A 72089-nucleotide genomic window follows, 5' to 3' on the forward strand; every position below is an offset into this window, starting at 1 on the left:
GTGACAGAGCCTCATTGTATGATGCCTCTATGTCTTTTCACATCACGCGTTGAATAGGAGGCATGCCTGCCAGCCTTTGAAGTGGGACTTAACTCTTGCACGGGCGAGACAAGCCCATGCAGGGCACCTCCGCACACAATAGATTGCAAGCTCTGCGGCGAGGAAGAGGTTAAAGGAGAACATGCCAGTTGGGCTCCCCATTTCTCTTTGATCCAGCTCATTTATTCATGCCCATTGTCCTAGGTGCCAATCGTCTTTATGTTCCTCTAATTCACATATAATCCCCCAAATCTGCACCAGAACTTGCCCCTCAGGGTACATGGCTCTGCTAATTTTAATAGGGAAAAGCCCAATTAGATTGACAATGGCAGAGGATGATGTTGCACAGGTGCCCTCTAGTGGTGGTTCAATGGAAAACAGGCTGATTGGGGATTCACCTTGCAGTTTTCAGCAATGCCTTCCTGCCTTTATTTCCTCACACTTGTGACAAATTGAGGGGCATGGAAAGAGAAATAAAACGCAGTCAAGGTCAGAGTACTTCTATGCATCCCTTGAATCCCTTCATTTTATTTTAAGACGAAAAATATATAGTATTCTGGGTGCTGACTGGTAGCAGTTTATGCAAAGAGGGAGGTCATCTGTGACTACCCAGATGTTGTAGAACAGGGGTGTCAAACTAGATTTCATTGTGAGGATGCATCAGCATTATGGTTGCCCTCAAAGGGCTGGTTATATCTGTAAGATTAGATGTCCAGAGCACCCCACACTCCCCAACACCCTTACATCGGATGTGAAGAGCCCCCCCCCACCATCAGAAGTCAAGAGTCATCCACCCTTCCTTACATCACAATGCACCCCCTTACCTTGTGCTGCTGCCAGGAAGAAGCTGCGGGTGGAGCTGGGAAGAAGAAAGTTCAGGGTCTGGAGGAGGACCAGAGGATGGCTGGAATCAGCTTCCATTGTCCAATGAATGCTGAAACCAGGAGAGGCAGAGATAAGGTGGTGTTGCAGCTGCACAGATAGGTTCTGTCCTCCTCTCTGCTGCGAAATGCTATAAAAAGGGGAGTACAGAGACAAACCTTTCTGCAGCAGCACAGAGAATCGCAGGATCTGGCAAAGGAGTTCTGTCCTTTCACCCATAGTCAATACCATTATCCAGCAATGTAGATGTCTGACACCCACCATCTCTGTAGAGGAATCAGGACCTCCTTTCTCCTCTTGGTGATCCCTCTTGTGATACCTAAAGATCTATAGATCTGATAAAGGGGAGTACAGAGAGAAACCTTTCTGCAGCAGCACACAGAATCGCAGGATCTGGCAAAGGAGTTCTGTCCTTTCACCCATAGTCAATACCATCATCCTGCAATGTAGACGTCCGACACCCACCATCTCTGTAGAGGAATCAGGACCTCCTTTCTCCTCTTGGTGATCCCTCTTGTGATACCTAAAGATCTATAGATCTAAAAAAGGGGAGTACAGAGACAAACCTTTCTGCAGCAGCACAGAGAAGCGCAGGATCTGGCAAAGGAGTTCTGTCCTTTCACCCATAGTCAATACCATCATCCTGCAATGTAGACGTCCGACACCCACCATCTCTGTAGAGGTATCAGGACCTCCTTTCTCCTCTTGGTGATCCCTCTTGTGATACCTAAAGATCTATAGATCTGATAAAGGGGAGTACAGAGACAAACCTTTCTGCAGCAGCACAGAGAAGCGCGGGATCTGGCCCCCGGGCCTTGTGTTTGACTCATGTGTTGTAGAAGCACAAGGTTCGGTAGGACTGTGTATACCTGCATAAAGAGAGAGAGAGAATGTGAAATGAGAAATAGAGAAAGAAGGGAGAGACTGATAGAAGGACAGAGAGAGAAGGGTGGAGAGGAGTCGGAGGGGATGATTCACTAAAGGGGGTGAGTTAGTAAATAAGATAAAGGTGTGCTCACTGTAAGCAACCAATCATGTACAAGAGAAATTCATAAAAAAAAAAAAAAATTCAGCACATAAGAGGTTGATTGATGGAATTGCAGATTTACCCAGATTACCAGACTCTGTCTCCATACTTCTAGAGAGGGGATGGGGGAGGGGAGAGAGAAAGAAAGAAAGAAAGAAAGAAAGAAAGAAAGAAAGAAAGAAAGAAAGAAAGAAAGAAAGAAAGAAAGAAAGAAAGAAAGAAAGAAAGAAAGAAAGAAAGAGAGAGAGATGAGAGAGAGAGAGAGAGAGAGAGAGAGAGAGAAAAGAAAGGAAGAAAGCTTGGTGAGCAAAAGAGAGAGCGAAAGAAAAAGAAAGAGAGAAAGGGGGGAGAAAGAGAAGGAGGAGAGGGAGAATGAGAAGAAGAGGAAGAGAGAAGAGAGAGAGGGGGAGGTAGAAAAGATACAAGGAGGAGAAAGAGGGATGAATGAGAGGGAGAGATAAAGAGGAGGAAAGAAAGAAAGAAAGAAAGAAAGAAAGAAAGAAAGAAAGAAAGAAAGAAAGAAAGAAAGAAAGAAAGAAAGAAAGAAAGAAAGAAAGAAAGGCGAGAGAGAGAGAGAGAGAGAGAAAAGAAAGGAAGAAAGCTTGGTGAGCAAAACAGAGAGGGAAAGCAAAAGAGAGAGAGAAACGGGGGAGAAAGAGAAGGAAGAGAATAAAAGAGAAAGAGCGAAGGGGGAGAAAAGAGGAAGGAGGAGAGGGAGAATGAGAAGAAGAGGAAGAGAGAAGAGAGAGAGGGGGAGGTAGAAAAGATACAAGGAGGAGAAAGAGGGATGAATGAGAGGGAGAGATAAAGAGAAGGAGAGGAAAGAAAGAAAGAAAGAAAGAAAGAAAGAAAGAAAGAAAGAAAGAAAGAAAGAAAGAAAGAAAGAAAGAAAGAAAGAAAGAAAGAAAGAAAGAAAGAAAGAGAAATGGGAGTTGGGGGAGAGAAGGAAGAGAATAAAAGAGATAGAGTAAAGAGGAGAGAGAGAGAAAAAAAGAGACAAAAGGAAGAGAGGGAGGGAGGGATGAGTGAGAGGGACAGATAAAGAAGAAGAAAGAGAAGGGAGAGAATGAGAGAGAAATGATAGGGGATATAGATGACAGGTTGATATAGCAAGAATGAAAGAAAGAGCAGAATAAGCGGAGTGACAAAGTCAAAGAACAAGAGAGAGACAGAGAGAGTGATAGAGGAGTAGAGAAGTGATAGAGATGAAGGGAGGGGGACTGATGAGGAATAGGACCTAATTCACTAATATGTGAATAGCAGTGATTCTAGATCAGATTTACTAAAGTGATAAAGTGAACAAAAGTGCACCTGTCTTCATTTCAGTCACCCAGTAATGTGACAATACAGCTCTGTTGTTTTTTTCTTTAGTTGTTCATATTCCACTAGAGTTTATTTCTTTTTTTGAAGCCAACACATTTACTCCAGCTCACTTTACAATTTGGTAAATCCAGCCCAGGATAACTGTACTTTGCCTTAAGTTGTTTCACAATGGAGAAAGAGAAATAGACAGGATAAAAGAGGATAAGGAAGGGAGAAGGACTATAGAGAGAAAAAGAGAGAGAGAGATGGGGAGAGAAAGAAAGAGGAAAGGGATGAAAAAACGAGAGAAACATAGAAACAGAGGAGAGTGATGGCAAAAAAGACCTAGTGGTCCATCAAGTCTGTCCATATATTTGTTTATTTATTTATTTTTAACCTTTTTTTCTGTTTCAACTACTCTTTCTATAAAATAATACTTTCCAGGGTTCGTTTTGAACGTTCCTCCTGCTGGTGATCCCTCTAGTAATCTAAAGATCTATATAGAGGAACCAGGATCTCCTTCTTCCTGCTGGTGACCCCCCCTAGTGATATAAAGATCTATATAGAGGAATCAGGACCTCCTTCCTCCTGCTGGTGACCTCTCTAGTGATATAAAGATCTAGCTGATCCTGGCTTCGGGGCCGGGCTGCTGGTCTTTGTGGTGCCGAGCTCTGTGGTGCTGGGCTCTGTGCTGTGGTGCTGGCTGGTGCTGGCTCTGTGGTGCTGGCTGGTGTTGGCTCTGTGGTGCTGGCTCTGTGGTGCTGGCTGGTGTTGGCTCTGTGGTTCTGGCTCTGTGGTTCTGGCTGGTGCTGGCTCTGTGGTGCTGGCTCTGTGGTGCTGGCTGGTGCTGACTCTGTGGTGCTGGCTGGTGCTTGCTCTGTGGTGCTGCCTGGTGTTGGCTTTGTGGTGCTGGCTGGTGCTGGCTCTGTGGTGCTGGCTGGTGTTGGCTCTGTGGTGCTGGCTGGTGCTGGCTCTGTGGTGCTGGCTGGTGTTGGCTCTGTGGTGCTGGCTGGTGTTGGCTCTGTGGTGCTGGCTGGTGCTGGCTCTGTGGTGCTGGCTGGTGCTGGCTCTGTGGTTCTGGCTGGTGTTGGCTCTGTGGTTCTGGCTGGTGCTGGCTCTGTGGTGCTGGCTGGTGTTGGCTCTGTGGTGCTGGCTGGTGTTGGCTCTGTGGTTCTAGCTGGTGTTGGCTCTGTGGTTCTGGCTGGTGTTGGCTCTGTGGTTCTAGCTGGTGCTGGCTTTGTGGTTCTGGCTGGTGCTGGCTCTGTGGTGCTGGCTGGTGCTGGCTCTGTGGTTCTGGCTGGTGTTGGCTCTGTGGTTCTGACTGGTGCTGGCTCTGTGGTTCTGGCTGGTGTTGGCTCTGTGGTTCTGGCTGGTGCTGGCTCTGTGGTTCTGGCTGGTGCTGGCTCTGTGGTTCTGGCTGGTGCTGGCTCTGTGGTTCTGGCTGGTGTTGGCTCTGTGGTACTGGCTGGTTCTGGCTGTGGTTCTGGCTGGTGTTGGCTCTGTGGTTCTGGCTGGTGCTGGCTCTGTGGTTCTGGCTGGTGTTGGCTCTGTGGTGCTGGCTGGTGCTGGCTGGTGCTGGCTCTGTGGTGCTGGCTGGTGTTGGCTCTGTGGTGCTGGCTGATATTGGCTCTGTGGTTCTGGCTGGTGTTGGCTCTGTGGTTCTGGCTGGTGCTGGCTCTGTGGTTCTGGCTGGTGTTGGCTCTGTGGTTCTGGCTGGTGTTGGCTCTGTAGTTCTGGCTGGTGTTGGCTCTGTGGTTCTGGCTGGTGCTGGCTCTGTGGTTCTGGCTGGTGTTGGCTCTGTGGTTCTGGCTGGTGCTGGCTCTGTGGTGCTGGCTGGTGCTGGCTCTGTGGTGCTGGCTGGTGCTGGCTCTGTGGTGCTGGCTGGTGCTGGCTCTGTGGTGCTGGCTGGTGCTGGCTCTGTGGTGCTGGCTGGTGCTGGCTCTGTGGTGCTGGCTGGTGCTGGCTCTGTGGTGCTGGCTGGTGCTGGCTCTGTGGTGCTGGGCTCCTGTGCGATATCCTGTGGGCTGCAGCTGTTCCTGAAAACTCGAATTCCTTCATGGGGCCAGCTCACAGGCGGAGTGATATCAAATGCACTCCGCCCGTGAGAGGAGGAGCCGTACAGAGGAAGCAGGCGCTGCTTCCTCTGTACGGCTCCTCCTCTCACGGGCGGAGTGCATTTGATATCACTCCGCCTGTGAGCCGGCACTATAAAGAATGTAGCGGCTTTGTTTTCTCACTTGCGGGAGACCTGGGTGGGCATGTGACGTCACTGGTTGCTAGACGCCGGGCGGCCGGTGATCTAGCAACCAGTGATAGAAGGAACTGGCAGCGGTCCAGATCTAAGGGCTTCGGGGTCCGGATGTGGCCCGGAGTCCGCCTATTGAGGACCTGGGGTATAGAAGAATCAGGACCTCCTTTCTCCTGCTGGCGAGCTCTCTAGTGATATAAAGATCTATATAGAGGAATGAGGACCTCCTTCCTCCTGCTGGTGACCTCTCTAGTGATATAAAGATCTATATAGAGGAATCAGGACCTCCTTCCTCCTGCTGGTGACCCCTGTAGTGATATAAAGATCTATATAGAGGAATCAGGACCTCCTTCCTCCTGCTGGTGACCTCTCTAGTGATATAAAGATCTATATAGAGGAATTAGGACCTCCTTCCTCCTGCTGGTGACCTCTCTAGTGATATAAAGATCTATATAGAGGAATCAGGACCTCTTTCCTCATGCTGGTGATCCCTCTAATGATAAAAATATATATATAGGAATCAGGACCTCCTTCCTCCTGCTGGTGATCCCTCTAGTGATATAAGGATCTATATAGAGAAATCAGGACCTCCTTCCTCCTGCTGGTGACCCCTCTAGTGATATAAAGATCTATATAGATGAATCAGGACCCCCTTCCTCCTGCTGGTGAAAGGTTCTATAAAGGATCTATATAGAGAAATCCATTACCAACCAGTGACGTCACCAGCCCCATTCACTTACGTGGCCAGATGTCATTCAGGAAACACCACCCTTTTGTATACATGAGCTGTCATCTGCCAGACCTGTCATTTGCAGTTGTGAACCAATGGGCACAGATGTGTTTAGTAGGCATTTTGTTATGGATTTAAGCAGGGCTGCTGTTAGGAATGATGGGGCCCCGTACAGCCTACCTGATGGGGCCCCCTTCAACCCCATCCCTGGCCCCGCCTCAAAACAAAATGCAGGTTTGTCACCGTTTACGTATATATGTGCGGGACCAACATGCATGTTTGCAATTACTCATGAACAAGGGGGAATGGGGGCTTTAAAAAGGTTTTACATTTTATTTTAATTATGTTACTTTGTGCAAAGTTGCTGGGGCTATTATGATGCAGGGATGACCAAGATATCACCCTTCCAATCCAGGGACGTGCCAGTGTTCTGTCAGAATAGCGCTACCTATCAGATTCTGCTACCGGAAGTAATATACAGACTAGAACAACTTACTGCGCATGCGTCATGCATTCCAACATGGCCGCTATGCATACCAATAGCTTTCTTAATGACACGAAGCAGCGGTGGACATCTTCTTACACCCACGCAAGTCTTCAATTTTACATTTATTTTATCAGTAAACTGACCTTATAGAATAAATCACAGTATTACATTTGTATTATTATTGTATTCTAGTAAATATAGCGAGAAACCTGCGGCCAATGTGGTGACGGCCACCTTGGTACACCCCGCACTGCTCAGCGACAAACTGATTATATAGTGAAATAGACTGTTCCACTCGGCTGCGGTGAAATAGTCTATTTCAGTATATAAGGTGAGTTTACTGCTAAAATAAATGTAAAACTCCAGACTTTCGTGGGTGTAAGAAGATGTCCGCTGCTGCTTGGTGTTCTGTCACATTAGGAAACCTATTGGAACGCATAGTCGCCATGTTGGAACACATGGTGCATGCGCAGTAAGTTGTTCTTTCCGAATGCCACTTCTGCTAGCAGAATCTGATAGGTAGCGCTATTCTGACAGAACACTGATACATCAATGGGCGGGAAGAGGTTAAAGGGGAGTGGTTTGACTGCACATGTTTACTGTCCCCCAAACACAAGTTTAAAGTAGCATCTCACTGTGTCCTATGATCACCAGCATGAAAATCACACAGGCTACAGGTGCCCTGTCACAGTGTCACATGGATGCTGGGGATGCTGACTTTGTTATGCAGTAACACTCACTACAGTCATAGCTTAAAGTCAGCATCCCCAGAATTCATGTGACAATGTGACAGGGCACCAGCAGCCTGTGTGATTTTTATGCTGAGATCATAGGACACAGTGAGGACTCTATCTGTTCTTCACTCACTGTGTCCAATCCAGCCACGCTGTCCTCCTGCTGTTCCCTGTCAGCTGCTGAGCAATCTGCCTCCGTACATGATCACACTCTGCACTTGAGTAAGGGGAGGCGGGGCTGAGCAGAGAATTATTGTATCCCTCCGCCAGGCAAAGCAGTGGACAGCAGCAGCCAGGACTATATTGCAGCAAATCACCATGGAACTAAATCCTATGTATACATGCGACCCGAAAATGGAAAAAAAGTCCCGCCACTGCACTCACTTCCTGGGCCCTTCTGCTGTCATTATAGGGCCCAGGAAAATGTAATTACACCCCCAAGAAATTACAAATTAGGAAAAGGTTTAGAAAAAACGATTTTTTTTGAACATGCAGAAATTTACTGTGATGCTGCCCGGGCCCCTTGTAGAGCTGATGGAGCCCGGGCCCGGTACAACAGGGCTGGTTGTACTGCCCTATCAGCGGCCCTGGATTTAAGAAGGAACTCCATGCAAAATCAAGAGAAAAACATGTAGGGTCCCCCCCCTGAAATCCATACCGGACCCTTATCTGGGCATGCAGCCTGGCTAGCCAGGAAAGTGGGGGCCAAGAATATTCACCCATAGTCAATACCATCATCCAGCAATGTAGATGTCCAACACCCACCATCTCTGTAGAAGAATCAGGACCTCCTTTCTCCTGTTGGTGATCTCTCTTGTGACACCTAAAGATCTATAGAGGGGAATCAGGACCCCTTCCTCCTGATGGTGACGCCACTAGTGATAACAAAAGATCTACATATAGGAGTAATAACTAAAGATCTATATGGAATCAGGACCTCCTTCCTCTGCTGGTGATCCCTCTAGTGATGTAAGGAAGGGTGGGGGACCCTTGACTTCTGACAGTGGAGTGGGGGGGGGGGGCTCTTGGCATCTGATCAAGGGGGGTGGTGCTCTGAACATCTAGCCTTACAGATACAACTTGCCCTTTGAGGGTGACCATATTGCTAATGTGGTCCACGATGAAATCGAGTTTGACACCCCTGATGTAGAGGAATCAAGCCCTCATTCCTCCTGGTGTGATCTCTTTAGTAACAACTAAAGATCTATATAGGGGAATCACTACCTCCTTCCTTCTGCTGGTGACCCGTCTAGTGATAACTAAAGATCTATATAAGGGAATAACGCCACCTTCTTTCTGCTGGTGACCCCTCTATTTATAACTAAGGATCTATATAGAGGAATCAGGACCTCCTTCCTCCTGTTGGTGACCCCTCTAGTGATATAAAGATCTATATAGAGGAATCAGGACCTCCTTCCTCCTGTTGGTGACCCCTCTAGTTATATAAAGTTCTGTCTAAAGGAATCAGGACCTTCTTCCTCCTGCTGGCGACCCCTCTAGTGATATAAAGATTTATGAAGAGGAATCAGAACCTCCTTCCTCCTGCTGGTGACCTCTCTAGTGATATAAAGATCTATATAGCGGAATCAGAGTCTTCTTCCTCCTGCTGGTGATCCCTCTTGTTATAATTAAAGATCTATATAGAGGAATCAGGACCTCCTTCCTCCTGCTGGTGATCCCTCTAGTGATAACTAAAGATCTATATATAGAGGAATCAGGACCTCCTTCCTCCTGCTGGTGATCATTTTGGTGATGACCCCAGATTTTTTTCCACCTTCTCACTGCCAGGACACACCGTTTGCTCATTTTGCAATCATCAGAAATGGAGAATTAAAGCCTTGTAGTAATGTCATCTTACCCCATATCAAATTAGAATATTATAATTCAGAATATACTTTTAAATCTTAACTGTGCAGCAAAGATTATAACTTGTAGATAATAGAAGATGAGACATGATTGGCTTTAGATTTACACCTAACTTTAGCTGGAAGTATTTACATACCGTATATATGTATATTTGATTACATTTACCTAAATTATTTCTCTAGTTCTATTCCAAGGCTTTATTTTTTATATATAGAAAAGGTTTTTTTTGGAAAAAAAAAGAGTTTTATTTGCTATATTTAAAGACATATAACTAATTTAGAATTTGCATCTCTACCTTATTTACATCAATGAAAAAAAACTGGTGTGATTCACAATAAAAAATGTAAAACCTGCATGTATAAAACAGTGTAAAAATTATCCTTAATGTTATCAGCAGTTTCTCATTTGCGGAAGGTTTAATTAGATTAAAATGTGTTTGTAACCAGACTAATTTTGCAAAGAAAAAATTAAAATGTTCTTGGCTATAATGCAAAAAAGTATAATTTTTTAGAAAAAAAATCATCTTTTTGCAATTAAAATATCTTAAAAGTAATATTTCCCCGAAAAAAAAAAATGACAATACCAGGTTTTATAATAAGCATCATTATTTCTATGTGTTTGCAAATACTAATCTTAAACAGTTTATTTTCCCTTTGTGACAATTTATGGTATCGGCGCTTCATTAGATTACATTTTACTATTACATTTTTGCGTGTTCCACAGTTACAAATAAGCAAAAGTTCACTGTTTACTAAAGGTTAAAATACATTTTTGCTAGTTTTAATAGGGAAAAAAGCAATTAACCTATTTAAATTTTTAAATGATCTAAAATATTACTGTAAAAAAAAAAATATTACTGTAAAAAGAAGAAAAAAACATTTTCATACAGCAAATACAGTCATAATAGTGGAACATTTAAATTCTTTGCATCTGGGGCAATTTTTAAATTTTTTTCGCAAGCATGTAAAATCAGCATTTTGCTCGAAAATGGGCAATTTAAAAGCATTTACAAGTTATCAATTTAGAGTTAACTGTGAATTATGAGCGCCGGTTCACACTACCGCGACGCTACTTCCCGGGGCGACCTCCGAGATCGTGGTGCGAGCAGCGCGCCGCGACCTCGGAGCGGCCGCCACGGACTTCGTAACATTGAAGTCTATGGCGGTCGCCTCCTGGTCGCCCCAAAGAAGCTCCGAACCCTTTTTCTAGGTCAGAGCGACTTGTGTCGCTCCTATTAGAACGGGTCCGCAGCTTCCCTATGGGAGGCGACCTGCGGCGACCTGTGAGGCGACCAGGTTGCCTCACAGGTCGCCCTAGTGTGAACAGAGGCTAAAACTAGAATTATTGATCAGAGTCTCACATTCTCGGACATTCATCATGTGTGGCACTATTGCTGCGCACATACAGGTGCATGCCCTATGCTAACATTTGCATTTGCGTGTATGCGCAGGATGATGGGGACTTTTACATTTTTTGATTTTTTTTTTTTTTACTTTATTGCAATCAAAAGGAGGCTAACAAGCAATGTAATAGCATGGGCAGGGTTCTCTTTTGGAGACATTAGGGGTCTATTAGATTCCTGATGTCTCCTCTTCCCTCCACTACATCTAATCAAAGACAGGTTGTGCTTCCCCGGATACACAGGCCCTTTTACTACATAGTTGTTGGTAGATCTAAAATAAATTGTACATTCCGATTGTATAGTGTATGGCAGTGATGGCAAACCTTGGCACCCAAGATGTTTTGGAACTACATTTCTTATGATGCTAATGCACTCTGCAGTGTAGCTGAGCATCATGGGAAATGTAGTTCCAAAACATCTGGGGTGCCAAGGTTCACCATCACTGGTATATGGTCACCTTTAGCCTTAACCTTACACCTGAAACGCGTTGTGGGCCTTGGAAACACGTTGTGGCCCACTCCCTCCCCAGCTTGTGTGCCCTGTCTTGTTGCAGCCATTAGTGGTGCATGGGAGCCTGTGATTCCGCCGTTCTCCTGCTCTCTCATGCGTCGGGTCCAGACTTGTGTGAGCTGTGGTCTCTCTATCGGGCCGTTTTGCCTACAGTCACTCGGCGGTGGGCGCCTTGGAGTTTACTAATGCCGCCAGCCCCAGTTGTCATCTTCAGCTGGTCCGGACATCCTCAGCAGTCCTCCAGCCCACCCTGTCTACCATCTTGGATTACCACACAGGATACCACAGCACCTCAACATGTAATCTGCAAGTTATTTAGATGTAAGTGGAGATTGGAATAAAGTGTTGTTGTTTTTACTCGCACTGACCTGGCGCCCTGTTTTCTCCTATTATTTCTGTTCTCGAGGGAATCCCATACCTCAACAAGGAGCTGCCGTCTTGTGAGTGTTCTGTCCAGTCACCACCTGGCCTTGTTATCCTGTGGTTCTCCACTATTTATGGACTACATAGACCTAAAACACCATACTATTATTTAATTATTATTTTTTTCTGCTCCTATCAGTCTTCATATTTTTACGTTTATTTTTATTTCCATCTAATCACATATAGATCTCATCTATTGTCAGTGAGTGCTGACTTACTTACTTTCAATTGGTGAATTGTTTGCATTTGTGTGTCCACTGACACACAGAGTGCGGCTCACCCCGCCCCCTGCTCCCTCCTCACTGGCTGTGATTGATACCAGCAGAAGCCAATGGCTGCTGTATTAAATGAGCCAATGAGGAGGAAGAGAGCTGAGAGAGCCTCTGCTCTCATGCACTGTGCTGGATTGAGATCAGGCTCAGGTAAGTATAAGGGGGCAACTGGAGGTGGAGCTGCATGCAAAAGGATTTTTACCTTAATTTACCTCACCCTTTACCTTACACCTGGCTCTGTTCCCCAATCTAACCCTTAACCTTTATCTAACCCTCCACTTTACATCTAATCATATCCTTCAATCAAACCCTTAACCTTTACCCAACCCTCCACTGTACATCTAATCATATCCCTGTATATCTAATCACCTCACCTCACCTTACACCTGGCTCTGTTCCCCAATCGAACCCTTAACCTTTACCTAACCCTCCACTTTACATCTAATCATATCCCTCAATCTAACCCTTAACCTTCACCTAACCCTCCACCTTACATCTAATCATATCCCTCAATCTAACCCTTAAACTTTACCTAACCCTCTACCTTACATCTAACCATATACCTTAATCTAACCCTTAACCCTTACCTAACCCTCCACCTTACACTTAAGTCTATCACTCAGTCTTACCCTAAACCTTCATCTAACCTTATCTCTCAATCTAACCCTTAACCTTCACCTAACCCTCTTCCTTACACCTATCCCTCAATCTAAACTTATTTTTAATTTAGCCTTCCACCTTACTTCTAAAATGATTCCTTAATCTAACCCTTAATGTTAATCTAACCCTCCACCTTACACCTACCTATATCGCTCAATCTAACCCTTAATCATTACCTAATCCTCCTCCTTACACCTAACCCTATCCCTCAATCTAACCCATAATCATCACCTAACCCCTTAACCTTACACCAAGGCCTATCCCTCAATCTAACCCTTAACTTTCACCTAACTCTCCCGGTCCACTCCTTAACCTTTACTTAACTCTCCACCTTACACTTAAGACTATCCTTCAATCTAACCCTTAACTTTCACCTAGCCCTATCCCTCGATTTAACCCTTAACCTACACCTAACACTATGCCTCAATTTAACCCTTAATCGTCACCTAACCCTCCACCTTACACCAAGGACTATCCCTCAATCTAACCCTTAACTTTCACTTAACCCTCCACCTTATACCCAACTCTATCTCTCAGTCTACTCCTTAACCTTTACCTAACCCTCCACCGTCCACCTAACTATATCCATCTATCTAACACTTAACCTTTACCGAACCCTCCTCCTTACACCTAACCCTATCCCTCAATCTAATCCCTAATTTTCATCTAACCTTTCACCTTACTTCTAAAATTATCCCTCAATCTAACCCTTAATTTTAATCTATCCCTCCACCCTACACCTAACCCTATCCCTCAATCTAACCCTTAATAATCACCTAACCCTCCTCTATACACCTAACCCTATCCCTTAATCTAAACCGTAATCGTCACCTAACCCTCCACCTTACACCAAGGACTATCCCTCAATCTAACCTTTAACTTTCACCTAACCCTCCACCTTACACTTAACTCTATCTCTCAGTCTACTTAAGAGGAGTTCGCCTGGAGAAAAAAAAAAAATTAAAAGGCAGCAGATACAAATATAGACACTTACCTGTCCAGGGAGCCCGCGATGTCAGCACAACAGCCGGTTTTCGCATTCTTCTCATTCTTTCTAAGGGAAACCGGCAATGAAGCCTTTCGGCTTCACAGCCGGATCCCTACTGCGCATGCGGGAAGCACTCTGCGCATTCTCATAGGCTCGGCGGCAGAAGAAGGAGAAGGAGGATGGAATTTCCGGTGGACAGTGCCGTGGCACTTTTGAGTGGAACTCCGCTTTATTAACCTTCACCTAACCCTCCACATTACACCTAACCATATCCATCAATCTATTACTTAACCTTTACCTAACCTTTCATCTTGCACCTAACTCTGTCTCTCAGTTTATTTCTTACCTTACACCTTCACCTAACCCTCCCCCATACACCTAACTACACTGCTCAAAAAAATTAAAGGAACCTTTAATTTCCTTTGAAAACACATTAGATCTCAATGGGGAAAATTATCATGCTGGATATCTATACTGGTATGGACTGGGTAATGTGTCAGGAAGGAAAGGATGCCACATCATTTGATGGAAATGAAAATGATCACCCTACAGAGGGTTAAATTCAAAGACACCCCAAAAATCAATGTGAAAAAATGATGCAGCAGACTAGTTCATTTTGCTGAAATTTCAATCCAAAAACTTAAAATGGTACTCAGTAGTTGGTATGGCCCCCACATGCTTGTATGCTTGCCTGATGTCGGGGCATGCTCCTAATGCGACAACTGATGGTGTCCTGGGGCATTTCCTCCCAGAGCTGGACCAGGGCATCACTGAGCTCCTGAACAGACTGAGGTGCGACCTGGCCACATCGGAAGGACCAAAACATAATGTCCCAGAGGTGTTCTATTGGATTTAGGTCAGATGAGCATGGGGGCCATTCCATGGTATCAATTCCTTCATCCTCCAGGAACTGGCGGCCTACTCTCCTCACACGAGGACAGGCATTGTCGTGCACCAGGAGGAACCCAGGATCACAGCACCAGCGTAGGGTCTTACAATGGGTCCAAGGATTTCATCCCGATACCTAATGGCAGTCAGGGTGCCATTGTCTAGCCTGTAGGGGTCTGTGCGTCCCTCCATGGATATGCCTCCCCAGACCATCACCTACCCACCGCCAAACCGGTCATGCTGAACGATGTTACAGGCAGCATAATGTTCTTCATGGCTTCTCCAGACCCTTTTATGTCTGTCCCATGTGCTCAGGGTGAACCTGCCCTCATCTTTAAAAGCACAGGGCACCAGTGGTGGACCTGCCAAATCTGGTGTTCAATGGCAAATGCCAATCGAGCTCCATGGTGCCGAGTAGTGAGCACAGGGACCACTAGAGGACATCAGACCCTTAGGCCAACCCCCCCTCCCCCAGACCCAACACTATCTTGCAGCCTAACCCTTAACTTTAACCTAACCTTACACCTAACTTTATCCCTCAGTCTACTCCTTAACCTTCACCTAACCCTCCACCTTACACCTAACTATATCTATCCATCTATCGAACACTTAACCTCTACCTAACCCTCCACCTTACACTTAAGCCTATCCCACAATATAACCCCTAACCTTCACATAGCCCTCCACATTACAGCTAATCAAATACCTCAATGAAACCCTTAACTATCACTTAAACCTGTCCTTTAAACAAATTAACTATCCTTAAACCTATCCTTTAAACCATGGGTGTCCAACCTTTTGGCTTCTCTGGGCCACATTGAGTGTAGAGAAATTTTCTCGGGCTGCATATAAAATATACTGTATACTATAGTTAAGGTAGATAAGTAATAAAATGCTGCTGCACCCTTCCCGCACCGCTGCACCCCCGCACTAATTTAACACAACTAGAGGATGATCAAATGAAATGGAATCAGTATACAGAGGATTACTTCTTCTGAGAGATATTAAAGGAACACTCTAACCTATATGACCACTTCAGTGATTTGAAGTGTTCATGGTGGTAGGAGTCAAACACTGCACATGCTCGCCTCCCACTCCCCTCCCCTCCGAGGCAGCCTCTGCCTACCGTTACTTGGAAGCCGCTGTGGCCATTCCCCCGACCTGACTTCCTTCCTCCCCAGCAAAAAAAAAATTGTCAGGGGGAAGTGGGCCGCATTGCCTGGGGTTCCCGGCCGCATGTGGCCCCCGGGCCGCAGGTTGGACATGCCTGCTTTAAACTAATCCTTAGTGTTCATCTAACCTTTCACCTTACTCCTAAGCCTATCCCTCAACCCATCCCTTAACATTCACCTAACCCTAACTCTAAACCTTTACTTTTCCAACCATTTATCTTACACTATCCAACTCTAAAACCTTTTGACCAAATCCTTGGCCTTTGTCTACCTGTAAACGTGTAACCCTCCACCTTACAACTAACCCTACAAGGCAGGAGACTGTATTTATTTCTGCTGCACTAAAGTAGCACTTACAAGTCTTCCTCCACCCCCAGCCTGTGACTGGAAAGTAAAAGAGAAGTAGCAGATTGATGAGCCTATCTCTCTGCCACACCCCTCTCTCCTCCTATCAGCATGTCCCTTGTGAGCACATGAGCACAGCAGCACAACTGACAGGTTCTTTGTGCTGTTTTCCCCTCGTACAGTTCAAGCTCTGTTGTATAAGGAATTCCAAGTCAAATTCAGGTACTTACACTTGCAATAAATAAAAAATAAAAAGGTTAAAAGATGTATTAAGAAATACAGAGCTACATTAATTTGTCTTATATCTTCCTGGAGTTCCCTTGGAGTTCATACATCAACACAACGCATAGTTTAAATTGACCCTTAAACTTTGTTTTCACCACCTCCATCAGACTGTGTATATACTAAGTCCCCATGGAATGACCAGCTTGGCTGTATAAAGGTTATCGGGGTTCTTGAGTCATTGCAGGTGCCCTTCGCAGGTAAGAAGTCCTTGGACATTGCTATTTCTAGGGCACAATGAAATAAACAGCAGAGGTGGGGACATTACATGGCTCACTTCACCTTCTTTATTGCACCGACTGTAGTCAGATCTGACAGATAAGTCACAGACTAGGCACTGGTTAGTCAGTATGCAGAGAATGCACCGTGACAGCCCTCCGCTATCTCACTTAGATCAGACTTTATGGGTAATAGAGGCCATAACCACTTCTGATCTCAGGCTGATAACCAAGGCTCTCAAAACCTGATTAAGTGCTGGTGGTGACTTGAAATATTAAGGGGCCATAATTTAATGAGCGGAGTTTAGTTATTACAAATTGTTAACTCCTCGTTGTTCCATAATGAGGCATTCTTTCATGTCCTGCCAGAAAGGATCATGTGAAATGAGAAGGAGACATTGCTTGCCAACAGCTTGCTGGTTCCTTGTATTGGAGTGGTCATAGATGGGCAGATAATTCACCAAGAACATTAGAGGAACTGCCTGTTATTAGAGGGAATGTGATGTGCTTTTGTATATATTTGGTTTATTTAATGACTGTATTTAGGACTTAAAGTTGAAGTTTAATTTGCTTATATTTTGCTTTCCCTGGTTGCTCTTTTCCTGCCTCATTACTCCGGATTATATTTGGAGCCACTTACATGAATGCTGGGGTTTATTATTGCAGATGTTTAAACAAATGCTGGGTGTTTACTGTGGCTATATACACCAATGCTGGGGGTTATAACTATGGCCACTGACACCTATTCTGGGGGTTATTTTTGTGCCCACTTACACCAATGCTGGGGGTTATTACTATGGCCACTTACACCGATGCTGGGGGTTATTACTATGGCCACTGCCACCATTTCTGGGGGTTATTTTGTGCCCACTTACACCAATTCTGGGGTATGTTACTATGGCCACTTACACCAATGCTGGGGGTTATTACTATGGCCACTTACACCGATGCTGGGGGTTATTACTATGGCCACTGCCACTATTTCTGGGGGTTATCTCGTGCCCACTTACACCAATGCTGGGGTTTGTTACTATGGCCACTTACACCAATGCTGGGGGTTATTACTATGGCCACTTACACCAATGCTGGGGGTTATTACTATGGCCACTGCCACCATTTCTGGGGGTTATTTTGTGCCCACTTACACCAATTCTGGGGTTTGTTACTATGGCCACTTACACCAATGCTGGAGGTTATTACTATGGCCACTTACACCGATGCTGGGGGTTATTACTATGGCCACTGCCACTATTTCTGGGGGTTATCTCGTGCCCACTTACACCAATGCTGGGGTTTGTTACTATGGCCACTTACACCAATGCTGGGGGTTATTACTATGGCCACTTACACCAATGCTGGGGGTTATTACTATGGCCACTGACACCTATTCTGGGGGTTATTTTTGTGCCCACTTACACCAATGCTGGGGGTTATTACTATGGCCACTTACACCGATGCTGGGGGTTATTACTATGGCCACTGCCACCATTTCTGGGGGTTATTTTGTGCCCACTTACACCAATTCTGGGGTATGTTACTATGGCCACTTACACCAATGCTGGGGGTTATTACTATGGCCACTTACACCGATGCTGGGGGTTATTACTATGGCCACTGCCACTATTTCTGGGGGTTATCTCGTGCCCACTTACACCAATGCTGGGGTTTGTTACTATGGCCACTTACACCAATGCTGGGGGTTATTACTATGGCCACTTACACCAATGCTGGGGGTTATTACTATGGCCACTGCCACCATTTCTGGGGGTTATTTTGTGCCCACTTACACCAATTCTGGGGTTTGTTACTATGGCCACTTACACCAATGCTGGAGGTTATTACTATGGCCACTTACACCGATGCTGGGGGTTATTACTATGGCCACTGCCACTATTTCTGGGGGTTATCTCGTGCCCACTTACACCAATGCTGGGGTTTGTTACTATGGCCACTTACACCAATGCTGGGGGTTATTACTATGGCCACTTACACCAATGCTGGGGGTTATTACTATGGCCACTGACACCTATTCTGGGGGTTATTTTTGTGCCCACTTACACCAATGCTGGGGGTTATTACTATGGCCACTTACACCGATGCTGGGGGTTATTACTATGGCCACTGCCACCATTTCTGGGGGTTATTTTGTGCCCACTTACACCAATTCTGGGGTATGTTACTATGGCCACTTACACCAATGCTGGGGGTTATTACTATGGCCACTTACACCGATGCTGGGGGTTATTACTATGGCCACTGCCACTATTTCTGGGGGTTATCTCGTGCCCACTTACACCAATGCTGGGGTTTGTTACTATGGCCACTTACACCAATGCTGGGGGTTATTACTATGGCCACTTACACCAATGCTGGGGGTTATTACTATGGCCACTGCCACCATTTCTGGGGGTTATTTTGTGCCCACTTACACCAATGCTGGGGGTTATTACTATGGCCACTTACACCAATGCTGGGGGTTATTACTATTGCCACTGCCACCATTTCTGGGGGTTATTTTGTGCCCACTTACACCAATTCTGGGGTTTGTTACTATGGCCACTTACACCAATGCTGGGGGTTATTACTATGGCCACTGCCACCATTTCTGGGGGTTATTTTGTGCCCATTTACACCAATGCTGGAGATTATTACTATGGCTACTGACACCCATTCTGGAGGTTACTTTTGTACCAACTTACACCAATGCTTGGTGTTATTACAATTGCCACTTACACCAATGCTGGAAATGATTACTATGGCTACTGACATTGGTTTACACCAATGCTGGAGATTATTACTATGGCTATTGACATTGGTTCTAGGGGTTATTTTTGTGCCCACTTACATCAATGCTGGGGGCTATTACTTTGGCCACTGACACCAATTCTGGGTGTTATTTTTGTGCCCACTTACACCAATTCTGGAGGATATTTTTATGTCCACTTGTCCTGCCAGAAAGGATCATGTGAAATGAAAAGGAGACATTGCTGGTCAACGGCTTGCTGGTTCCTTGTATTGGAGTGGTCATAGATGGGCAGATAATTCACCAAGAACATTAGAGGAACTGCCTGTTATTAGAGGGAATGTGATGTGCTTTTGTATATATTTGGTTTATTTAATGACTGTATTTAGGAATTAAAGTTGAAGTTTAATTTGCTTATATTTTGCTTTCCCTGGTTGCTCTTTTCCTGCCTCATTACTCCGGATTATATTTGGAGCCACTTACATGAATGCTGGGGTTTATTATTGCAGATGTTTAAACAAATGCTGGGTGTTTACTGTGGCTATATACACACCAATGCTGGGGGTTATTACTATGGCCACTGACACCAATTCTGGGGGTTATTTTTGTGCCCACTTACACCAATGCTGGGGGTTATTACTATGGCCACTTACACCGATGCTGGGGGTTATTACTATGGCCACTGCCACTATTTCTGGGGGTTATCTCGTGCCCACTTACACCAATGCTGGGGTTTGTTACTATGGCCACTTACACCAATGCTGGGGGTTATTACTATGGCCACTGCCACCATTTCTGGGGGTTATTTTGTGCCCACTTACACCAATGCTGGGGGTTATTACTATGGCCACTTACACCAATGCTGGGGGTTATTACTATTGCCACTGCCACCATTTCTGGGGGTTATTTTGTGCCCACTTACACCAATTGTGGGGTTTGTTACTATGGCCAGTTACACCAATGCTGGGGGTTATTACTATGGCCACTGCCACCATTTCTGGGGGTTATTTTGTGCCCATTTACACCAATGCTGGAGGTTATTACTATGGCTACTGACACCCATTCTGGAGGTTACTTTTGTACCAACTTACACCAATGCTTGGTGTTATTACAATTGCCACTTACACCAATGCTGGAAATGATTACTATGGCTACTGACATTGGTTTACACCAATGCTGGAGATTATTACTATGGCTATTGACATTGGTTCTAGGGGTTATTTTTGTGCCCACTTACATCAATGCTGGGGGCTATTACTTTGGCCACTGACACCAATTCTGGGTGTTATTTTTGTGCCCACTTACACCAATTCTGGAGGATATTTTTATGTCCACTTGTCCTGCCAGAAAGGATCATGTGAAATGAAAAGGAGACATTGCTGGTCAACAGCTTGCTGGTTTCTTGTATTGGAGTGGTCATAGATGGGCAGATAATTCACCAAGAACATTAGAGGAACTGCCTGTTATTAGAGGGAATGTGATGTGCTTTTGTATATATTTGGTTTATTTAATGACTGTATTTAGGAATTAAAGTTGAAGTTTAATTTGCTTATATTTTGCTTTCCCTGGTTGCTCTTTTCCTGCCTCATTACTCCGGATTATATTTGGAGCCACTTACATGAATGCTGGGGTTTATTATTGCAGATGTTTAAACAAATGCTGGGTGTTTACTGTGGCTATATACACCAATGCTGGGGGTTATTACTATGGCCACTGACACCAATTCTGGGGGTTATTTTTGTGCCCACTTACACCAATTCTGGGGGTTATTACTATGGCCACTTACACCGATGCTGGGGGTTATTACTATGGCCACTGCCACTATTTCTGGGGGTTATCTCGTGCCCACTTACACCAATGCTGGGGTTTGTTACTATGGCCACTTACACCAATGCTGGGGGTTATTACTATGGGCACTTACACCAATGCTGGGGGTTATTACTATGGCCACTGCCACCATTTCTGGGGGTTATTTTGTGCCCACTTACACCAATGCTGGGGGTTATTACTATGGCCACTTACACCAATGCTGGGGGTTATTACTATGGCCACTGCCACCATTTCTGGGGGTTATTTTGTGCCCACTTACACCAATGCTGGAAGTTATTACTATAGCTACCGACACCCATTCTGGAGGTTACTTTTGTACCAACTTACACCAATGCTTGGTGTTATTACAATTATCACTTACACCAATGCTGGAGATTGTTACTATGGCTACTGACATTGGTTTACACCAATGCTGGAGATTATTACTATGGCTATTGACATTGGTTCTGAGGGTTATTTTTGTGCCCACTTACATCAATGCTTCGGGTTATTACTCTTGCCACTGACACCAATTCTGGGTGTTATTTTTGTGCCCACTTACAATAATTCTGGAGGCTATTTTTATGTCCACTTACACCAATACTGGGGGTTATTAATGGCCACTGACACCAATTCTGTTTTTTTGTACCCACTTAAACCAATGCTGGGGGTTATTTTTTGTGCCCACTTACACCAATCCTAAAGGGTTGTTACAATGGTCACTTACACCAATGCTGGGGGTTATTGCTATGGCCCCTGCCACCAATTCTGGGGGTTATTTTTGTGCCCACGTATACCAAACCTGGAGGGTGATACTATGGTCACTTACACCAATGCTGGGGGTTATTACTATGGCCAATGCCACCATTTCTTGGGGTTATTTTTGTGCTCATTTACACCAATTCCGGGGACTAATACTATGGCCACTGACGCCAATGCTGGAGGTCATTACTGTGACCATTTGCACCAGTACTCGGGGTTATTATTGTAGTCACTTGCTGTTTGTTGTTTTGTGGTCACTGTCACCATTGCTAGGGATAGTAATGTGGTTGCAATATAAACTCATGGCATTGGTGTCAGTGGCTGCAATAGTAACCCCCAGTATTGGTGATCAGTAGATGCAATAATAACCAACCATGGGGCTTATTTTAGTCCATTTTCTCTACTGTGTGCCTACAAGCCCCTACTATGCCTGAACATACTGAATCAAAGGGGAAAAGATGCCACATTACAATTCATATGAAAAGTCAGACATGTAAAAATAAGAGACTGATGAAATCGCAGCGGCTGACACACAAAACTGATGATATACATTTTCCGGTCTGTCAGAACATAGGTATTGTGATGCTCCAACAGTTCCCAGGTTTTTTCAGTTTAGAACTTTTAACTTTTTTAGGCCCCCTTGTCCTCTGAGATATTCACTGACAAACTCGCCCACACAAATTGCAGAAAAAGTCTGGGCCACTTTTTGATCTCCTTTATTGCTACATGATGTAAGGCCCTGATGACACCTGTTCAGGGACTGGCTGACCAGCCTTTCTCAACTAGAGTTCCAGGTAATCCTAGGGTTCTTCCAACTGCTGCTAAGGGTTCCTTGAGGTTGAATACATGTCTGCCTCTCGTATAAAGTACCACTAACACCAATAATCTTTTTAGCTATCTGTAAGGGATCATTCTTTCCAGTGACCACTAATGTAAGGAGCATTCTTCTTTTTGAACAATCCATGTAAGGAGCATTCTTCCCACTCACCACCAATGTAAGGAACATTCTTCCCACTGACCACCCATATAAGGAGCATTCTTTCTATTGACCACCAATGCAAGGGGCATTTTTCCCACTGACTAACCAATGTAAGGAGTATATTTCCTAATGACCACTAGTGTAGGAGGTATTTTTCCCACTGACCACCAATATAAGGAGTATATTTCCAACTGGAATCCTAATGGAATCCTGTGGGTTGGTGGCAGAATGATTCGATGGCTGAGAAATTTACAGAAACTTCATAATACTATGAAGTCAGTCTGGCCCAAAACACTCCATAATATAATATTCCATAAGTAACTATAATGTACAATAACTGTTTTACTTTGTGGCCCTATTGCTCTTTAAGTCATTCTTGACCAAAATGGAATTCTGAGCGGTGGTGGCGGAACAGAGAAGATTCATAGTATGAATAGACTGACAAATTTGCAGGAACTTCAGAATACTATGAAGTCGGCCTGGACCAAAACTGAAACACTCCAAAATTGAATAAATTATAAGCAAATTCCATGTACATTTTTAACTCTGAGTGTGTACCAAAACAGAAATACTCCAAAACTGAAAATTCCATAAACACCTTCCATGTACAAAAATAACTCCCAATATGTATTTTTTTTATTAATGGCTCCAACTTTCATTACTCATCCTGTCAGGACCCAAATCCGAACCTGCAACCTATGCTTTGTCTGGCAGTGTCTCTTTATGCTGAGCTACCTGAGATGCTGGAAAACTCTGTCTGATTACTTAGACAACCTTGCCTTGTGTCTTGTTTCTCTTGAACCCTTTGCTCCTCCCGTGAGCTTCCTACTCAAGCCATGATTTTGCTCTTCCTGCTTGCCAGATTATCCTGTTCTCTCCAGCCAATATATCACTTTTGTCTCTCCTGTTGCCATTGGCTCGTTACCGCCCATTGGCTTGTTCCTCAACAACGCTTCTGCTTGACCATAACCCGCAACCACTTGTTACCGACCTTTGGCTTGTTTACTGACTATGCTTCTGCTTGATCCCATCCTGCTATATCTGCTACTCTACCTCAGCCTGCTCACCTCCTAGTGGGGCCATCCTAAGGACTGCAGCCTGGTACTAACATGTAACAAAGCCCATCTCCATCATCAGGGGTGAATACTTGTTAGTGTTTAGACCCCAAACCTCGGGTGAGCCTGTGTCATTCGCCAGGGTGACCTGCTTGTATACCTATCCTGCTGTTTGGTGGGAGCCAAACAGCAGGATAGGAATATACTGTTATATCTACTAGTGTCCGAGCCTGATCCCTGGCCATGGCAGATCCTTGACCAAAATGGAATCCTGTGGGGTGGTGGTGGTGGAATGCAGGGATTCATTGTATGAATCTGTGGCTAACTAATTTGCTGGAACTTCAAAATACTTTGAAGTCAGCCTGGACCAAAATGGAAACACTCCAAAATGATTCTTGAGAAGTCATCCTTGGCCAAAATGGAATCCTCTGGGATGGTAGGAGAACAGGGAGATTCGTAGAATGGATCCATGGCTAACAAATTTGCAGGAACTTCATAACACTATAAAGTAAGCATGGACCAAAAAGAAACATTCTGAAAGGGAATATTCCATAATCAACTTCCATTTTCAATATTAACTCCCAATATATACTTCTATAATTATTGGTCTTAACTGTCATAAGCTCATCCTTGACCAAAAATTGAATCTTTTGGGGTGGTGGAACAAAGGGGACTTGTAGTATTAATAGGATGACCAATTTGCAGAACTTTGTAATACTATGAAGTCAGCCTGGACCAAAATGGAAACATTTCAACTTAGAATATTCCATAAACAACTTCCATGTACAATATTCTCTCGAAACGTATACTTTATCTGTTGCCCAAACTTTTATAAAGTCATCCTTGACTCAGATGAAATCCTCTGGGATGGTAGGAGAACAAGGGGATTTGTAGTATGGATCCATGGCTAACAAATTTGCAGGAACTTTGTAATACTATAAAGTAAGTATGGATCGAAACAAAAACTTTCCAAAATGTAATAGTCCATAATCAATTTCAATGTACAATGTTAACTCCCTAACAATATGTAATTAATTAGTGGTCACAATTCTCATCAACTCATGCTTGACCAAAATGGAATCTTGTGGAACGATGGTGGAACAAAGGGGACTTGTAGTATGAATAGGCTGACCAATTTGCAGGAACTTTGTAATACTATGAAGTCAGCCTGGACCAAATTGGAAACATTTCAACTTAGAATATTCCATAAACAACTTCCATGTACAATATTCTCTCGAAACGTATACTTCATCTGTTGCCCAAAATCTTATAAAGTCATCCTTGACTCAGATGGAATCCTCTGGGATGGTAGGAGAACAGGGGGATTTGTAGTATGGATCCATGGCTAACAAATTTGCAGGAACTTTGTAATACTATAAAGAAAGTATGGATCGAAACAAAAACTTTCCAAAATGTAATATTCCATATTCAATTTCAATGTACAATGTTAACTCCCTAAAAATATGTAATTAATTAGTGGTCACAACTCTCATCAACTCATGCTTGACCAAAATGGAATCTTGTGGGATGGTGGTGGAACAAAGGGGACTTGTAGTATGAATAGGCTGACCAATTTGCACTTGCATTTGAACTTTGTAATACTATGAAGTCAGCCTGGACCAAAATGGAAACATTTCAAATTGGAATATGCTGTAAGCAACTTCCATGTACAATATTATCTCAAAATTTGTACTTCTTTATCTGTGGCCCAAACTTTTATCAAGTCATCCTTGATTAAAATTGAATCCTCTGGGATGGTAGGAGAAGAGGGGGGTTCGAAGTATGGATCCATGGCTAACAAATTTATAGCAACTTTGTAATACTATAAGTAAGCATATACCAAAACAGAAACATTTCAACATGGAATATTCCATAATCAACTTCTATTTGCAATGGTAACTCCCATTATATACTTTTTTAATTAGTGGTCCTAGCGCTCAACTCACCGTTGACCAAAATGGAATCTTGTGGGGAGTTGTTGGAACAAAGGGGATTCATAGTATGAATAGACTGACCAATTTGCAGGAACCAGAGGATGGTGGTGGAAGGATTGGGGCTGCATAGTATGAATCTGTGGCTTACAAATTTGCAGAAACTTCATAATACTATGAGGTCAGCCTGAACCATTATGGAAACATTTCAAATTGGAATACTCCGTAACCAACTTCCATGTACAGTAATACATTGAAATTTGTATTTCTTTATCTGTGGCCCCAACTCCAAACAAGTCATCCTTGACCGAAATGGAATCCTCTGGTAGCAGAATGGGGGGATTCGTAGCATGGGTTATTTCTAAAAAGTTTGTAGGAACTTTGTATAAAGTAAGCATACACCAAAACAGAAAAAAATCAATATGCCATAATCAGCTTCCATGTACAATGTTAATTCCCAATATTTACCCCTTTAATTAGTTAGAACTCTCAACAACTCACCCTTGACCAAAATGGAATCTTGTGGGGTGTTGGTGGATAAGAGGGGATTCATTGTCTGAATAGACTGACCAATTTGCAGGAACCAGATTCTAGGGATTGTGGTGGAAGGATTGGGGCTTCATAGTATGTACTTCTTAATTCTATGAAGTCCACCTGGACCAAAACAGAAACACTCCAAAATTGAATATTCCGTAAGCAACTTCCATGTACAATACTAATATGCACTGATGGAAAACACGCTGCAGTTAAAGGATTCCATGAGGTGACTGCTAAATCTATAATTTCATAATAAAAGCCGCAAATAAGAAAGTAAAGATTTAGTGTGTCCATTAAGGTTAGGGATTTACAACATGGAAGATTTTAAATTAAAATGCCAATTTCCTTAAATGATGTTGTAGAAATTAATCTGATGCCCTAGAGCCAACGAAGCGGTAAGTCGCTGCCGTCCCTGACCGGGTCATTTTATAGGCCTTTTACTGTGCCCAGGGGGCTGGAGGGAAAGTCATGCCTGAAATGACATTTGTACACCGGCAGCCATGCAAGATCAAACAGGAGTGGATCGGAGATAAGGTAAGGAAGCAAATCTCCTATTAAGAAATGTAAAACACTGCCAATGAGACCAATCAGGAATATAATGAACTGGGCTATTGTTCCAACTCCCCGCTGATATTAAAGGCTTCTATTTCCTCCTCTGAAATGCCCCAGAGGGGGGCGCTAATCTATTTAGGGAGGGTGGAGGGGGACAAGGGACACGTAGCTAAATGACTGACTTGTCAATCCACAGTATAAATGTTTTTGCTTATTAGGAAATATTTATTCCTCTGTAAAATGAAAATCCTGTGCAAATGAGGAATGATCCATAGACAGTGCTGCTAACTATTTTTAGCAAAATTGTTTGTCGTGTTATTACTGTTCCTACCTTGTGAGCTTACACTCTAATGCTCCACTGCAGTCAGACACTGTTATCACTATGTGTTTATATACGTAGCTCTGACATATTCTGGAGCACTGTACAGCATGACACAGCCATCCACATTATTCACAGAAACAGAGGAGCTTACACTCTAATGCCCCCCCCCCCTCCTCTTCCCAAAATACATTAGTAATATACATTGTTATCACTCTGACATATTCCGCAGTGCAGTACAGAGAAAGCTGAACCCGTCACATATACTGCAGTGCTGCTCAGAAAATGTTCATCCATTCACATCGGTCTCTGTGAACCAAAAGAGCTTACACTCTCATGTCCCAAACTTTGATTATACATTTATATAGCTCTGGCATATACTGCAGTGCTGTACAGAGAACATTGTACCATTTACATCAGCATCTGCACCAGAGAAGCTTACACTCTAATATCCCACCACAGTCACAAAAGGAACTTACACTCTAATATCCCACACTTTTATTATACATTTATATAGCTCTGACATATACTGCGGTGCTGTACAGAGAACATTCAGCTATTCTGTGAACCAAAGGAGCTGTGAAGTTTCAGCTCTGTAGCATGTCCAGAACCAGAAAAAAAAGATAATTTTTCTTAGAATTTTTATTAGCGCAGGGATGGGGTTCCGCTACTTTCACACCTGGGCGTTTTTGTTTCAGGCGTTTATTGGGCACTTTTTGGGCGTCTTTGGAGGCAGGCATGACATCTGAACTTCTGTATAGGGGTATATATACACACACACATATATATATACACATACACACATATAGGTGTGATAGGAGTGCAACCCCATCCCTGCAAATAATTTCATTAGCGCAGGGATGGGGTCCCGCTACTTTCACACCTGGGCATTTTTGTTTCAGGCGTTTATTGGGCATTTTTTGGGCATCTTTGGAGGCAGGCATGACATCTGAACTTCTGTATAGGGGTATATATATACACACGCACACACATATATATATATATATATATATATATATATATATATACACATACACACTTATAGGTGTGAAAGTAGTGGAACCCCATCCCTGCGCTAATGAAATTATTTGCAGGGATGGGGTTGCGCTCCTATCACACCTATATGTGTGTATGTGTATATATACATATATGTGTGTGTGTATATATACCCCTATACAGAAGTTCAGATGTTATGCCTGCCTCCAAAGACGCCCAAAAAGTGCCCAATAAACGCCTGCAACAAAAAATCCCAGGTGTGTTGTTGCAGGCGTTTATTGGGCATTTTTTGGATTTGACATCTGATAGTATCTTCCGCCTTGATCCCCCAGCTCTGCTGATTCTCCACCACTCAGTCCTATCTTTTGGGCCCTGCTCACCTTCCGCTATACCGTTTCTATGTTGTGCACCACGTGTGCCGTCTGCTAGCTGCTCTGCTCTGGCTCGGATACTGCTTAAATTCCAGTTGCTCCACACTGCACACCCGATGTGACGTCTGCACCAGAAACTCCCAGAATACATACACATGAACCGAATATGTAAACAAGGCAGACCGCCGTTCTATGAGAGAGGAAGATGGAGATCTTGTGTTTCTGCTAAGCAGGAATACAGATCTCTGTCTTCTCCTAGTCAGAGCACCTCCCCCCCCATTAGCAAGCACTCCCAGGGAACATATTTAACCCTTTTATCGCTCCTGATTTTAACCCCTTCCCTGTCATTAGTACAGTAACAGTGCATGTTTTTTAGCACTGATCACTGTATTGGTGTCACTGGTTCCCTATAAAAAGTATCAATTAGTGCTCGATTTGTCCGCCGCATGGTCGCAGTCTCGCTATAAGTCGCTGATCACCGCCATTACTAGTAAAAAATAAATAAATAAAAAGTCCATTAAAATATCCCATAGTTTGTAGACGCGATAACTTTTGTGCAAACCAATCAACATACGCTTGTTGGGATTTTTTTTTTTTACCAAAACTATGTAGCATTATACATATCGGCATAAATTGATAAAGAAATTAGAATCTTTACATTTTGGTATTGGATGTGTTTTAGAGCAGAAAGTAAAAGATTTTTTTTTTTTTCAAAATTGTCGCTCTTTTTTTGTTTATATCACAAAAAATAATAACCGCAGAGGTGATCAAATACCACCAAAAGAAAGCTCTATTTGTGGGGAAAAAAAGGACATCCATTTTATTTGGGTACAGCGTCGCATGACCGCGCAATTGTCAGTTAAAGTAACGCATTGCCGTATCTCAAAAAATGGCCTGGTCATTAAGGGGGGAAAACTTTCCGGGGCTGAGGGGGTTAAAAAGGCGTGTCCAATACCACATTTCGAAGCAAGTATAAAAGAGCCCTGAAAGGGCTACCTTAAAAAAAAAAACGCATGAAAAAATACGCATTAATGTTTTACCGGTTTCCGACCGTCCGCCGCAGTTTTACGAAGCCCTATGTCGGTTGCGCACGTGGTGCTGGGGGGCAAGCACAAGTCCCTACCCCATACAGTTAGAAAACACCCCCTAGGCTCACATTTAACCCTTTGATCACCCCTGGTTTTAACCCCTTCCCTGCCAGTGTCATTATTACAGTGCATATTTTTAGTACTGATTACTGTAGTAATGTCACTGGTCCCCCCAAAAGTGTCAGATGTCAGTTAGGGGTCCGATCTGTCCGCCGCAATGTCACAGTTCTGCTAAAAATCGCAGATTGCCACCATTAAAAGTAAAAAAATAAAAAATAAAAATGACATAAATCTTTCCCCTGGTTTGTAGACACGATAACTTTTGCACAAACCAATCAAAATACGCTTATTGCGATTTTTTTCTTTTTTTCCCAAAAATATGTAGCAGAATACAAATTTTCCTAAAAGTATGAAACATTTTTATTTTTATTTTTTTTTTTGGGGGAATGTTATATAGCAGAATGTGAAAAATATTTTTTTTTTTTCAGAATTGTCGCACTTTTTTGTTTATAGCGCAAAAAATTAAAAATGCACAAATGATCAAATACCACCAAAATAAATCTCTATTTGTGGGAAAAAAAGGACATCAATTTTATTTGGGTACAGCGTCGCATGATCGCGCAATTTCCTGTTACAATAACGCAGTGACATATCACAAAAAATGTCCTGGTTATTAAGAGGGCAAATCCTTCCGGTCCAGAACTGGTTAAGCACAACGCACTAGTACGCCAAGGCCTGAATAGACCCTCCATGTGCCGCTAGCTACTCGCCACATGCGCCTTTCCTGCTCAGAGAGTCTCCAATCGCCAGGAACCGTGCGGGGGAGAAGAGGTCGCACTGAAACCCTAGTTATCGCCCAGATATTCATCCCCCTCTAATGTGTTCTGTGCTGCCATTCGATTGATAATCCCTCTGTACACAGTCTTTATGCCGGCACAGGAGGACAATCCGATCCATCCCCGGCCGAAAACGGACAAATCTTAAATACAAATAATGAATCTGAAATAGAGGGCACGTCAGGCAAATTGCTATTTATACACTGTGATACAAGCTGGAGAAGAGCACAGAGGCTTAATTCATCATATTCAGGAATAATAGAGGCAGGAACTGTCACAACTTGGCAAAGCTTTAGGTATTGATGTACCATTTCCATTTGTATTGCCTTGTGTATGAGCTTAGATCATCTTCCTCCGGTGCTGCTCAGTAATCTTACATAAAGGGAAGAAGCCAATGTTTTATCACTCCGTACTCATCATCAGTTATTCTTGTATAGATTTCCCAAAAGCAATTTTGATGTGACAATCATATTTTGCTTCCTTGTTCCATAATTCATGATCGTATTTCCTGTACATTGGGTGTTGGCTATATGGTTACTACTCCTATAGCAGCTATTCTCAACTAGCCATGGGACCATAGGGTTCCTCCAGAGGTTGCTAAGGGTTTTTAGAACTATGGCACATATTTTATGGGGCCTGCATAGCTCCGGGGGCAGACACCATTTAGCAGAGCTAACTGCATGACACCAATGATCTTCTTGGTCTGTAAGGGAGGCATTCTGACCATCACTGTAAAGGGGGCATTCTTCTCATTAACCACCAATGTAAGGGGCATGACTATCAATGTAGGGAGCATTCTTCCCATTGACCACCAATCAATGTAAGAGGCATGACCATCAATGTTGGGAGCATTCTTCCCATTGACCACCAATGTAAGAGGCATGGCCATCAATGTGAGCAGCATTCTTCCCATTGAAAGAGAAACCCCCTTAGGTTGTGGGACTTTAAGGGTAACAGTAAAGGCTCTCATAAGAGAAATTTTAACGTGAAGTTATTATAAAATTATTTATTTTGTAAAGTTGTGGTTGTAACAGACAATCATCATAAACTGTACATGTTTGAGTCATAGAATCAAAAAAGCATGAATGATACAATACAGTTGTAGGTACATAGCAGAGTCCAACGCGTTTCAAACTGTTTGTTTTAGTACATAAATCTTCCTCAGGGAGTCTGCATATGTTCCTGAAATACATGGTCAAATGTAAGTTCCAAGAAACAGAATATATCTAGACATTTTACAGTGAAAACTTTTTTATACATGTAAAAAATATATTATTAGCATCTGCGACCACATGTTGCCCTTAAAGAGGTCCTGGAAAGCCTCATGCTGGTCCAGGATACTCCTAGAGAGGAAACCTACTCCCAAAGATTGAAAAGGAAAAAAGGAAAAAAGGGGGGGGAAAAAAGGGGGAAGAAGAGGAAGGGGGAAAAAGACAAAAAGAAAAAGAGAAAAAAGAGGGAAAGGGGGGGAAAAAAAGAAAAAGAAAAAGAAAAAGAAAAGAAAAGGGGGAAGGATGAAAAGACCCCTTGTGTTAAAAGGACATACCTGCAAAACAGTAGAGCCCAAAAGAAGGTTCCCCTTCGGGGGGATTTGAACTCCCATGCGTTGAGAGCTAGAGTCAGGTATAAGGATTTATTTTGTATCTGAAACAGTGAGTATATTTACAACTGTCAGAGATCCAAGGTTAATGTAAGTATATATATAAACATTATTACAGAGAATATTCATGTAAAGTTCACCTGTTATGATGATTTTCATGTAGACATATAAAGAGGGGAAAAAAAGAGAAAACGAAACCAGGAAAAATAGGGAAAAAAGGGGAAAAAAAAAAAAAAAAAAAAAAAAAAAAAAAAAAAAAAACTAATTTTTCAGGAAAATATTATCTTCCGATGTATATATCTCTTGGATTTATTGAAGTGGGATCCTATCAGGGGAAAAGGAGATATATCTTTTCAGCTTTGGTAGATCAGGATAATGTATATATTATATTTAAGTAATATGATTAGAATAGCTCTTACCTCACTAATTTATTGGAGGGTGTGAGGTATCTCATCAGTTTCCAAGAGTTTTGGGGAGACCTATATCTTCCCAAAGGGAATATAAGTCCTTGCCTGAAAGGTATAGGACAAGGATAATATGCCTATATAGGTATACATTTTGCATATCTTATTATTAGTTAAAAGTAGGTATTCCACCTGAGACGATCATACCGTTCTGATTGAAGCCTGTCGTCACCGTATCCAATGAGGACAGCAACATATCATCCTATGAGATATAGGATGTGATCTAAGATTACTCGTCCTATGAATCCTGATAGTCACATAGAGAAAAAAATAAAAATAAGATAAAACCCTCTTGTAATAAGTTGCCTTCATAGTTAAGAAAAAAGTTTTTGGTTATATAGGTCTCCTCCAGAGTACTCACTGTTATGTATGGATATCGGCGCAATAGGCGTTCGGTGTTGCATCGGAGAGATAGCTCTCCGTTCTGGCTCTCGGCGTCCCCTTAAGTACCCAAGTGTCCAGAGTCTCGTGGTGATTCTCGCGGGAGTTTTGTAAGTAGTTACGTCATATCCGTCTTTTACCACCGGAAGTTCCCCGGACTGGCGGTGACATCACATCCGCCCAAATCAAAGGCTCCGACGTGTGTCATTTCCGCCTGAAATGCCCGGAGATTATTCCGCTGGACTGGCGGTGACGTCATATCCGCCCTTTTCTCTAATAGACTCCGCTAATATGTCCGCCTAAGTTGTAGCGGTATAGTCATGCGGTAGATACATAGAGGGGGGATAATTTTAATTAATTTTAATTTGTAATTGAAGGTGAAATAAACATTGTGGATGGAATAAATAATACCTATCTATATTGTATATGGAGACTACTAGTGGACACTTGTTTTAAAGAAAGGGGAAATCTGTAGAAGATAACGCCCCAGGCACGGGTGATGCGTATATCCCCTGGAAAAGATTGACCAGGGGTTTCAGGATGAGACATATGGAGCATAGCAACCAAATGTTAACGTCCCGGAAACGCTTGTTTCTCCAGATGTTTGATGGGCCTAATGGTGGTCCCCATAGGAGATGTCTCACCCGTGCCGGGCTCTCATTTGCAGGGGAGCCCCCCGAGGGGAAAAAGAAAAAAAGGGGATGATATAAATGCCATGTTGGTGTCAATTACATGGACAGGGATACAAGTTGGCTGGTAGGCCTACACAATGGGAAGAAAGAAAGAGATAACAGAATCTAGAAAAGGGGGGGTTTTTTCAAAAAGAGGGAAAGGAAAAGCCTCTAGTGCACAGGAGAGGGGGGGCAGGGGGGGCAAAAATTCCCCAATCAGGGGATATTTGCACAGAGAAGACCCAAGACCGGTCTGTAGTTGTAAACCCACCCCCAGCATTGACCTGTGACAAAAGGAAAAAATGTTAGTCGCAGAATGCATCACATATTTATTTTGGACAATTTAAATGTATATCCAATTTAGGATATAATAGTATATTAGTAATGTTGATGATTTTGTGACCCACTTAGAGATCTGATATCTCATAAAATTTTTTTGTATCTTAGTACTATCACATAATCACGATGGAGGGAGGGGGGGGGGGGGGGATGAGAGGGGGAGGGTTTTACAATGTCGTAATGGTCCTAGTTTGAATAAGGAGAAGGTATTTGAGATCTAAGTGAGAAATTTATCCACTTTTATATGAAGTGTGGAGTATATTTCCCAAAGGGAAAAAGGACATAGAGAGTAAGGACCCTCAGTCTGTCTTCCCCGAGGAAAATCCCTCTAGAAAAGGCCTATAGCTTTCCGCCTCATTTAGGCCAGGGGGGGTGGTTGCCGCAAGCCTAGCAATCCAGCGCATTTCCCGCTGGAGTAGCTGCTTGTTCCAATCACCCCCCCTGGCCGGTATATGTACCCTTTCAAGGGCATAAAAAGTTACCTTGGGGGTTCTGTATTTGTGCGTAATTGCCATATGCCTACCAAGTGGTAGATAAAGGTCTCCAATATTGAGACTCTGCATATGCTTATTGATGCGTTTTCCTAGTTCTTGCTTGGTCTTCCCGACATAGAAGGCCTTACATTCGCAACGCATCAAATACACGACCCCCTTAGTTTTACAATTTACAAAATGTCTGGGTTGAAAAATTTCACCATTGGGCAGTGTGGTTGTTTTGCATCTGACTATCACTTTGCATTGATCACATCTACCACAGGGGAATGTGCCTTTTTGTTGACATGGGTCCTCTCTATTGGGGCCTTTGTACTCGCTTTGTACTAGAGTATCTTTTATAGAGGTGGCTCTTCTGTATGTGATGGCTGGGGCTGGTGTCACTATATGTTGGAGGATAGGATCCTCCCTGAGTATAGCCCAATGTTTTTTTAGAATTCCATAGATATTCTCATGTTCAGTTGAATAATTTAAAATTATTCTTGGTGGATTCCTGGGGGGTATTTCTTCCTGTTTCTGAGGTTTGAACAGTAGATCCTGTCTTTTTAAGATTTGTACTTTATTGTAATTTTTCCTGAGACATGATCTGGAATATCCCCTTTCTAAGAGTCTCTGTGTCAATTTATTTGCCTTTTCTTTGAAGTTTTTCTCAGAGGAACAATTTCTTTTAATTCTTAAATATTGTGAGTATGGAATAGATCTCTTAAGGGGTTGAGGATGAAAACTTTCTGCATGAAGCAGTGTATTGCCAGCTGTGGCTTTTCTGAATAAAGTGGTTGATAGTTGACCATCATCTTCTTTGATGATGGTAATATCAAGGAAATCCACAGATTTAAAGTCATACTTCATAGTGAAAAATAAGTTCATATTATTCTCATTCAGTTTAGTAAGACACTCTTTAAGTAAATCCACCGGGCCATCCCATACCATGAAGATGTCGTCGATGTATCTCTGCCACAAAAGAAAGTGGCAAGAGTACATCGACAAGTCTTCATTGGTAATGATTTTATGCTCCCACTCCCCCAGGTACAGGTTCGCGTAGGATGGGGCACAGCAAGTCCCCATTGCTACTCCCTGTACCTGGAGGTAGTGGGAGCCTTGAAAAGAGAACACATTGTGTTCTAAGATAAATTTTAACAAATCCACAATAAATTTATTGTAGTTTGGTTCTTGTTGTCCCCTTTGTAGCAGAATATTTTTGATGGCCAAAAGGCCTTTGTCATGTGGTATAGAATTATAGAGGCATTCTGCATCTATGGTTACTAGAATAGCGTTCAACGGAATGGTAACATTTTCTATAATTTGAAGCATATGAATAGTGTCTTTAGTGTAGGATGTTAAACCAATTACATGGGGTTTGAGGTGGGCGTCCACAACACGGCTGGCAGTTTCTGTTATACTACCGTTACCCGATATTATGGGGCGGCCGGGTGGATCTCTCAAGTTTTTATGGACTTTAGGTAAACAGTAGAATGTGGGAGTACGTGGATGTGATATCCTCATGTACTCCCACATCTCTGTAGTAATGGTGCCAGTAGTTCTGGCATCATCAATGATAGCATAGTATTCTTTATTGAATTGTTGGACTATAGAGGCAGAAATTTTTTGATAACACGTTGTATTGTTTAAAAGTTTATAGCACATCTTCTCATAATCCCCATTGTTCATTAGAACAATGTTCCCCCCCTTATCACTTGGTTTTAAGGTGATGTTATTATCTTTTTGGAGGGTTTTAAGGGCTTTACGTTGGTTTGGGAGGAGGTTATCTATAGTAGGGTTGACGTTTAGTTTGTTGATATCTTTTGAGACTTGTCTCACAAACAAAGCTATTGTGGGATTTTGATTTAATTGAGGAAATTTTGGAGATTTTTTCTTGAATTTTTTAGTTGGAGCTGGATCCTTTTTTTGTGTTTGTATGGATTCCTCATCAGAAGAACTGCTGAGGTTTTCCCAAATTTCTTGGTCATCGTAACCACTCTCCTGTAACAAAATATTTAAATCCCTGAGGGCTCGATATTCTGCCGCTTTTAATTTGGAGTCAGGTCTCTGCATTTTATCCGCTTGTTTGAAAAATTTGCTTTTGAAAAAAATATCCCTTGCAAAAAGATTAATGTCTTTAATGACACTAAATTTATCTGTTTTCTGACTTGGGCAGAAAGATAATCCTAAATTAAGTAAATCCTCCTCCTCCTGGGTTAGAATATGAGAAGAGAGGTTTATAATGGTTAATCGATTTTGTCGGTTATCTTTACTGCAAAGGAGTCCATGCTGGCTTGTGTTTTGACTGCCAGTCGCGTGTGAGGCTTCCCTAAAAAAATCCCCTTATTTATCGTGCCTTGAGTTTTATTGCCTGTCGTCCCTTCAGGTTGTGATCCGCTAGGATCTTGGTTCTCGTTAGGGCCACTCATATTTTCACTAGTTGTAGCGTCGTTATTTCTAGATTGTGATGTTTGTCCTCGTGGTGTGTTGGTTTTAGTCTTAGTTTTATCTTTGTTTTTTCTCATTTGTGGATAGTCCGCTCGAGGACGACCACGTGAGTTAGATTGAGAGGAATTAGAGGCAGATGAGTCAGAGGAATGATAATCACTCCTCTTGTATTCATTTCTGCGTCTTGTATTCCGCTGTCCTGAATTCCATTTATATGCTTTACCTTCATTAAAGGCTATCCGATCTCTCCAGTATTTTTTCTCCTTTCTTTGTAATATTATTCTGTTATAGTCCTCCAGGTAAGTTTTTAGTTTTACCTCTTGTTCTATATAAAGAGGAGATGTTTTTAAAGGAGTAAGTTGTTTATTAATAGTAGAAACCTCTGATTCTATATGTTTCAATTGTTTTAAATATTCCGTTTGGAGAAGAACCATTAAATTTCTTGAGCATTCATTAAGAATCCTCTCCCAATCTTGTTTCAATTCCTGCGAAATATTTTCCAACGTTGGGAAGATCTGAATCCTCAATCCTAGAGGATTCAGACCTTCCTTCACATATTTATCGAATGTTTTAATATGCCAGTGTAGCGCTGACTTTTTTTCTAAAAATCTTTTTAGAGTAGAAAATAGAGTGTAGATATCTGATTCTATTTGTTCCTTTTGTTGGAATTTGCTCTCAATACCTGACATTAACTCCTCCCATCCATCCCCCTGAAACCCTCCCATCTTGAAGATGCGGTATAGGGCAGGCTATATAGATAGCCTGATAGAGGGTATATAGGGGAAATCTATTATGGAAACTATTTCCCACCTTAGCCCTTTTAAAATGTAAGAAAACTAGTAAATTAATTAATCTCAAAAAAGTGGGTTACCAGGTAGTTATCTAAAAAGATGGGGGTAGGGTGTGTTATCCACCCGAAACGTAAAGTGTAAAATGATATAGATAGCTACCAGGTAATTGGTTACCATAATCCCGTCATAAATTGAAAGAGAAACCCCCTTAGGTTGTGGGACTTTAAGGGTAACAGTAAAGGCTCTCATAAGAGAAATTTTAACGTGAAGTTATTATAAAATTATTTATTTTGTAAAGTTGTGGTTGTAACAGACAATCATCATAAACTGTACATGTTTGAGTCATAGAATCAAAAAAGCATGAATGATACAATACAGTTGTAGGTACATAGCAGAGTCCAACGCGTTTCAAACTGTTTGTTTTAGTACATAAATCTTCCTCAGGGAGTCTGCATATGTTCCTGAAATACATGGTCAAATGTAAGTTCCAAGAAACAGAATATATCTAGACATTTTACAGTGAAAACTTTTTTATACATGTAAAAAATATATTATTAGCATCTGCGACCACATGTTGCCCTTAAAGAGGTCCTGGAAAGCCTCATGCTGGTCCAGGATACTCCTAGAGAGGAAACCTACTCCCAAAGATTGAAAAGGAAAAAAGGAAAAAAGGGGGGGGAAAAAAAGGGGGAAGAAGAGGAAGGGGGAAAAAGACAAAAAGAAAAAGAGAAAAAAGAGGGAAAGGGGGGGAAAAAAAGAAAAAGAAAAAGAAAAAGAAAAGAAAAGGGGGAAGGATGAAAAGACCCCTTGTGTTAAAAGGACATACCTGCAAAACAGTAGAGCCCAAAAGAAGGTTCCCCTTCGGGGGGATTTGAACTCCCATGCGTTGAGAGCTAGAGTCAGGTATAAGGATTATTCCCATTGACCACCAATGTAATAGGCATGACCACCAATGTAAGGAGCATTCTTCCCATTGACCACCAATGCAAGGGGCATGTCCATCAATGTAAGGAGCATTCTTCCCATTGACCATCAATGTAAGGGGCATGACCATCAATAATAGGAGCATTCTTCCCATTGACCACCAATGTAATAGGTATGATCATCGATGTGAGGAGCATTCTTCCCATTGACCAACAATGTAAGGAGCATTCTTCCCATTGACCACTAATGTAAGGGGCATGACCATTAATGTAAGGAGTATTCTTCCCATGGCCACCAATATAAAGGGCATGGCCATCAATGTAAGGGGCATTCCATCCATTAACCATCAATGTAAGGGGCATGACCATCAATGTAAGGAGGATTCTTCCCATTGACCACCAATGTAATAGGCATGACCATCAATGTGAGGAGCATTCTTCCCATTGACCATCAATGTAAGGGGCATGACCATCAATAATAGGAGCATTCTTCCCATTGACCACCAATGTAATAGGTATGATCATCGATGTGAGGAGCATTCTTCCCACTGACCACCAATGTAAGGAACATTCTTCCCTTTGACCACCAATGTAAGGGGCATGACCATCAATGTAAGGAGTATTCTTTCCAATGGCCACCAATGTAAAGGGCATGACCATCAATGTAAGGACCATTCCTCCCATTAACCACCAATGGAAGGGGCATTTTCCCATTGACCACCAATGTAAGGGGCATGACCATCAATGTAAGGAGCATTTTTCTCATTGACCACCAATGTAAGAGGCATGACCAGCAATGTAAGGAGCATTCTTCCCATTGACCACCAATGTAAGGGGCATGACCATCAATGTAAGGAGTATTCTTCCCATTGGTCACCAATGTAAAGGGCATGACCTTCAATGTAAGGAGCATTCTTCCCATTAACCACCAATGTAAGGGGCATTTTCTCATTGACCACCAATGTAAAAGGGGCATGACCATCAATGTAATGAGCATTCTTCCCATTGACCACCAAAGTAAGGGGCATGACCATCAATGTAAGGAGCATTCTTCCTATTGACCACCAATGTAAGGGGCATTTTCCCATTGACCACAATGAAGGGGGCATGACCATCAAAGTAAGGAGCATTTTTCTCATTGACCACCAATGTAAGGGTCATTTTTCCACTTACCTCCCGTGAATTGGTTTTAGCAGGTGTTCCCCAAGACCTTAAAATTATTTTAACCGCTTGCCGACCACCGCACGACTATTTACTATGGCGGTCAGCCCCTCACAGGCAAAGTGACGTAGTACTACGTCGCTCGCCTGTGAGGCTCTAGGGGCGAGCGCGCGCCGCCGGAGGCACGCTCCGGCCCCCGATCGTTCCCTAAGCAGTCCGCGCGAGTGACCGGCGGACCCGATGTCTGCCGGTCACTCGCAATCTCCCCGTGGAGAGGGAGAAAGGCAGGCGGCTAATGTAAACACAGCCACCTGTCATTCTCCCCTGTGTAAGAACAGAGATCATACGGTCCTGCTATGTAGGATCGTATGTCTCTGTTGTTACACCACTAGCCACACCCCTTTACAGCTAGAAGCACGCCCCTAGGGACACACTTAACCCCTTGATCACCAATAAAGTTAACCCCTTCCCTACCAGTGTAATTTTTACAGTAACAGTGCATATGTATAGCACGGATTACTGCAGTAATGTCACTGGTACCCCCAAAAGTATAAAAAATGTCAGTCAAGGGTCCGATCTGTCCGCCGCAATGTCGCAGTCCCGCAAAAAAAATCGCAGATCGCCGCCATTACTCGTTAAAAAAAAAAACACCAAAAATGACAGAAATCTTTCCCTTAGTTAGTAAACGCAATAACTTTTGCGCAAACCAATCAAGAGTGGAGACTGATGTTAAAGTGGTACTGTAGCCAGCATATTCCCTTGTGCAGTTTGCGGTTAGGGTAGAGAAGTGTTGGGAGCGTGTAGTTCACACTATACAGATTTCCCTTTATTTCCTGTGATGTCACTGGAATAGGAAATAAAAATGACCTCTGCAACAGTGACATAAAAAGCAATAAACAGTAAGGCTTTTATTTAGTGGAGCAGGAAAGGGTTTGAACTTTACTGTCTGTATCTCTGTTGGGGAGATTTTGCCTCTTGGGGTCCTACATTTACAAATCTATTACATTTGAGGATCTCAGAACAGTGGCACATCGACACTTGGTAATCCAGAACAATGACTCACTGACATTGGTGACTTGGAACAGTGACACACTGACACATGGCATCCCAGATCTACAATATATGGGCTTTAGGAGGCCCAGATCTACAATATTTGAGGATCTCAGAACAACGACCCAATGACACTTGGGGAACCGCAACAATGACCCACTGACACTTGGGGAACCGCAACAATGACCCACTGACACTTGGGGAACCGCAACAACGACCCACTGACACTTGGGGAACCGCAACAATGACCCACTGACACTTGGGGAACCGCAACAATGACCCACTGACACTTGGGGAACCGCAACAATGACCCACTGACACTTGGGGAACCCCAACAATGACCCACTGACACTTGGGGAACCCCAACAATGACCCACTGACACTTGGGGAACCGCAACAATGACCCACTGACACTTGGGGAACCCCAACAATCACCCACTGACACTTGGGGAACCGCAACAATGACCCACTGACACTTGGGGAACCGCAACAATGACCCACTGACACTTGGGGAACCGCAACAATCACCCACTGACACTTAGGATCCCAGAACTATGATATAGTACTGACACTCAAGGCTCCAGAACAATTACTCACTAACACATGGGGACTCGCAACAATGGCCCACTGACACAGGAGCTCCTTGAAAACTGACCCTCTGACACTTATGGTTCCAGAAAAATGAAACACTAACACATGGGGGTCCCAGAACAATGACACACTGGTACTTGGGGATCCTAGAAAAATGACCCACTGAGACTTGGAGTGCCAGAATGATAAAACACTGAAATCTTGGATCCTAGAACAATGACACACTGAACTGGTGGTTCCAGAACAATGACACACTGACACTTAGGATCCTAGAACAATGATACACTGACACTTGGGATCCAAAAACAATGACACACTGACACTTATGGATCTAGAACAACGAAACCCTGACTCATGGGGGCCCCAGAATAATGAAACACTAACACATGGGGATCCCAGAACAATGACTTACTGGTACTTGGGGATCCTAGAACAATGACCCACTGACACTTGTGGTTCCAGATCAATGAAATACTGGCATTTGGCAACCCAAAACAATGGCACACTGGTACTTAGGGATCCTAAAAGAATGACACTCTGACACTTGTAGTTCAAGAACAATGACCCATTGGTAATTGGGGATCCTAGAAAAATGACCCAATGACACTTGGGGTGCCAGACTGATAAAATAATGACACTTAGGGTTCCAGAACAATGACTCACTGACACTTGGGATCCTAGAATAATCACACGCTGACACTTGGGATCCTAGAACAGTGACACGGACTGTTACTTGTTCCAGAACATTGAAACACTTACACTTGGGGGTACCAGAAAATGGACCCACTGGCACTTGTGATTCCATAACAATTAATCACTGGCACTTGGGAACCCAAAACAATGACACACTATCACATGAATACCCTGGACATTGACACACTGACAGTAAGGATCTAGAATAATGATACTCTGACACTTGGGAACCCAGAACAATGACCCACTGACACTTGGGAACACAGAACAATGACCCACTGACACTTGGGAACCCAGAACAATGACCCACTGACACATGGGATCCTAGAATAATCACACACTGACACTTGGGACCCTAGAACAGTTACACACTGTTACTTGTTCCAGAACATTGAAACACTTACACTTGAGGGTCCCAAAAAACTGACCCACTGGAACTTGTGATTTCATAACAATTAATCACTGGCACTTGGGAACCCAAAACAACATGAGTACCCTGGACATTGATACACTGACACTTGGGAACCCAGAACAATGACCCACTGACACTTGGAAACCCAGAACAATGACCCACTGACACTTGGGAACCCAGAACAATGACCCACTGACACTTGGGAACCCAGAACATTGACCCACTGACACATGGGGGTCCCCAGAACAATGACCCACTGACACAGTGTCCCAGAACAATGACACACTGATACATGGGGATCCTAGAACACTGACACACTGACACTTGTGGTTCCAGAACAATGAAACACTGGTGTTTGGCAACCCAAAACAATGACACACTGGTACTTGGGGATCCTAGAACAATAACACTCTGGCACTCGTAGCTCCAGAACAATGAAACACTGACACATGGCTGTCCCAGAACAATGAAACCCTGACACATGAGTGTCCCAGAACAATGGTTCTTGGGGATCCTAAAAAAATGACCGACTGACACTTGGGGTGCCAGACTGATGAAATACTGACACTTAGGGTTCCAGAACAATGACACACTGACACTTGGGATCTTAGAATAATCACACACGGACACTTGGGATCCTAGAACAGTGACACGGACTGTAACTTGTTCCAGAACATTGAAACACTTACACTTGGGGGTACCAGAAAATGGACCCACTGGCACTTGTGATTCCATAACAATTAATCACTGGCACTTGGGAACCCAAAACAATGACACACTATCACATGAATACCCTGGACATTGACACACTGACAGTAAGGATCTAGAATAATGATACTCTGACACTGGTGGTTCCAGAACAATAACCCACTGGCACTTGGGAACCCAGAACAATGACCCACCGACACTTGGGAACACAGAACAATGACCCACTGACACTTGGGAACCTAGAGCAATGACCCACTGACACATGGGATCCTAGAATAATCACACACTGACACTTGGGATCCTAGAACAGTTACACACTGTTACTTGTTCCAGAACATTGAAACACTTACACTTGGGGGTCCCAAAAAACTGACCCACTGGAACTTGTGATTTCATAACAATTAATCACTGGCACTTGGGAACCCAAAACAATGACACACTATCACATGAGTACCCTGGACATTGATACACTGACACTTGGGAACCCAGAACAATGACCCACTGACACTTAGGAACCCAGAACAATGACCCACTGACACTTGGGAACCCAGAACATTGACCCACTGACACATGGGGGTCCCCAGAACAATGACCCACTGACACAGTGTCCCAGAACAATGACACACTGGTACATGGGGATCCTAGAACAATGACACACTGACACTTGTGGTTCCAGAACAATGAAACACTGGTGTTTGGCAACCCAAAACAATGACACACTGGTACTTGGGGATCCTAGAACAATAACACTCTGGCACTTGTAGTTCCAGAACAATGAAACCCTGACACATGAGTGTCCCAGAACAATGGTTCTTGGGGATCCTAAAAAAAATGACCGACTGACACTTGGGGTGCCAGACTGATGAAATACTGACACTTAGGGTTCCAGAACAATGACACACAGACACTTGGGATCTTAGAATAATCACACACGGACACTTGTGGTTCCAGGACATTGAAACACTTACAATTGGGGATCCCAAAAAACTGACCCACTGGCACTTGTGATTCCAGAAAAAATAATCACTGGCACTTAGGAACTCAAAAAAAATGACACACTGTCACATGAGTACCCTAGACATTGACACACTGACACTTAGGATCTAGAATAAAGATACTCTGACACTGGTGGTTCCAAAACAATGACCCACTGACACTTGGGAATCCAGAACAATGACCCACTGACACTTGGGGAACCGCAACAATGACCCACTGACACTTGGGGAACCCCAACAATGACCCACTGACACTTGGGGAACCCCAACAATGACCCACTGACACTTGGGGAACCGCAACAATGACCCACTGACACTTGGGGAACCGCAACAATGACCCACTGACACTTGGGGAACCCCAACAATCACCCACTGACACTTGGGGAACCGCAACAATCACCCACTGACACTTAGGATCCCAGAACTATGATATAGTACTGACACTCAAGGCTCCAGAACAATTACTCACTAACACATGGGGACTCGCAACAATGGCCCACTGACACAGGAGCTCCTTGAAAACTGACCCTCTGACACTTATGGTTCCAGAAAAATGAAACACTAACACATGGGGGTCCCAGAACAATGACACACTGGTACTTGGGGATCCTAGAAAAATGACCCACTGAGACTTGGAGTGCCAGAATGATAAAACACTGAAATCTTGGATCCTAGAACAATGACACACTGAACTGGTGGTTCCAGAACAATGACACACTGACACTTAGGATCCTAGAACAATGATACACTGACACTTGGGATCCAAAAACAATGACACACTGACACTTATGGATCTAGAACAACGAAACCCTGACTCATGGGGGCCCCAGAATAATGAAACACTAACACATGGGGATCCCAGAACAATGACTTACTGGTACTTGGGGATCCTAGAACAATGACCCACTGACACTTGTGGTTCCAGATCAATGAAATACTGGCATTTGGCAACCCAAAACAATGGCACACTGGTACTTAGGGATCCTAAAAGAATGACACTCTGACACTTGTAGTTCAAGAACAATGACCCATTGGTAATTGGGGATCCTAGAAAAATGACCCAATGACACTTGGGGTGCCAGACTGATAAAATAATGACACTTAGGGTTCCAGAACAATGACTCACTGACACTTGGGATCCTAGAATAATCACACGCTGACACTTGGGATCCTAGAACAGTGACACGGACTGTTACTTGTTCCAGAACATTGAAACACTTACACTTGGGGGTACCAGAAAATGGACCCACTGGCACTTGTGATTCCATAACAATTAATCACTGGCACTTGGGAACCCAAAACAATGACACACTATCACATGAATACCCTGGACATTGACACACTGACAGTAAGGATCTAGAATAATGATACTCTGACACTTGGGAACCCAGAACAATGACCCACTGACACTTGGGAACACAGAACAATGACCCACTGACACTTGGGAACCCAGAACAATGACCCACTGACACATGGGATCCTAGAATAATCACACACTGACACTTGGGACCCTAGAACAGTTACACACTGTTACTTGTTCCAGAACATTGAAACACTTACACTTGAGGGTCCCAAAAAACTGACCCACTGGAACTTGTGATTTCATAACAATTAATCACTGGCACTTGGGAACCCAAAACAACATGAGTACCCTGGACATTGATACACTGACACTTGGGAACCCAGAACAATGACCCACTGACACTTGGAAACCCAGAACAATGACCCACTGACACTTGGGAACCCAGAACAATGACCCACTGACACTTGGGAACCCAGAACATTGACCCACTGACACATGGGGGTCCCCAGAACAATGACCCACTGACACAGTGTCCCAGAACAATGACACACTGATACATGGGGATCCTAGAACACTGACACACTGACACTTGTGGTTCCAGAACAATGAAACACTGGTGTTTGGCAACCCAAAACAATGACACACTGGTACTTGGGGATCCTAGAACAATAACACTCTGGCACTCGTAGCTCCAGAACAATGAAACACTGACACATGGCTGTCCCAGAACAATGAAACCCTGACACATGAGTGTCCCAGAACAATGGTTCTTGGGGATCCTAAAAAAATGACCGACTGACACTTGGGGTGCCAGACTGATGAAATACTGACACTTAGGGTTCCAGAACAATGACACACTGACACTTGGGATCTTAGAATAATCACACACGGACACTTGGGATCCTAGAACAGTGACACGGACTGTAACTTGTTCCAGAACATTGAAACACTTACACTTGGGGGTACCAGAAAATGGACCCACTGGCACTTGTGATTCCATAACAATTAATCACTGGCACTTGGGAACCCAAAACAATGACACACTATCACATGAATACCCTGGACATTGACACACTGACAGTAAGGATCTAGAATAATGATACTCTGACACTGGTGGTTCCAGAACAATAACCCACTGGCACTTGGGAACCCAGAACAATGACCCACCGACACTTGGGAACACAGAACAATGACCCACTGACACTTGGGAACCTAGAGCAATGACCCACTGACACATGGGATCCTAGAATAATCACACACTGACACTTGGGATCCTAGAACAGTTACACACTGTTACTTGTTCCAGAACATTGAAACACTTACACTTGGGGGTCCCAAAAAACTGACCCACTGGAACTTGTGATTTCATAACAATTAATCACTGGCACTTGGGAACCCAAAACAATGACACACTATCACATGAGTACCCTGGACATTGATACACTGACACTTGGGAACCCAGAACAATGACCCACTGACACTTAGGAACCCAGAACAATGACCCACTGACACTTGGGAACCCAGAACATTGACCCACTGACACATGGGGGTCCCCAGAACAATGACCCACTGACACAGTGTCCCAGAACAATGACACACTGGTACATGGGGATCCTAGAACAATGACACACTGACACTTGTGGTTCCAGAACAATGAAACACTGGTGTTTGGCAACCCAAAACAATGGCACACTGGTACTTGGGGATCCTAGAACAATAACACTCTGGCACTTGTAGTTCCAGAACAATGAAACCCTGACACATGAGTGTCCCAGAACAATGGTTCTTGGGGATCCTAAAAAAAATGACCGACTGACACTTGGGGTGCCAGACTGATGAAATACTGACACTTAGGGTTCCAGAACAATGACACACAGACACTTGGGATCTTAGAATAATCACACACGGACACTTGTGGTTCCAGGACATTGAAACACTTACAATTGGGGATCCCAAAAAACTGACCCACTGGCACTTGTGATTCCAGAAAAAATAATCACTGGCACTTAGGAACTCAAAAAAAATGACACACTGTCACATGAGTACCCTAGACATTGACACACTGACACTTAGGATCTAGAATAAAGATACTCTGACACTGGTGGTTCCAAAACAATGACCCACTGACACTTGGGAATCCAGAACAATGACCCACTGACACTTGGGAACACAGAACAATGACCAACTGACACTTGGGAATCCAGAACAATGACCCACTGACACTTGGGAACCCAGAACAATGACCAACTGACACTTGGCAATCCAGAACAATGACCCACTGGCACTTGAGAACCCAGAACAATGACCCACTGACACTTGGGAATCCAGAACAATGACCAACTGACACTTGGGAATCCAGAACAATGACCCACACACACTTGGGAATCCAGAACAATGACCCACTGACACTTGGGAACACAGAACAATGACCAACTGACACTTGGGAATCCAGAACAATGACCCACTGACACTTGGGAACCCAGAACAATGACCAACTGACACTTGGCAATCCAGAACAATGACCCACTGGCACTTGAGAACCGAGAACAATGACCCACTGACACTTGGGAATCCAGAACAATGACCAACTGACACTTGGGAATCCAGAACAATGACCCCCACACACTTGGGAATCCAGAACAATGACCCACTGGCACTTGAGAACCCAGAACAATGACCCACTGACACTTGGGAATCCAGAACAATGACCAACTGACACTTCGGAACCCAGAACAATGACCCACTGACACTTCGGAACCCAGAACAATGACTTACTGACATTTAGGAACCAAGAACAATAACAGTCTAACACATGGGGACTCTTAGAGAAGGTGAGAGTCCAACCTTCCCAATACACATGTCCATTCCAGTCTTCTGTGGAGGATGCCATACATCAGTCTCTTATCTGCCGCAACATCTGCAGCATGTGCAAGTGACAACAAATTGTTTGCTGTTTATCCTTTGTAATGTGTCCTCTTGACCTGAACAAAGCTTCTTCTGGAATACATTGAGTGTGTCTGCAGGGGACAGAGCTGTGTGTTTGTTCACCCCTACCGCTGGGTTATCCTTCTCCTGCAGAGATCCCATCCTGCCCCAGGTCATACTTTCCATCTCTGTACAGGAAAGCTGTCTACACAATCACTTCTAATCCCTGTGAAGTTAAAGGATCAGTCCACCCAAAAAGAGAGACTTCATGTTTTTGCTGGAAAGTCCAACTCTTGGCAAAGCTATTTTTTACTTTTTTAAACGCTTAACGACCGCCCAGCCGCAGAAAGACTGGCCCTTCTGCGCGAACCACCGTAGGTATATGTCGGTCACGCTCCTGCAGCTAGGCGGCATGCTCCTGCCCTCACTCACAGTGGGGACTCCGATGCAGTGGGCAGGCGGCTCCGATTGCAGCCTGACACCCGCGATCGTTCCCCGCTGAGAGAGAAGGACGGTCGGATGTTGTAAACACAGCTGACCGTTCTTCTCCCTGGAATGAACACAGAGTGCCTGTGATCCTTCTATATAGGAACACAGGTCTCTATGGTCATTTCACAAGCCCCACCCCCATACAGTTAGAAAACACTTCCTTAGGTACACATTTAACCCTTTGATCGCCCCTGGGTTAACCCCTTCCCTGCCAGTGTCATTATTACAGTAACAGTGCATATTTTTAGCACTGATTACTGTAGTAATGTCACTGGTACCCCCAAAAGAGTCAAAAATGTCAGTCAGGGGTCCGATCTGTCTGTCGCAATGTCGCAGATCGCCGCCATTACTAGTAAAAAAAAAAAAAACCAATAAAAATGATATAAATCTTTCCTGTAGTTAGTAAACGCGATAACTTTTGCGCAAACCAATCAAAATACGCTTATTGCAATTTTTTTACCAAAAATATGTAGCAGAAAACAAATTGGCCCAAAATGTTAAAAAATTTAGATTTTTACTTTTTTTTGGGGAATGTTATATAGCAGAATGCGAAAAATTGAGTTTTTTTTTTTTTTTTAGAATTGTCGCTCTTTTTTTGTTTATAGCGCAAATAATTAAAATCGCACAGGTGATCAAATACCACCAAAAGAAAGCTCTGTTTATGGGGAAAAAAAGGACATCAATTTTATTTAAGTACAGCGTCCCACGACCGTGCAATTGGCAGTTAAAATAACGCAGTGCCGAATCACAAAATATGGCCTGGTCGCTAAGGGGGAAAATCTTCCGGTCCAGAAGTGGTTAAATCTTTTAATTCTGACATTAAACCGGTCATTTTGGCTTTCTTCTGCATTGGGACAGCGTCTGTGATGAAGTGTCGGCATCTGTGATGAAGTTCCGGCGTCTGTGATGAAGTTCCGGCGTCTGTGATGAAGTTCCGGCATCTGTGATGAAGTGTCGGCATCTGTGATGAAGTTCCGGCATCTGTGATGAAGTTCCGGCGTCTGTGATGAAGTTGCGGCGTCTGTGATGAAGTTCCGGCATCTGTGATGAAGTTGCAGCGTCTGTGATGAAGTTGCGGTGTCTGTGATGAAGTTCCGGCGTCTGTGATGAAGTTGTGGTGTCTGTGATAAAGTTCCGGCATCTGTGATGAAGTTGCAGCGTCTGTGATGAAGTTGCGGTGTCTGTGATGAAGTTCCGGCGTCTGTGATGAAGTTGCGGTGTCTGTGATGAAGTTCCGGCGTCTGTGATGAAGTTGCGGTGTCTGTGATGAAGTTCCAGCATCTGTGATGAAGTTGCGGCTTCTGTGATGAAGTTCTGGCTACTGTGATGAAGTTCCGGCATCTGTGATGAAGTTCCGGCGTCTGTGATGAAGTTCCGGCGTCTGTGATGAAGTTCCGGCATCTGTGATGAAGTGTCGGCATCTGTGATGAAGTTCCGGCATCTGTGATGAAGTTCCGGCATCTGTGATGAAGTTCCGGCGTCTGTGATGAAGTTCCGGCGTCTGTGATGAAGTTCCGGCATCTGTGATGAAGTGTCGGCATCTGTGATGAAGTTCCGGCATCTGTGATGAAGTTCCGGCGTCTGTGATGAAGTTGCGGCGTCTGTGATGAAGTTCCGGCATCTGTGATGAAGTTGCAGCGTCTGTGATGAAGTTGCGGTGTCTGTGATGAAGTTCCGGCGTCTGTGATGAAGTTGCAGCGTCTGTGATGAAGTTGCGGTGTCTGTGATGAAGTTCCGGCGTCTGTGATGAAGTTGTGGTGTCTGTGATAAAGTTCCGGCATCTGTGATGAAGTTGCAGCGTCTGTGATGAAGTTGCGGTGTCTGTGATGAAGTTCCGGCATCTGTGATGAAGTTGCAGCGTCTGTGATGAAGTTGCGGTGTCTGTGATGAAGTTCCGGCGTCTGTGATGAAGTTGCGGTGTCTGTGATGAAGTTCCGGCGTCTGTGATGAAGTTCCGGTGTTTGTGATGAAGTTTTGGCGTCTGTGATGAAGTTCCGGCGTTTTGACTCCACCATTCAATAAGCACAGCACAGGGATGGCACTGCTGGCAGTTGGGCTTCAAATCTCCTAACCAGGGCTGGGTCTGCCATATGGTACAGTAGGCCCGTGTCTGCAGATGGCACAATAAAATAGGAATTCTTTTCATCCTTTTCCCCATCAATAGTAGAACTAAGCTTTCGGGTTAGCCACTACCAGGAGTTCCAGGTGAATCCTGGGGGGTTCAAAATCCTCAGTCCTAGCAAATTTATGTTCCAATCTGCCTGGGATTATTATTTTCAAACCATAAGGCACTGCATGGTCTCTGAACTATAGGCAGGAGGCTTCAACGTGCTGATAGGGCGGCTTATAGTTATGGGAAGAAGGGGAAGAAGGAGTTAATTAGAGCTGATCAGGGTGAAGTAAGGGTTAATAAGGGGTTCAATGGGAACACTTTTTATTTTCTATTCGCCAGGGTGTTCCACCAGACATTGTAATGTATGCTGAGGAAAGTTCACCCCGGGATTTGCAGATCAATAACAAAGAGAAGATACAAAAGTAACAAAGTTATTTTAGTTTAATAGTTACATAGTAGGCAAGGCTAAAAAAAGATGAAACCAGGATGGACTGGACGTTGTATCTCTCTATCTCCTGTCTGAACAATGTTTATAAACAATATTATGGTGTATCTCTCTAAAGTCTGAGCAATGTTTATATACAATGCTATGGTGTATCTCTATCTTAAGTCTGAACAATGTTTATAAACAATATTATGTTGTATCTCTCTATCTTCAGTCTGATCAATGTTTATAAACAATGCTACTTTGTGTATGCTTTCTGATCATTTACCCTCCCTCTCCTCCCCTCCCTCCCCCTTCCCCCCCCTCCCTTCCCTCCCTCAACCTTTCCCCCCCCCCCCCAGCCCTCTTATTCTCCCTATCTTTGTTGGATATTTCTTTGTGATGTTCCCCTTGGGTTCTTCTAGAACCACCTATAACCAGACATTGCACTAATTTTGATTCCCTCTCTCTGCGAAGGGAACTTTCAATAGGCCTAGATGAGGTCCCGTGCTTGTACATGTTGTACCCACTCAGTCGACCGGTGGCCACTGGTGGTCGCGGGGGAGTCGCACCCTTTCTGTTCCTCGGGATGGGACTGTCTCTCCTTCTGCTCTGCTGCTGGCTTTCGGTCGCCTGTTTAGAAGGAGTTTATCCTTCATTTATGTTACTCTTTTATCAGTACCTTAACGGTTTACTGATCCATGGTTTATCTTACTTGTTAAACTTTGATCTTTATAGTTTTGCCTTTTTGAGTTTTCTTTATTTATTAACGTATATCCACAGACGTTTCAATGCCTACAGTTATCCAGAATGCCTTTTACTAGCGTGTGTAGACCTCTCCCAGACACAGGTTATCCCTGAGTTACACAACCTAGACCTACATCCCCCAGGTCCGCCCTCACTTACTTCACGGCCCCTCCGAATTTTGAACTATACGGACGTGCTCTTAGACACCTCGATCACCCTAAAATTACACCATGGTAACTTTTACTTTCTCACCTCAAAATGACCATCAGAATAATCTCACATAACGTGCAGGGATTCAACTCCCCTAATAAACGCAGGAAAGCTTTTCACCAGTTCAAGCGTTTGGATGCCAAAATCCTATTGCTCCAAGAGACGCATTTTGCTGAACACAATCACCCCAAATACTTCCATAAGACTTATAACCAGGCCTTTTATACCACACACTCCTCTAAAAGTAGAGGTGTAGCAATATTCGTTCACAATTCTTTCCCACTAGATGTCCAAGAAGTATATAGGGACACTGAAAGTCGCTTTATAGTAATTAAGGGACGCATTTTGGGGAAGGAATTAACAATAGCCAATATATATGCCCCTAATGGAGCCACAGTTAAATTTTTCACTGATTTTTTTAACATATTGGAAAAATATCACTCTTCCCACATTATCCTAGGCGGTGACTTTAATATGGTCTCTCATCCCACCATGGATAGGAGCAACCCAAACTCGGCTTCCAAAACGTTCCCCAGATCCTTAGAGCGTAGACTCAATAATTTACAGTTGGTAGATACATGGAGATGTCTTAATATGGGCTCCAAAGAGTTTACGTTCTACTCTAACCCACATAATTCTTCGGCTAGGATCGACTACATTTTTTGCTCACAAGTGGTCTTAGCCAATTCGATCTCGGCTAGCATTGTTCCATGTGTGTGGTCGGACCACCATATGGTACTTTATGACACTTCAGGGATAGGTCTCTCTCCTACTCCCTTCTCATGGAGACTTAATGACTCCCTGTTAACTAACCCGATAGACTCTCAGGAGCTCTCCGATTCCATATCCGAATTTTTTAGATTAAACCCCACTGAGGACACTACAATCCCAAACACATGGGTCACTCATAAGGCCTATATAAGGGGTAAACTAATCTCATTAGCGGTTAAAAAAAAACGTACACGTACCGCTAAGATTCAAGATCTCACTAGGGAATTACAATTATTATATAGAAACCATAATAATTTACATGATCAATCCACCAGACTTTTAATCGACCAAAAGAGAGCAGAATTAAATAACATTCTTTCAGATTATGCTGAAAAATCCATCAGGCACTCGAGATCCAAATTCCTACTATATGGAAACACCGCTTCCACAATGCTGGCAAGAAAATTGAACCAAACGATAAAACCCCCTCACATATATAAATTAAATACACCATCAGGAATGACCACCTCTCATCCCAAGGAGGTCTTGAGCATTTTTGAAAAATTTTACTCTACACTACTTTCCCCCCCCCCCCCAGACGCCACGCCAATACACACACAAGCCTGGTTTGATGAAATCCCTATCCCATCACTCTCTCCCTCGGATATAGAGCGGTTGAATGCCCCTATCACAGAAACAGAAGTAACCCATATGATTAAAACCCTCCGTAATTCATCTGCACCGGGCCCAGATGGCTTCAGTGCTTCATACTATAAAAAGTTTACTTCTATTCTATCCCCTAAACTTACAATACTCTTCAATCACATACTTAAGGGAAACGACTTCCCAGAAGAAATGTCCCTGGCAAACATGACTCTTCTCCCCAAACCGAACAAAGATCTCTCTTGCCCCCAAAACTTTAGGCCAATTTCGATTATTAATAACGACCTTAAATTATTCAGTAAAATCCTCGCCTCTAGATTATCCCAAATTATCCCAAAACTCATCTCCTCATCGCAGTCAGGATTTATCCCCAACCGTCAAATTACGGATAACATCCGACTTGCATGCAACATTATACAAGACGCAAATTTATCTAAAAAACAATTGTTACTATTAGGTCTGGACATACACAAGGCTTTTGACAGCGTCACCTGGAGCTATCTTGGAAAATTACTACCCAGATTCGGCTTCTCTAAGGAATTTTTGAATGGCTTTTCCGCTCTATATAAAAATCCTAAAACGAGAATTAAGATCTCGGGCTGTAACTCATCTTTTTTCCCTTTGGGTAGGGGCACAAGACAGGGATGTCCATTATCACCACTTCTGTTTGCCCTTGCCATAGAACCACTCTCGATTGCGATTAAAAGACACGCTGGAATTTCGGGATATAGAAAAAACGCAGAGACATTCAAACTAAACTTATATGCTGATGACGCTCTCATGTACATACCAGACCCTTTCATCTCATTACCCAATCTATTGAATACTTTAGAAAATTTTGCAGGGGTTTCAGGTCTCAGTATTAATTTATCTAAATCGGTAGCCTTACCAATTAACTTCTCAGAGTCTGACACCCTACATCTGAAGACCCTTTTCCCCTTTGTCTGGGCCTCTGAGAAGATTTCATATCTTGGAATTCAACTTAATAAAAACTACAACTCTATTTTTAAATCAAACTATCCCCCGTTGCTTGACAAGATACGAGGAATGCTCCAAATGTGGTCCTCTTATCAACTATCTTTTTTAGGTAAGATCACAGCGATCAAAATGACCATTCTTCCGAAATTTATATACCTGTTCCGTGCGCTTCCCATTTACCTTACCAAAGCATACATCACCAAATTACAATCTATAATCAATAAATTCGTTTGGGGCAACAAAAAACCCAGATATGCAGCAAGCATACTATATCATCACCAACGTACTGGAGGTCTGGGCCTTCCTAATATATGGTTTTACTATATCAGCAGTAGACTGGCCCAATTAGCTCGTTGGCATGATCGTTCCTCAGATCTGCCTTGGATCAACTTCGAGAAAAACTCGATCGCCCCATATCACTTAGCAGGGCTACTATGGGACCACACAGTCCCTATACGCAAAATTTCCTCCCGTAATAAAATAATTTCTGATGCTCTCAGGATGTGGAGACTTGTCACCAAAAAATGGCCCTTCGCATCTCTTCCCCCTCTCGGTGCCTCCTTCTTAGGAGACCCCAGATTTCCTGAAGCATTTATTACCCCCGAGAGATTCGCGTGGTGGTTCGAAAATAATTTGACTTCATTACTAGACCTATATGATGGTGGGACTTTCCTCTCTTTTGAAGTATTACTACACACCAAAAAGATCCCACAATCAGAAAAGCCCAACTATGACCTTATTAAAAACTTCTTTAAATCACATTACCCTGAGCCTTCAGGATCTCCTCTCAGCACATATGAACGTATTTGTCTTAAAGATCTCTCAAGTACGGGACATATATCTACAATATATTCCTTACTTAACAACTGGGATCCGGATACAAAACTTAGTTACATGGTTAAATGGGAGTCAGAACTACAAACTGCTATATCGATAGCAGACTGGCGAGACATGTGGATAAATATGTGTAAGACAACCAAATCCCTAGGTGTGAGGGAAACGGCTATTAAAATATTCACAAGATGGTATTATACCCCCAAAAAATTGAATAAATTCTACCCTGAGATCTCCCCAAATTGTTTCAGAGGGTGCGATGAAGTGGGCTCTATATTGCATATTTTCTGGGAATGCCCCAAAGTTAAAGATGTCTGGCAGGAAGTATTCAATCTAATAGAGAGAGTTACAAGATGTAAATTCCCACTCTTGCACCTGCAATGTCTACTTTTCAAAAATATTCCAGAAATCACCACAGATCTCACACGCCTAACTCACACCATCTGCATTGCTATGTTATGGGTTATCTCCAAACACTGGAAAGAAGCTTTTATACCCTTTGATCAGATCATCAGTAGAATAGAAGATATAAGACTAATGGAACAATACCATCATACCATCACAGACACTAAGACCAAATTTGACCAAAAATGGACTCCTTGGTACATATACAAATGTTCCTTAACCTCATGAATATTGCATTAACTTAACCAACCAACGTATGTTGTCTCTACAATTACATAATATCTCGGTTTTCCATCACACCATATTCATGGTTTTAAGCTAGTTGGGCGCCTCTTACTGAGGCGAAAGAGGTAACCTTCTTATTGATTATATCTCACGTATTCTGTTAACTTGCTCACTCAAACTCTTAGATATTTCATTATTCATACAATGTTATATTTCTATCAAGGACGGATATACATCCTCTATTTTGTTTAATTTTTGTTTTTTTTTATCGCTTGTATGCTTTTTCACATACTTATTACTTGAAATGCTTTATTGATGAAACACCTTTATGTAAATTTTACATTTACTATTCTATTTGTACTTGAATATATTTTTCAATAAAAGTTTATAATCAAAAAATAAACAATGCTACTTTGTATCTATCTCCTGTCTGAACAATGTTTATAAACAATATTTTGCTGTATCTCTCTACAGTCCGAACAATGTTTATATACAATGCTACTTTGTATATGTCTCCTGTCTGCTCAATGTTTATTAACAATGTTACGTTGTATCTCTCTATCTCTTGTCTGAACAATGTAAATAAATAATATTACTTTGTATATCTCTATCTTAAGTCTGAACAATGTTTATAAACATTGTTACATTTTATCTTTATCTACAGTCTGAGCAATGTTTATAAACAATGCTACTTTGTATCTGTCCCCTGTCTGATCAATGTTTTGTTAACAATGTTACGCTGTATCTCTCTATCTCTTGTCTGAACAATGTTTATAAACAATGCTGCTTTGTATCTGTCCCCTGTCTGATCAATGTTTTGTTAACAATGTTACGTTGTATCTCTCTATCTCCTGTCTGATCAATGTTTATAAACAATGTTACTTTGTATCTATTGCCTGTATGAAAAACGTTTATACACAATGTTCCTTTGTATCTCTCTCTCTATCTCCTGTCTGAACAATGTTTATAAATATTGTTACTTTGTATCTCTCTATCTTAAGTCTGAACAATGTTTATAAACAATACTATGTTGTATATCTCTATCTACAGTCTGATTAATATATATAAACAATGCAACTTTGTATTTGTCCCCTATCTGATCAATGTTTATTAACAATGTTACGTTGTATCTGTCTATCTCCTGTCTGAACAATGTTTATAAATAATGTTACTTTGTATCTCTCTATCTTCTGTCTGAACAATGTTTATAAATAATGTTACTTTGTATCTCTCTATCTTAAGTCTGAACAATGTTTATAAAAATATTATGCTGTATCTCTCTACAGTCTGAACAATGTTTATATACCATGCTATGGTGTATCTCTCTATCTTCAGTCTGAGCAATGTTTATAAACAATATTACTTTGTATCTCTCTATCTCCTGTCTGAACAATGTTTATAAATATTGTTACTTTGTATATCTCTATCTTAATGCCCCATACACACGTGCAGATTATCTGCAGACTTTTGTCTGCAGACTTACCAAAACCATATAATATGAGGTCAAACCTAAACACTTTCAATTTGTATGCAATCCGGCAGGCCCTTGCACTACATAGAAAAGGTAAGTCTGCAGACAAAAGTCTGCAGATAATCTGCACGTGTGTATGGGGCATAAGTCTGAACAATGTTTATAAAAAATATTATGTTGTATGTTTCTATCTACAGTCTGAGCAATGTTTATAAACAATGCTACTTTGTATCTGTCTCCTGTCTGATCAATGTTTATTAACAATGTTACGTTGTATCTCTCTATCTCTTGTCTGAACAATGTTTATAAATAATGTTACTTTGTATCTCTCTTTGGTAAGCCTGAACAATTTTTATAAAAAAAATATTATGTTGTATCTCTCTATCTACAGTCTGAACAATGTTTATAAACAATTTTACTTCGTATCTCTCTATCTACAGTCTGATCAATGATTATAAACAATGTTACTGTATATCTTTCTATCTCCTGTCTGATTAATCACTTGAGCTCCAGAGGGTTTTACCTCCCTCATGACCGGGGCATTTTTTTTGCTACTCAGCACTTTGCTCCTTTAACTGACAATTGTGCGGTCATGCAACACTGTACACAAATGAAATTTATATAATTTTTTTTCACGCAATTACGCTTTCTGTTGGTGGCATTGATTTTTTTTTTCAATATAAATATATAAAAATGACTGAAAATTTTGAAAAAAAACCCCAAACAAATATTTTATTTCTGTTATAAAACATATCCAATATAAAAAAAAAAAAAAAAAAAGAAAATCAAAATTTCTTCATAAATTTAGACCAATATGTATTCTGTTACATGTCTTTGGTAAAAAAAAAAAAAAAAAAAAAAAAAAAGAAGTATATTACTTGGTTTGTGTTAAAGTTAAAGCATCTACACACTATATATATATACAGTGGGTACGGAAAGTATTCAGACCCCCTTAAATTTTTCACTCTTTGTTATATTGCAGCCATTTGCTAAAATCATTTAAGTTCATTCTTCTTCCTCATGAATGTACACATAGCACCCCATACTGACAGAAAAACACAGAATTGTTTACATTGTTGCAGATTTATTAAAAAAGAAAAACTGAAATATCACATGGTCCTAAGTATTCAGACCCTTTGCTCAGTATTTAGTAGAAGCCCCCTTTTGATCTAATACAGCCAGGAGTCTTTTTGGGAAAGATGCAACAAGTCTTTCACACCTGGATTTGGGGATCCTCTGCCATTCCTCCTTGCAGATCCTCTCCAGTTCTGTCAGGTTGGATGGTAAACGTTGGTGGACAGCCATTTTTAGGTCTCTCCAGAGATGCTCAATTGGGTTTAAGTCAGGGCTCTGGCTGGGCCATTCAAGAACAGTCACGGAGTTGTTGTGAAGCCACTCCTGCGTTATTTTAGCTGTGTGCTTAGGGTCATTGTCTTGTTGGAAGGTAAATCTTCGGCCCAGTCTGAGGTCCAGAGCACTCTGGAGAAGGTTTTTGTCCAGGATATCGCTGTACTTGGCCGCATTCATCTTTCCCTCGATTGCAACCAGTCGTCCTGTCCCTGCAGCTGAAAAACACCCCCACAGCATGATGCTGCCACCACCATGCTTCACTGTTGGGACTGTATTGGACAGGTGATGAGCAGTGCCTGGTTTTCTCCACACATACCACTTAGAATTAAGGCCAAAAAGTTCTATTTTGGTCTCATCAGACCAGAGAATCATATTTCTCACCATCTTGGAGTCCTTCAGGTATTTTTTAGCAAACTCCATGCGGGCTTTCATGTGTCTTACACTGAGGAGAGGCTTCCGTCGGGCCACTCTGCCATAAAGCCCCGACTGGTGGAGGGCTGCAGTGATGGTTGACTTTCTACAACTTTCTCCCATCTCCTGACTGCATCTCTGGAGCTCAGCCACAGTGATCTTTGGGTTCTTCTTTACCTCTCTCACCAAGGCTCTTCTCCCCCGATAGCTCAGTTTGGCCGGACGGCCAGCTCTAGGAAGGGTTCTGGTCGTCCCAAACATCTTCCATTTGAGGATTATGGAGGTCACTGTGCTCTTAGGAACCTTAAGTGCAGCAGAAATCTTTTTGTAACCTTGGCCAGATCTGTGCCTTGCCACAATTCTGTCTCTGAGCTCTTCAGGCTGTTCCTTTGACCTCATGATTCTCATTTGCTCTGACATGCATTGTAATCTGGAAGGTCTTATATAGAAAGGTGTGTGGCTTTCCTAATCAAGTCCAATCAGTATAATCAAACACAGCTGGACTCAAATGAAGGTGTAGAACCATCTCAAGGATGATCAGAAGAAATGGAAAGCACCTGAGTTAAATATATGAGTGTCACAGCAAAGGGTCTGAATACTTAGGACCATGTGATATTTCAGTTTTTCTTTTTTAATAAATCTGCAACAATGTCAACAATTCTGTGTTTTTCTGTCAGTATGGGGTGCTATGTGTACATTCATGAGGAAGAAGAATGAACTTAAATGATTTTAGCAAATGGCTGCAATATAACAAAGAGTGAAAAATTTAAGGGGGTCTGAATACTTTTCGTACCCACTGTATATATATATATAGATAGATAGATAGATAGATAGATAGATAGATAGATAGATAGATAGAGAGATAGAGAGATAGATAGATCTCTCTCTCTCTATATATATATATACACACATACATACATACATACTGGAATCTTTGCAGTTTGATTGCCAGTATCACTCCATCTACTTCCTTTGAGCCCAGGTCATCCTTGACTTGTCCCCAGCCTGTGATTGGACAGTGAAAGGAGAAGCAGCACATTGATGAATCTATCAGTCACTCTGCTCCTATTGGTGTGCTTCTTCCCAGCACATGGACGGATTGGTTCCTTGTGCTGCTTCTTGCTCTCATACTGCAGACGTGCTTCACAGGGACTGCTAGAGGCTGATATCAGCTCACATTCAGGGGGTTAAAAAATAAATAAATAAATAAAAAAATAAATATATATATATATATTATTTTATATATTTATATAATTTTTATATTATATATATATTTATATTATTATTATAAAAATATATTTAAAAAAAAATAAATAAAAAGAGAAAATTTATGTCTACAAACATTTTATTCAAATCTGCAGCTTTCACTAGAATAATAGCTGGTGATCCTGCCATACAGGTCTCTATTCAGGCACTTCCTGTAATAGGTGGCTTCTAAGGATTCTTTGGGTCTAAATCTGATCTCCGGCCTCGCCATCCGTTGTAGCGGTTCCTCTCCTGGACCGAAACGGCTTCCTCTGATTTCACTGCACACTGTGAGCTTCTCACTGTGTGCATTAGAAGCTGCAGCAAGTCAGATAGAAACCCCACCTTATTTCCTGGCTGGAGGACATCCAGCGTCATCTAGTTCTTTCTTCCTTAGCCCAGCTGTCTCTGGCCCCGCCCCTTTTATTAGTCGGATTTCAGTTCTTTCAATCATGGAGGCTCAGCATCACATGTGGGAGTTACCTAGGGAGGTCTGCATGCAAATGCAGTCTGCCTAGGAATGCCCAATCCTCTACCCATCCAGGCAATTTGATATTTGCAAAACTCCTCCCAAGAGCAAGCCCACTGCTTGCATTAGGACTGAGGGCTCTAGAGAGGAGTACTGAGGCAGGGTGCTGTGATGTTTCAGCAACCTGCTGGCTCCTCCCACCAGCCACAATCTGCCTGCATTGCATAGGGAAGCACAGAGTCCCAGTCAGGCATAAATGGATCCAAAATAAGGTATGTAATTAAAATAGAAAGGTTTAATTTTAAAATGTCATTAGCATGTTGATGAGGGAGGGGAGGAAGGAATTAGGGAGGGTAAAATTTTAATGGATTAAACCTTAGCTTTAAATTGGCTCCTGAGGATTACTAAAGCTTGTTTATATCCAGGACCTCTTATTATGATTATTATAAAAAAAAAAAAAACCCTCATCAGCCTAATTTTTTTTTTCCTTACATTTTCTTTACAGAAAGCCTAAAATAGGGGAAAAAAATAAAAATAAAATGGCAGTACATAAATAAATATACACGAAAAAAGGAAAATAAAAACAAATATAATACTAAACTGGTATTAATATTATTATTATTATTATTATTATTATTATTATCATTATTATTTTAATTCTACAATTAAATATACACAAACATGGGAAAACCCCACACATTAAATATTAAACTATTATTATATTATGTATACAATTAAATATACTCAAAAATTTTACCCATCCAAATGTTATACTAAACTATTATTAATATTATAATAATAATTATACAATTAAATTTACACATAAAATGGAAAAAAAACACACACATTGAATACTAAACTATTATTATTGCTTTATTATTTAATGAATCATACAACTAAATATACACAAAAATTTAACCCACCCAAATTTCATACTAAACTATTATTAATATTATATTATTTATACAATTACATATACGCAAAAAAGGGGGAAAAACACACATTGAATACTAAACTATTATTATTGTTATTATTATTATTATTATTATGTTAATGATACAATTAAATAAACACAAAAATGGGAAAAAGCCACACATTAAATATTCAACTATTATTATATTTATTTTACAATTAAATATACACAAAAATTTAACCCACCCAAATTTCATACTAAACTATTATTAATATTATATTAATTATACAATTGCATTTACACAAAAAAGGGGAAAAAGCACACATTGAATACTAAACTTTTATTATTTTTATTCATATTATATTAATTATACAATTAAATATACACAAAAATTGAACCCACCCGAATTTCATACTAAACTATTATTAATATTATATTATTTATACAATTAAATATACACAAAAAAGGGGAAAAACACATTGAATACTAAACTATTATTATTGTTGTTATTTTTATTATGTTAATTATACAATAAAATATACAAAAATGGGAAAAACCCACACATTAAATATTCATCTATTATTATATTAATTATACAATTAAATATACACAAAAATTTAACCCACCCAAATTTCATACTAAACTGTTATTAATTTTATATTAATTATACAATTGCACTTACACAAAAAAGGGAAAAAAGCACACATTGAATACTAAACTATTATTATTGTTATTCATATTATATTAATTATACATTTAAATATACACAAAAATTGAAACCACCCAAATTTCATACTAAACTATTATTATTGTTGTTATTTTTATTATGTTAATTATACAATTAAATATACACAAAAATGGGAAAAACCCACACATTAAATATTCATCTATTATTATATTAATTTTACAATTAAATATACACAAAAATTTAACCCACCCAAATTTCATCCTAAACTAATATTATATTAATTATACAATTGCATTTACACAAAAAAGGGAAAAAAGCACACATTGAATACTAAACTTTTATTATTTTTATTCATATTATATTAATTATACAATTAAATATACACAAAAATTGAACCCACCCAAATTTCATACTAAACTATTATTAATATTATATTATTTATACAATTCAATATACACAAAAAAGGGGAAAAACACATTAAATACAAAACTATTATTATTGTTGTTATTTTTATTATGTTAATTATACAATTAAATATACACAAAAATGGGAAAAACAAACACATTAAATATTTATCTATTATTATATTAATTTTACAATTAAATATACACAAAAATTTAACCCACCCAAATTTCATACTAAACTGTTATTATTGCTATTATTATATTAATTATACAATTAAAAATACACAAAAAAAGAAACAAAATACAGATTTATTACTAAATTCTTTTTCCTCTTCTTCTTGTTATTATTATAGTAATTATACAATTAAATATATCAAAAATGGAAAAAACACAAATTAAATAATAAATACTAAAATATTATTATTATTGTATTGATTAAATTTACACACAATAGGTGGTAAAAAAAACCACAAATGTATTACTCAATTATTATTACTAATTTATTTATACCATTAAATATACATAAAAAAAGGAAAACCCTACACATATAAAACTAAATTCAGTAAATTATGTACAGACCCCCCCCAAAAGAAAAAAAAAAAAAAAAACACATTAGAAAAAATGACCTTTTTTTTTTCAAGTAAATTTTGGCAGCTCGGTGTGTGAAAATGAGAGTTTCTGCTTTAGTGAAATTTTAATGAATTTGGTCATTTTGCCAAAAACACCCCACAGTCATCCCTAGTTGTCAACCTGTCACATCAGCTTCCAAGCAGCCATGATGATGCTCATTAGAAAAGGCATGTTCCCTCATTGTCACTGAGCAATGCCATACAGCCAGGAAGTGGCTGTGAAGGGGTCGCAGGAAATCAGCAGCACTGTGAAGCAACAAAGGATTAAATAAAACAGAATTTCTCAAAAGGGGGTTCTTGTTTAGGATACACAGGACTTTAGCAAACCAGATGTCATTGAGTTAGGGTTTACCTCCACTCCAAGAGGCTGAGCATTTTCTCTAGCTGGTTATTTTGTGGTTAATGGACATTCCTGCCCATTATCTGCCATTCTGGTATTACTGCTAAATACCACATTGTAGTATAACCTGCCACTAATCAGCTCCATGGCGGAGGGGGTCAGTGATTATCTCACCCCGAGGGGCTCCTCCAAGTCACTAACCCCCCCGCCCTCCAGGGATGGGACTAGTTTGTCTTCCTCCGGGGGTCGTCCCATGCTGGGGCAGATGATCACTTGAGAAATACAAAACTAACTTCACATAGGGATAACGGCCAAAAACACCTCCACTTCAAAGGAGAGCAGGAAGGCCGAAGGGCCCCTTTGATGGCAGGATTTGTGTTTTCACTGAGTTAACATGAATACAACAAATGAGATGTGAATGGACTGATAATGAGAGGGAGGGCATTGATGTGAGAAGCTCGAATCTCACAGATTACCGTCATTGTCCATGGTCTGTCAGCAGAGCAAATATTAAACGCCGACCTCCGGCTGGGCACTGACCGGCTGCCAGCTGAGGGACCAGGATGCCATTGATTCTTAGGGAGCACCGAGAGAGTCTTCTGGCATGTTATCGACTAGCAGGTCCTCCTTGTCTTCCATCATACCTACTATGTGGCTAAAAATATGGTAGAGATTCTCCAGATCACTAAGTTCAGGTGTTTCCGATGAAGGGTACAAGTCCTGTGAAAAAATGAGTGGGAACTCACCCAAGAATCTCCCCCTAAAAAAAAAAGCGTGTGTGTGTATATATCTATATATATCTATATGTCTATCTATATATATATATATATATATATATATATATATATATATATATATATATATATATATAGAGAGAGAGAGAGAGAGAGAGAGATTATGTTCTCCTTTTTTAACAAATAAAGGGCAACAATTATTGTAAAGTGCCGGTTTATGCAGTAATAACCCCTAGTAATGGTGCCAGTTTATGAAGTAATAACCCCTAGTATTGGTGCCAGTTTATGCAGTAATAACACCTAATAATGGTGCCAGTTTATGCAGTAATAGCCCCTAGTATTGGTGCCAGTTTACGTAGTAGTAACACCTAGTAATGGTGCCAGTTTATGCAGTAATAACCTCTAGTATTCATGCAAGTTTACGTAGTAATAAAGCCTAGTATTGGTGCCAGTTTACACAGTAATAAAGCAGTAATAAAGCCTAGTATTGGTGCCAGTTTACGCAGAACTATCCCCTAGTCTTGGTGCCAGTTTACGCAGTAATGAAGCCTAGTATTAGTGAAAGTTTACGCAGAAATATCCCCTAGTATTGGTGCCCGTTTACATAGTAATAAAGCCTAGTATTGGTGCCAGTTTACGCAGTAATAACCACTAGTATTGGTGCCAGTTTACGCAGTAATAACCCCTGGTATTGGTGCCAGTTTACGCAGTAATGAAGCCTAGTATTGGTGCCAGTTTATGCAGTAATAAAGCCTAGTATTGATGCCAGTTTTCATAGTAATAACCCCTAGTATGGGGGCATTAAGCAGCAATAAAGCCTATTATTGATTCCAGTTTACGCAGTATTAACCCTTAGTATTTATGCCAGTTTACACAGTAATAACCCCTAGTAGTGGTGCCAGTTTGCTCAGTAATAAAGCCTAGTATTGATGCCAGTTTACACAGTAAAAAAGCCTAGTATTGGTGCCAGTTTACGCAGTAATAAAGTCTAGTATTGATGCCAGTTTAAGCAGTAATAAAGCCTAGTATTGGTTCCAGTTTACGCAGTAATAACCCCTAGTATTGGTGCCAGTTTACACAGTAATAACCCCTAGTATTGGTGCCAGTTTACGCAGTAATGAAGCCTTGTATTGGTGCCAGTTTATGCAGTAATAAAGCCTTGTATTGGTGCCAGTTTATGCAGTAATAACCCCTAGTATTGGTGGCAGTTTACACAGTAATAAAGGCTAGTATTGGTGCTAGCTTACGCAGTAATAAAGGCTAGTATTGGTGCCAGTTTACACAGTAATAAAGCCTAGTATTGGTACCAGCTTACCTAGTAATAAAGCCTAGTATTGATGCCATGCTCTCAGCGCAGAGGAGGTAGGGAAGAATAGTTAGACCTGCCAACCACAGTGCTGAAAGTGTTAAGGCCAGCCACGACAGTGGCAGCAGTCTCAACCCTTTTATCAACTTCACAGGAGATCTTCATGATTTCACAGCGGGTCTCCTAAAGCGCTACAGTATGGCACACCTCAAACCCCGGACTCCTTCCCTCCTCCACACACTGCGACAAAACTAAGGGGAAAGGCTCCTACAGTGCACCTCTCTATCCGGCTCCCCTTCTGTTTTTTTAAGTGGATCGGATTGGAGATAGGCGGGTGTAAATGCCCACAAGTCCATTTACATCTGCTGCTCTCTAGAGGTGAATTGAGTGTCTGATTGGGTCCACCTGAAAAGACAGGTGGACCCAATCAGACCAATCATGTGAAAGGGGCCTGAGGCTGCTTTCACACAGATGCACTGCGGTTTACCTGCACCTCAACTGACTTCAACCTTCACTTCTTCTTCAGGATTCTTGAAGGTATCGGTGGCTGCTGCTGGCTGTATTATAGGGCTGGTACTGCTGGCTGGTACTGCTGGTGGGTACTGTTTGCTGGTACTGCTGGTGGGTACTGCTGGTGGGTACTGCTGGCTGGTACTGCTGGTGGGTACTGCTGGCTGGTACTGCTGGCGGGTACTGTTGGTGGGTACTGCTGGCAGGTACTGTGGGCGGGTACTGTTGGTGGATATTGTTGATGGGTACTGCTGGCTGATTCCCGACCCATTATCCCCGAGCATCAGTGTGACAGGAACCGGCACTAGAGGAAGCATGCAGCTACAGTAGAGAGCAGAGCCGATGCTTCCCGTATCGCTCCTGTCACAGGCTGAGACTGAGGTGGAGTACATTTGGTATCACTCTGCCTGTGACAAGAGCTGGCGCTATGCAGGAAGCATCGGCTCTGCTTCCTCTAGTGCCGACTCTGTTCTTCACACTGATGCTGGAAATGGCGGGTTGGAGATAAGGGCACTATGGGGGCAGTGTGGGAGGTTGAAAGGCACCATAGGTAGGCTAAGGGGCACTGTGGTCCACTATGGGAAGTTGGGGGGCACTATGGGAGCTGGGAGGCACTGTGGTCAGGGCATCTGGAGCTAGCTGGAGGCCTGGCAGGAGGGAGTCTGCGGCCTGGCACTGTCCATTGCCCAGTGGGGGAGAACCACTGAACTAGTGTCTTTTTTTTCTACCTAAGTATGTAACCATGTAACACAATGCACAGGACACAAAGGTCTGAATGAACCCTAAGGGTAAAAGGACACTTTTGGAGTTGGGGGCACTATGGGAGGCTGGAAGGTCTTCAGTATGCTGGGGGGGGGGGGGGCACTGTGGAAGGTTAGAAGGCACTGTAAGGGGGGGGGGGGGGGCTGAGGAGCACTGTGGTCCACTATGGAAGGTTTGGGGGCACTATGGGAGCTGGGAGGCTCTGTGGAAGGTTAGAGGATGTGAAACTGGCTGGAGGTCCGGTAGGAAGGAGTCTATGGGCTCAGGGGAGGACTGGGCCAGGGGGCAGGGGGCAGGGGGGAAATTGCCCCCCAGGCTGCTTTGATGCCCTGTAAAAAGGCTGCGCTGCTTCTGCCACGGACATGCCTAAATGATTCCTGGTGAAGAGAAGTACAAAGTCCCCACTACTGACCTACTGAGTGTGGGATGAAGACAAGTACAGAGTGCAGGCCTCCCCCCCCCCCCCCCTGCATGGATGGTGTAAACTGTGTCTGAGCAGAGGCCGGTTCCATGCCCCACTGGAGACTCTCCTCCCCTGACCAGCCCTGATTGAGCTGTCCAAGCTCCCCCCAACTGCCCCCTGTTGGCCAGGTAGTGAACACGGTTTTGGCCGGTGAGTAGAGAGTACCTGGAGCTGAGCTTCAGCCTGGAACGGTGGTCAGGAGGAGGCAAGGAAGAGGGAGAGTGGGAAGGGGGCCGAGTCACTGCACCATAGGCCTCTAGTTTGTACTTGCCCCCTGGGCCGAAAGTTGCCAGTCTGCCCCTGTATGGGCTAGAACTGGCCATAGCCTAGTGGTGGAGAACCACTGAACTAGTGTCTTTTTTTCGACCTAAGTATGTAACCATGGGACACAATGCACAGGACACAAATGTCTGAAATAACCCTAAGGGTAAAATGACAGTTTTGGAGTTGGGGGCACTATGGGAGGCTGGAAGCTCTGCAGTATGCTGGGGGGGGGGGGGGCACTGTGGAAGGTTAAAAGGCACTGTGGGGGGGGGGGGGCTGAGGAGCACTGCAGTCCACTATGGAAGGTTTAGAGGCACTATGGGAGCTGAGAGGCTCTGTGGAAGGTTAGAGGATCTGCAACTGGCTGGAGGTTTGGTAGGAAGGACTATGGGGGCAGTGTGGGAGGTTGAAAGGCACCATAGGAAGGCTAAGGTGCACTGTGGTCCACTATGGGAAGTTGGGGGGCACTATGGAAGCTGGGAGGCACTGTGGCAGGTTAGGGCACCTGCAGCTAGCTGGAGGCCTGGCAGAAGGGAGTCTGCGGCCTGGCACTGGCCATTGCCCAGTAGTGGAGAACCACTGAACTAGTGTCTTTTTTTCGACCTAAATATGTAACCATGTAACACAATGCACAGGACACAAAGGTCTGAATGAACCCTAAGGGTAAAAGGACACTTTTGGAGTTGGGGGCACTATGGGAGGATGGAAGGTCTTCAGTATGCTGGGGGGGGGGGCACTGTGGAAGGTTAGAAGGCACTGTAAGGGGGGGGGGCTGAGGAGCACTGTGGTCCACTATGGAAGGTTTGGGGACACTATGGGAGCTGGGAGGCTCTGTGGAAGGTTAGAGGATGTGAAACTGGCTGGAGGTCCGGTAGGAAGGAGTCTATGGGCTCAGGGGAGGACTGGGCCAGGGGGCAGGCGGGAAATTGCCCCCCAGGCTGCTTTGATGCCCTGTAAAAAGGCTGCGCTGCTTCTGCCACGGACATGCCTAAATGATTCCTGGTGAAGAGAAGTACAAAGTCCCCACTACTGACCTACTGAGTGTGGGATGAAGACAAGTACAGAGTGCAGGCCCCCCCCCCCCCTGCATGGATGGTGTAAACTGTGTCTGAGCAGAGGCCGGTTCCATGCCCCACTGGAGACTCTCCTCCCCTGACCAGCCCTGATTGAGCTGTCCAAGCTCCCCCCAACTGCCCCCTGTTGGCCAGGTAGTGAACACGGTTTTGGCCGGCGAGTAGAGAGTACCTGGAGCTGAGCTTCAGCCTGGAACGGTGGTGAGGAGGAGGCAAGGAAGAGGGAGAGTGGGAAGGGGGCCGAGTCACTGCACCATAGGCCTCTAGTTTGTACTTGCCTCCTGGGCCGAAAGTTGCCAGTCTGCCCCTGTATGGGCTAGAACTGGCCATAGCCTAGTGGTGGAGAACCACTGAACTAGTGTCTTTTTTTCAACCTAAGTATGTAACCATGGGACACAATGCACAGGACACAAATGTCTGAATTAACCCTAAGGGTAAAATGACAGTTTTGGAGTTGGGGGCACTATGGGAGGCTGGAAGCTCTGCAGTATGCTGGGGGGGGGGGGGCACTGTGGAAGGTTAAAAGGCACTGTGGGGGGGGGGGGCTGAGGAGCACTGCAGTCCACTATGGAAGGTTTAGGGGCACTATGGGAGCTGGGAGGCTCTGTGGAAGGTTAGAGGATCTGCAACTGGCTGGAGGTTTGGTAGGAAGGACTATGGGGGCAGTGTGGGAGGTTGAAAGGCACCATAGGAAGGCTAAGGTGCACTGTGGTCCACTATGGGAAGTTGGGGGGCACTATGGAAGCTGGGAGGCACTGTGGCAGGTTAGGGCACCTGCAGCTAGCTGGAGGCCTGGCAGAAGGGAGTCTGCGGCCAGGCACTGGCCATTGCCCAGTAGTGGAGAACCACTGAACTAGTGTCTTTTTTTCGACCTAAGTATGTAACCATGTAACACAATGCACAGGACACAAAGGTCTGAATGAACCCTAAGGGTAAAAGGACACTTTTGGAGTTGGGGGCACCATGGGAGGCTGGAAGGTCTGCAGTATGCTGGGGGGGGGGCACTGTGGAAGATTAGAAGGCACTGTAAAGGGGGGGGGGGCTGAGGAGCACTGCAGTCCACTATGGAAGGTTTAGGGGCACTGTGAGAGCTGGGAGGCTCTGTGGAAGGTTAGAGGATCTGCAACTGGCTGGAGGTCTGGTAGGAAGGAGTCTATGGGCTAGAACCGGCCATAGCCTGGTGGTAGAGAACCACTGAACTTGTGTCTTTTTTCCATATAACTATTGCTGAATGGGCCCTAAAAAAAACTAGTACTGAGTCAAAAAAACGCACCAAATATCCACCCCAGTTTACGTTTATTTCCTGACTGCCCGTCATAGAACCTCCTTCAAAGGACCGAATCCCCACTGCTAGCTTAATATGATGGGAGAATGAAGTGATTAGGACAAGAGAGCTGTCAGGAGTTAATGAGGGGACAGATTAGGGCCCCAGCACTCAGTGCCAACTCAGCGAGCACCATTCTTCTCTCCCCTACTGGAGAGGATAAGATGGTCAGTGAGCGGGATCCGGACATGATCCCATACAAAGGAGAGCGATCCATTGAGAGCCCATAAACACAACCTAATCCCAGTGAAAGGGCTGCTGACAACCTCATTAATTAGAGCCCTGGACACAATGCATTCGGGATAAGCTTTCTCCTTAGTGTCATATTAGCAGTTTAAAATTAAAGAGTCGAGGTGACCGTATACGTAAAGATTGGGATGCCAGAGTCAAATCGCAGGGTCAACCCTTTAATTACTAACCAACAGAGACTGTACAGGTTCTGTGCAGAAATCCAATTTAAACTGGCGCTAAAGTATATATCCTTAACTCAAGAAAGTCCCTTCTATTGCTCTCGGCCTACTGCAAATTCCTTTTTTTTTTTTTGCTACTGTGCATAATAATAAAAAAACATTGTAAAAAAAAATAAAAAATAATACAGTATATAAAAATATAATAAAATCTACTGACCATCCTCTCCTCTACTGACCCTGTCCTTTTCCCTACTGACAAAGTCCACTGCCCTACTGACACCATCCACTGTCCTACTGACTGACCCTGTCCACTACCCTACTAATTGACCCCATCCACTGCCCTACTAAAACCAACCTCTGCTTTACTGATACGTCCACTGCCCTACTGATTGACCCCATCCATTGCTCTACTGAAACTAACCTCTGCCTTACTGATACGTTCACTGCCCTATTGATTGACCTCCTCTACTGCCCTACTTACTGACTCTGTCCACTGCCCTACTAACTAACCCTGTCCACTGCTCTACTGACTGACCCTGTCTACTGCCCTGCTGACTGACCCCATCCTCTGAGCTACTGACTGACCCCATCCACTGCCCTACTGACCGATCCTGTCCACTGCCCTATGGACTGACCCTTTCCACTACCCTACTAACTGACCTCATCCATGGCCCTACTGACTAACCCTGTCCATTGCCCTACTGACTAACCCTGTCCACTGCTCTAATGACCGACCCTGTCCACTGCCCTACTGACTGACTACGTCCACTGCCCTACTGACCAACCCTGTCCACTGCCCTACTGACCGACCCTGTCCACTGCCCTACTGACTGACCCTGTCCACTGCCCTACTAACTGACCCCATCCATTGCTCTACTGAAACTAACCTCTGCCTTACTGATACGTTCACTGCCCTATTGATTGACCTCCTCTACTGCCCTACTTACTGACTCTGTCCACTGCCCTACTAACTAACCCTGTCCACTGCTCTACTGACTGACCCTGTCTACTGCCCTTCTGACTGACCCCATCCTCTGAGCTACTGACTGACCCCATCCACTGCCCTACTGACCGATCCTGTCCACTGCCCTATGGACTGACCCTTTCCACTACCCTACTAACTGACCTCATCCACGGCCCTACTGA

This window comes from Pelophylax lessonae (genome assembly GCF_965119305.1).
Source record: "Pelophylax lessonae genome assembly, chromosome: 1".
Classification (NCBI taxonomy): Eukaryota; Metazoa; Chordata; class Amphibia; order Anura; family Ranidae; genus Pelophylax; species Pelophylax lessonae.